Here is a 72,089-nt window from a genome sequence, read left to right on the forward strand (position 1 = left end):
TTTTAAAAAACACAAGTATCAGAGAAATGTGGTACTCCTTAGACACCAGACTGTATTTGATGAAACACTCACTGTACGACATGCAGTAACAAGTGAACAAATCTATACAAGTTTCTGGTGAACATTTAATTCCCTGCAGTATTTTGTCCGTCATAAATCCAATTTCCCCCTCTCAGCAGAGGTAGACTAAAGACATATGTCTGTAATACAATAACCTGATGCTCCAATAGAGATGGATTAGGGGCCATACGAAATGAAAAATGTTTAAATTGTTAGGGTAGAGAACTGATATTTTCCATATTTCACTGTGCGTATATCAAAATGACATAATCTTAAATGGGAGGAAACAGGAGCGAGCGCTCAGTACATATTTCTCATTTGAGTCAGCTGAGAAGTCAAGGGTTGTAATATAAGGCGGGCTTAACGGTATTAACAATGTGAATAGAACCCAGATGTTGCTCTGGTTTTTTACGTCAAAATCTGTACTTTCCTGGCAAACTGTGATATTAAACCTTTAAAAAGATACACAAATAACATAAAGGAACAGAATGCATCTTACTATCAGTTTATTTGAAAACACTTCATTGTTGACACGTGGACATGGAATTGGCAAGCAACTTTTACTTTCTTAAAGGAGTATGTCATGTGATGTTTGAGTCATGTGATGTCTTGGCAGGACAGCAGGACTATAAAGACATGAGAGCATTAATGTAACTGGTCTCCTACTGCAGCATTAGACAACAATTACACTGTTATTTTCCTTTGACACCCTGTAATGTTCCCCAGTAGGGCAGAGGCCATCCTTCATTCTTTCTTTATTTTGTGGTTTTGGGCTGCTTCCCTAACGGGTCTTCTTTCAGACTTAAAACACAAACAAATATTGTCATAATGTAAGTAATCAACTGGGGATGTTTCATGTTTGCAATACATATCTTTAAAGGCCGTTTTTCTCAAAAAGATTTTTTCTCACATTCTGAGTCACACATCTCCACTTCAGTAGCACTTACATACACGTATGATCATATATCATTCATAGCCTGATTTATGTAATATTTTGTACCTGAGAAATTTGGTGAAAATTTATTTGTTATACTGTATCTCTTGACAGTATTTTCTGATTAATGGAGTGATAAAAAGGGATATCCAAAATTCCCTCAGTAAAAACCTTTGACGCTCACATGTCAACAACATGAAACAAGAATTTTGAACCTGGCTTTATCCAATGTTCAGATTTCTTTTCTGGAATCATGCACCATTTGCACACTTAAACATAAAATTTCAGAAAACTTGTAATGCAAAAAAACAGCGTCTTAATGTAAGTAATCAACAAGGAAAGATTCATAGTGATAATAAAAAAAAAAATTCCCTATTCACCTGTAGTGTCCCCTTAAAATGTAAACAGACCAGAGCGTTTTTTTCACGCGCATCGTTAGCATGCATTTACATGCTTTTTTCTTCTTGCTGCCTTATGAATGTTAGTCCAATATTCACTCTCCTTTTAGGTTTCTGTGATGGGGTTAGTTAGTAGGCTGCACCAACTCTGAGAGAAATATCAGGCTCATTAGCTGCCAAAACAATAAAGTTGTAGGCCTTGAAACCAAAACAATGACTGGAAAGATGGTAATATGCTCCGTAGATTTATCTGTGAGTTTGTCACTATGACCGCTTTTATATAACACATAATCATTTGACCCATTGTTAATAAAAAATAGTTAGTAGTGCCACTTTGAGATATCTATATAACTACAATAATGATGCAACATGCTGACCTAGGCTGCATAATGTGTACGGACTAGCTGGCTGGTTCCATGAACACCACACTCAAACATATTAAACCTAAAAATAAAAAAAGGCAGGTTGTTACTGTATCCGTTGTTATAGTGTGCACGTGTTAAAAATCCAGACAGACAGACAGACTATACCGGTATATAAATGCAGGGTGTGGATGTAAATCAATGAGACTCATTATGGGGCAGAACTAAAAGTATATTATACAGTATGTGTTCATATGTACTCTGCAAACAGGATGATTGTTTACCAAGCAGAACCTATTAAGAGTTTGAAAAAAAAAACCTGGAGCCCCCATCACTGCTCAACTTTGCAAGACAAAACACCAGCTCCAGAAATGATCTCCTCTAAATGCCTATAAGCACATTAAACATGGGTGTCTCCACTGCCCATCAATGACGGCATTCATGGGAGGAGTACGTAATGAAAGACTTGGAGTACAGAGGGATAACGCTACAAGCAGAGCCATCATCACTCAGGTGTGTGGTTGAGATGATGGATCAAAGGCAGCCTCTGCCACTGGCATGCCTCTGCTGTGCTGCCGGCCCTGCTGCCAAAAAAATCACTGGGTTTATATCAGGGAGGATAAGGTAAGGATTAACAATAAACGAATTCTTGAACACACAACATCATTTACACAAGAAACAACAAGCTGGATATGTGGGAGGCCTTGTGTATTTCAAGTCCAATGCTCAGTCAGAGGGAGATGCTTGGAGTGAAAAGGTCTGAAGAGGCTCAGACAAAGCAGTCAAAGAGCACATTTCAACTCTGATTCATAAAAAGCATGCAGAGGTGTGAAAGTATGAACAAGGTATGGTGTGGAGACTTTTTTTTTTCTTCTGGTGTGGAAGCTGGTATTAATTCATAGTAACTTTAAGTCACATTACTATTGTGAAGACATTTTCCAATCCCTTTCCATTCAAACGTTTTAGTAAGCGTCTTGGTAATCCCTCGTTCAAATGGAAAGTGATTGAAATATGATTCTGTGTCAGAAAAGCAAAACACATACTGTATATTTCTTTATAATAAGCGTAGGCCTCTGGTGTGTGTGTGTGTGTTTATCGTTTGTCCACACGTGCATGGGAAAGTGTACATCTTCACAGTGTTTATCGGAAAGGATGTCCGTACATGCAGCAACGCGTGCCAACTCCCAATTCCCCCCCACGCACACACACCCTCCTCAGCCAATCAACCACACTTCAGACTCATTCTCATTTCTCTTCCCATCTCTTCATCCAAGCAGTAGTATGTTGTTTCACAGGCACAAGCCCATGTTTTGTTTTGTTTTCTCCCCTCTTTGTTTTTAATTGCTACCGTGGAGGTCAATTAATTTCACTCCCCCCTCTCTCTATCTGCAGCTCACACAGCTGCGACGCTGTGTGTTGTTAGCCCATCTCCTTCCAAGCCCTAATGCCACATCACTTCAAATGGATTAATCGAGCCACTTTGTTGTTTAATCTCGCCTCGGCAGAACTAGTGGGTGGGTGGGTGGGTTAGGGGGTGGGCTTTTGTGTGGGAGGGGTATATGATCAGAGATGCACAGGCTTGTCTGTCTTTGTCGTGGACAGACAGACTGATGGACAGAATAAAGGATGCATTAGGCAGAGGGATGGAGGGACAGAAGGACCAAATTATATGATAGACAGAGAGAGTGATTGAAGCAGACAAGCAGCCGGAAACATAGTCGCCAATGACTGACAGACACTAAAAATGTCTCACTTTACGTCTCTTTTAAAGATAATTTTTTAATACAGACATAAACATGTCTTTATGTACCATATAGATATATTATGCCTGCTGTATTCCAGCATAATGAAGCTATAAAATGCATCCTATGCCTGTGCAATTTTCAGGGTGTGTGTGTGTGTGTGTGTGTGTGTATATAAGTCTGCACACTGGACACATCCAACTTTGTCTTCTACAGGTTGATAACTTGTTATGAATTATTAAATAACTGTTTAGTGTTCTTACACAAAAGACGCACAAACAATTAATACAAAACACATTGAATGACATGCTGAAGTACGCAAATGAGTACAGGCTTGAGGATGCGCACAGCAACACTCACAGGCCTGCAGACAAGCATGTGCAAATGATACCAAACTACCACCTCTGCACACACACACACACACACACACACACACACACACACACACACACACACACACACACACACACACAAGCTCAATTAAAGGTCCCGTTTGATGTTCTGATGCTTTCATGTTCTAATGACAATTTCATCTAGAAGGAGGGAGGCAACGTGGTTCGAACCTCCCGGCTACGAGCGCACAGACATGCCGCCACCCTACAACCACACTCGTACACAAACCACGCGGCTGCACACACGTACACAGACAGCCTCCCGGCTACCAGCAGTGCTTTTCTCTCTTCTGAGCTGCTGAGTCAGCCCGAGACCCTTAAGACTTCTTGCCTCTCTGTTACCAGATATCAGAGAGAGAAAGAGGGCAGACGGGGAGAATATGATGGGAGAGAGAAAGAGAGAGAGAGAGAAAGGGTGCAAAGAAAAGAAGAAGAAAAGATACCGTCTGGGGCCAATCCACAGACCTTTGTAGTCGCAACAGTAAGAAATCACTTGGCTGTCAAGGAGAAGAATGGGGGCCACTGACCTGACATCGGATTCATTGTGTGTGAAAAAGCCATTACTTGACATTTTGAATTTGTCCAGTTAGTTTTACTTTTCACTTGTCAAGTTGTGTATGGGAGAATAACATATATAATCTATTTTGGTATTGATGTCAACAGGAAAAAAAACATTTAAAGGGGAACCGATTTAACACATCAAAGTCTGTTTACAGGTCTTGGGGAGTATTCTGCATATGTGAAAACAGTTGTATCAACGCTTCTTGTGGCTTCAGAGGGAGCTGCGTGAAGTCTGATAAATTGCCTTGGGTGATGTCACTTGAGTCTGCGTTGATTGCAACTGAGTAAGTGAGTTTACCACTTGTGTAGGCCGCTCCTCATCTCTGTTTGAGGCTAGCTGTTTGAGGCTAGCTGCCACTAGCATAACACAAAAATCTCTGACTGAACTATTGGAAGTGGAGTTGCATTCTGGGTAATGTAGAGGCGCCATTTTTGGACAAGGAAGAAGTAGGCGTGGAATAAAAATGTATTGTATCTCTGGTTCTGCTGCATCAAATATGATCTTTTTCTTTACGTTCCACCATGAGTCCAACAATGTTATGGTCCTTTAAGCATTGCCAATGTAAATGGTGGGCACCACTATAACCACCAGCCATTGTATTAATTTAAAATGTCAATTTTGAAAACAAAACATTCTTTAAGGAATATATGGAGAATTTTATTTATAATAATAATATTTTTTATTAAGAAAAGCAGCCGGAGGAAGATGAGCTGACCACGGCCGTGATTGCTGCTGAGGATGCTTAACGTCACCCTGCTATACATGACATTAGACCAGGGGATCGCACAGCCAGGCCACAGTGGGTGAGTCAGCAGATAGGGGTCCATGCAAGAACTTTACTCTTATCTCTGTCTCGTAGAAGAGCATTACAGTAAACATGTATTTTACAGAAATGTGAATAAATGGATCACCGAATCTAAAGTTATCGGTATATAATCGGTTTATTTTTAGCCCAGAAAACGTGTTCGCCCTCAGTGGCTTATTTAGATCTATTAAGTCACTACAGATATGACTACATTATTTTGACCATACGTGCAAGTGTGAAAACTGTGTGAGGATACATGCGCGTGTGTTTTTATGTGTGTGCTTGGCTATGTGTGGTGTATTTGGACTGCTGCATTACTCTTCTGAGCCACTGTATGAGAACTGCAGTAATGATTGTTTGAACCCGGCTTGTTGGCTGGTATTTGAAATATGTTTGGTGGGCTAATCAGAGTTCTATGGTGCTGTTGTATCGGCAACTTTAAATCAATCTCTCTCGTTCGCTCGCTTAGTAGGCCTAAACGCCGGCGGAGGTGGGTGGGCATCTGCGCGAGTGTGTGTAACATTAGCCTATTTGTGTCAAGGGAAATTCAAAATTTCAGAGCACCCTCACCGAAACGTCCAGCAACCCCAAAGCACCGCCAAAAGAACATCTCTGGCGCTGCCACTGGATTGAACCAACGACCTCCCAGTCACAAGCTTGTGTCTCTAACCTTTAGGCCACCACTGCCCTTATTATAGTTTGACATGTTAGATTGTGAGCTCTGTGTTTGTGCTGGAACAAAGCCGAAAGAGGTGAGAATCTTAGTTCACTTACAAGTTTATCAACTACAAGCCAATTTGATACATTTTATAATTGTATTGCTCACATGAAAACTTGCAATCGTCTAAATTGGATAAAATATCATAGATTGGGATGTGTCCGTCCAAATCTTCCACCACACACTCCTGTGTTCTGTAGCAGTGTGTACTTATGTAGCTGCATGTGTGAAACTGTAGTTTTAGTTCCCTGAATACTTTTTGGTCAAGATAAACTGCCTAGACTCTCTTAATGGCCAATGAATTACAAAACAGTCCATTCTGGTTAACAAGGTAAAATACATCAAATCAAATAAAAGCTTAGTTAAGTTGTTCAGTATTTGATGAGCATACTATTTAAATTGAGGTCAGAAGCTGTTTAGAAGATTGAAATGGAGCCAACACTACATATCTTTACAGTGTGTGTGTGTGTGTGTGTGTGTGTGTGTGTGTGTGTGTGTGTGTGTGTGTGTGTGTGCAAGTGCGCGCTAGACAAAGGAACACAGACAGAGTGTGGTTTCCTCTGCTGTAAAAGGCTTTGGGTGAAGCTGTGAATAAACGGTTTTCAGTTGGCCCTAGATGGAAAGTTCCTTTACTGATAAGGAGAGCTAGAGGGCTGAGGAAGAGGGCAGGTGAGAGAGAGAGAGAGAGAGACAATTGAGTTGGAGGGGCCACTGCGGGTTTCCACCAAGGTGACAGTTGAGTAATATCAGTGTTGCTATTACAAGAAACAACACCACCGACATCCAAAATCAGGTCAGAGAGGCGTTTAAGGATGCAGATAACTGTTGAAAACAATACAGATTTTGAGTTAGTTTTTTTTGTTTTTGCTGTACGTAATTCACTTGCTGTCAAACTAAATAATGATTTTCCATAATAAACAAAAGGTACATTATTAAGAAATAGAAAATGATGTGTTCATGCCGAATGGGCTGTGTGTCTAGTGTGATGTCTTCCTTATGTCAACTTTTGTGGTATATCCAATATCTGATATTATAGCTTTAATAAAATACATTATTACAGTAAGAAAAAATAAGAAAATGAAATCAATTAAGAAATGAAATTGAAAGAAAGAACAGTTTAATTTACTCTGCTCATGGATTACCCATTATTACACAGAAACCAGTGCTTAAATTACCAAATAGCCCCCCATAAAGCACCGTAACTTTCTAATCTGTTTATAATTAGCATTTCAATGATCCTACACATTAATGGCCGACCTTCAAGAACTCTGACCCGGCTCTAATTAGCGCTAATATCCGATCATTGCCATATATGAAACTAGCCATGACCAAACAAATGGACCTCAGGTACAGCTAATTTCTGGAGCAATTATCTTTTCATGTTGAGAGATTTAGCTGATTATCTGCGCAATTTCACACCGTTTTTTCCCCCCAGTGTGATTCTAAATGACATTACATTATAAAAAAAAGTATATTTTTAATCACTTTGCAAAGCCCGGCCCTGTGCAGAAGATGTTTGGTCATGTGGAAATGCGCTAAATGCCCGTCAACTCAACTGCACGTAAGTATGTGATGCCCCAGTGTTTTACCACAGTGAACACTTTGAATATATGAAAGCAGCATTACCATTTCATTGGTCTTTTTAATCATTTATTTAGAAAAAGGGGAACAAAGATGCAAAGGTGTGACAAGATTGCAACAATTTGTGCACTAAATTCAGATTATGTTATGTGTTTATTATTTGTAGGCCAATATCCTGAGAATCCTTGAACTATGATTCAACTTTTGAGTTGATCTAGATTTGAAAAAACACATTTCATGTGTCATGACTTTTTATAGCGGTTGAATCAGACAAATTGCTTAAAACCAGCTGGATTGAAATGTGTTTTTACACACTGACAAAACTATACTAATATACTGTACCACACTGTACCAGGACTGTATTCAAACATGAATGGTGGCCAAACTGTGTAATTCAGCTAAATGTACTGTACTTCAAGCCGTTAGGGTTAGACATCCTGTGGGCAGAGGACTGAAAACAATGATTATAAGGTATGTCAGTGAGAAAATTACTACAGCATATAGGAAGCTGCCTGTGTGGTCCAATAACACTGATTTAAATGTCCCCATTAGAGCCGGTGACAGAAAGCACAATGGCAGTTTGCAGACTGGTTATAAACAGTGATTAGATGCAGGTGTAAGGGTCCTTTACACTTCAGTCAAAGCAGCGGATTTGGGAAATGGGAATTGTTGTAGGGTTATATAACTAAAAGAGAAAAACATTTAATATCATTGATAAAATAGTTCCCACATCACACTGAAGTGCTCCCCCTCAGCTTCACCCTCTGCTGTGTGCTTCTTCATGTTAACAGATATGCATGACGGCGGCAGTGTGATTTCCCCTCCAGAAACGCCGCCTTTAATTCACTGATTTTCAATAATGAGAACATTAATTGTAACGCTTTGTATCACTAATGCTTTTGATTGCTAATCTTATCAATCCTGCACAACACACGGTTGATCAAATGAACACATTTCCTGTGGTGGGTCTTGGGAGAGAAAAAAAAAAAAAAAAGTTACTGGATTATAAAAGAAAAATAAGCAGTTGAGTTAAATGTGAAAGTTAAGAGGGAAATGAAAGAGATAGAAAAAAAAGTCATTTAAGAAAATAAAAGCAACAAAACAGGTTCTGAATTTCAATTGTGGTGCTAAGACGCAATGATCTAAACCGTCAGTTCACCTTAGTTTACTTGTGTGCAACTTTTAAAAAAAATCTCCAAGGAAAATACCAGGAAATTTAAATTAAGAACATTTATGAAATTATCCGTTATTACTGCAATTAAATTAACCGAATACTAAGCATGAGAACAAGCAAGATCATTTTATTTATTTGCTTGAGAGAAAATGGAAATTAGGAAATTCAGTCACGTCCATCCCAATAAAACATTTTCACATTACTTTTTTTAAATTGGCTTATATACACTATTTGAAGCCATAGTGAGCAAAAGCAAAGCGAGTGGGGGTTGTTTGGTGGTGGGGGGGATCCACCTCGCTAAGAGATCATTTCAAAAATGCATCCTCATAAATTGTCATCCCATCCTCCACTCGTCCAAATGTGTATTTTTCTAATGCATGAGAGGCCATATTCAAATGAAGGAGGGGAAGACCTTTCACACTACGGCGGGCTATAATGGGGGAAAGCTTAGCATAACTTCTGTCTGATTTCCAATGCAAATATTAGCAGTCAAGTTCAGTGTGTGGCTGCAGATTATAGTTTATCCCTCTCACACACCACAGAGTTCTTTTACGCTCTGGAAACATTTTTGCTTATCAGTGCAATGCAATGATCAACTCTCCTCACATCCTCTCAGTCCCTTGGAGACTTCAAGTGGGACTGGGGGGAGAGAGAGAGAGAGGGACAGAGAGAGAGACAGAGAGAGAGAGTCGGTGATAGGGGGGTTAACGGCAGAATAAGAGAGGGGGATGAAGAGGGAGAAAGAGAATAATCAACATTTAAATGTAGTCAGATCCACCCCAAACTTCAGCCACCACCCATGATTATTATTATTTTTTTTCTCTTCTTGTCTAAATCCTTAGTGCTTAAATCCTTAAATTAAACATCTTAATTGCTGTAAGCCTTACTATCAAATAGGGAATTACAAAGACCTCAGAGGAGTCTCGCCTCCTCCCCTTTCCCCAAACTCCCCTCTCCACTCCTAATAACATATCACATATTATTGTTTATGTAATTACACTGTGTGAGATGCTGCAGCAACAGCCATCCTATCTCCCAAAGCTCTTCTTGTGTGTGAAATAGCATAAAGTCAGCACGACTGATGAGTTGTCGCATCAAACAATAGATGGAGAACGGCGCAGATAATTCTATTAGCCTATAATGTTTTCTCATCGTTGTCCAGGGATATGCACAAAGCATTTGCTTTTATGTATATAATCATTTTTTTTTTTAAAAAAAAAAAAAAAAAAAAAAATAAAAAAAAAAAAAAAAAAAAAAAAAAAAAAAAAAAAAATTTATTAAAAAAAAATTTTATTTTTTTTTTTTTTTTTTTTTTTTTTTTTTAATTTTTAAATTTTTTTTTTTATTATAAAAAAAAAAAAAAAAAAGGTTTATTAAAAATTTTTTTTTTTTTTTTTTTTTTTTTTTTTTTTATTTTTTTTTTTTTTTTTTTTTTTTTTTTTTTTTATTTTAAATTTTTTTTTTTTTTTTTTTTTTTTTTTTTTTTATTTTTTTTTTTTTTTATATATATTTTTTCTTCTGTACTCAATGATCCATCCATCTCTGGGACAATACACAGTTGTGTCGCTGTTCTGACAAAAAACTGTAGAAAGTTACCGCCTCAATATGTTATGTTAATATACAATATGTATAGTACTGCAAAATGTGTGTTCTTTCACACAAGATAAGAATATGTGGTGCACATAAAAGACAACGGAATACATCAACACCAAGGATTTTTAGGCTACTTTTGGAGCAATAAAGTGGTTTTTTAAATTGTGACAATATGTGTATGTTCCACAATAGATTCACTTCCTCATTCTCAGTGTGTCGTGATGCGTGAGGTCAACCACGTCCCCTCCCAGCTCTATCTCCTAAAACGTACGCTCCTATACAACTAAACTGCATTCTCAATTAAATTTTGTATCCTGGATTATTATATAGGGAGGAGGTGGGGGTGGATGGGTTGGTGAAACAAACATGGGACTTTCACCTGGGAGACCGCGGTTTGTGTCCTGTGTGAAACCAAAAGTCAATGTTTACTTAGTTTAATTAATGTACAGAAGAATAAGCAGCGTACAAAATTTATCTCATGTTAATTTACGTACGCTAAAAAAATAAAAAAAATAAAAATGTAAGTACGCAACTTAAAGTGATGGTTCGGAGTAATTTCACCCTGGGGTCCTTTGCACCATGACATCGAACCAAACAACCCCCCAGAAGCTTTTTTCACCTGGGTCGAACATTGGGAGAGTTAGCGTTATCAGCTGAATAGCTTAGCGCAGGGGCTAATGGATCCACATTTGTATCTGGTAAGTTACCCCACTAATACAAATAGGTGATGCACTCATAAAACGATGGATTGGAAAGTTTGTAAGTACACCAGAAGTGTATGTAAATAACACTTGCCTGTTGGCTTCTGCTCTCTGCTTTTGTTGCTGCTGCTGCTGCTACCGGGCAGTAAGAGTGCTTAGGGACATCTACAAATTACAACACCGAAAAGAGATACAACAAAAATATTTATTAATTTAACTTTTTTTTTAAAGTAAGTGCTGTAGTATAACTAGCAGGAGACAAGTTATAATTGAGGTAAGTTTGGAGACATTACCTTATTTAATCATTAAATTAATAAATATTTTTGTTGTATCTCTTTTCGGTGTTATAATTTGTAGACATCCCTAAGCACTTGTTTTACTGCAAGTAGCAACAGCAGAGAGCAGAAGCCAACAGGCAAGTGTTATTTACATAAACTCCTGGCGTACTTACAAACTTTCCAATCCATCGTTTTATGAGTGCATAACATATTTGTACTAGTGTAGAAGTTTGGTATCATTTCGGCCATTATTAGTGGGGTAATTTACGAGATACAAACGTGGATCCAGCTGATAACGCTAACTCTCCCAATGTTCGAACCAGGTGAAAAAAGCTTCTGGGGGGTTGTTTGGCTCGAGGTCATGGTGCAAAGGACCCTAGGGTGAAATTACTTTGAACCATCACTTTAAGTTGCGCAACAAACGTAGACCCAAAATATGATGTTTTCATAAACCTAACCAAGTAGTTTTGTTTCAATTCACAATGTTAACCACATGTTCAAAACTGTGACCGTTTCCCAACATGCACCTGTCGCTGGTAAATGGATGTGTTGAAACGTGTTGAAAACCTAGACAAAACATTTTGCTAAATGTAAATGAGAATGCAGTTTAGTTGTATGGGAACATCATTTTTTAGGAGACAGGGTGGCCCCACCGGCGTGGATACAGTTGAACATGAACCTGTTTAACCAGTCCATTACAAACTAGGGATGCAACTAACAAATATTCTCATTATCTCTTAATCTGTCAAATACTTTTTATGAAATGTAAAAAAAAAAAAATAAAAAAAAAAGGACCACCACATGTTCCCAAGGCCATTATTATGAAATAAGACAGAAACAAGAAATGTTCAAATTTGAATTCAATTCATGTCAACTTTTGAGTTTGATTAATTAGATCATTCGATCATTAACATAGCTGATGATTCATGTTATGGTGAACTACTAATCCATTAATCGTCTAATTGTCTAATTGCAATAGATCATTTGTCCACATTTGCGGCACTTGACTTATGTGCCCCCAAATGACTTTTATCAGTGGGTATATTTCTAGTTATAGTTATGACGTTGTTTGTTCGTTCTCAAAAAGCACTGGTTTTGTTTAAAAAATTAGCCATGTGCATAATATATCTGACTGTTGTGCCTCTAAACAATGAGTAGCAATGTATCAGTCAATAACAGAGCAAGAAGAGAAAACTGTTTATTTGTTTTGGTGGAATTTTATAATTAAATTATTATATTCCAACATTTACAGACTCGGCTGCAGCACTTTTGTTAGACTGTGTCGAACTACACACCAGAGGGGTGGGTAAACAGAGAGAGCAGTGTGGCAGCAGAGCCAATTAGAAGTTGCTTAAGGTCAGGCCAAGGCCCAAGGGAGTAGAGGAAACAATAAATAATTTGGAGGGTAAAAAGCAAAGTGTTGCCCAGTACAAAATGCATTGTGTTCTTTAAAGTCTTGACAATTTATTTTCCCTATGAATTATACATGTGAGACTCTGCTGCAAACATGCGTTGCCCAGTGAGGGGGAGATAATCTTCAATCTTTGTAAGTACTTCAACAATGGTGTGTATGACAAACACTGGAAGAGATTTGGTGCTGGATGGAGACGTGAAGTGCTCCCTGTATTGTAACGTCGCCCAGCAGATTTGGAAAACAACAATCCAACTGCACTTATCCTTAGCCAATGTTCACCGATTGTAAATGGGAAAAATACTGTTTTACAGCAGCTTGTGGTAACAGTCAGTTTTCAACTGATGCGAATGAACAACATGTAAAATCAATTAAAACAAAATAAATCTGTGTAGTTCAGGAAATTAAATTAATTTTTTGAATATTTGATTAATTTGGTAAAGAGCCAAACAATTTGAAGACAATCCCTGCATGTTGTCTAAGTTTACACAAACACTGGTATAAGTTGTCTAGCTGGGAGGAGTAATCAGTTTCCTGACTGTAAGCTGTGGCAATAATGAATACAGGCAGAGTGAGTGAACCTGAAGAGCAGCTTTTGTATTTAAAGTTTTCATCTGTGAGATTAAAAATTTCCAGTTGGATATATCACCGGGAACCTTTCTTTAGAAGCGTACATATCCTTTTCAAACCAAATCCAGTCACGCAGAGCCATTTTGCAGCATTCTACTTTTCCCTATTCTTGTTTTCCAAAACATTAGTCTTGCAAACTCTAATGCGTGCAAATGCAACAACTCAAGCACGCTGCCTCTCTCCCTCTCTCTCTTTTCCTTTCTTTCCCTCGCACCTCCTCTCTCTGTGTTTAGAAGGCGGTGAGTAAATCATATGGTCAGGCTTGTGTAAAGCCAGAAAATAATGGGATCATATTCCTCTCTCTTCCGCCTATCAAAGTTTCTTACAAAAGCAAAAAGCTTCTACTTTCAATACCCAGGAAATTCTAAAGAGTCTGACAAATCAACATCCCTTGACAACTACATAATGTATGGCTTTTAGTATCTAGCCTGTGAAGCCCCATCACAGCCCATGATAGCTACATTGACTTACCTACACACTGTCAACGGCATTGGAAAGAATGCAAAAGGGATTGGAGTTTAGTTTACAGTGTATGAAAAGTACTTGAAAACACAAGTTAAGCAAAGGGCATTTGCTTTGCAAGCTTTGATGGACTTGGTAGATTTCACAACCAAAGATATCATTATTTATTTATTTTTTGGTTGGTTTACAAAGTAACGAGTGTAGAAAACAACCTCATGAAAATTCAGAATTGTGTCATTTGCGAATCGGAGACATCACAGCTTATACTTTTGATGCGACACGTGCATTGTTTGTCTGTCTTATCAAAAACTCCTTATGGGCTTCCAAATGTTTACAATTCTGTCTTGATATCTCTACCTAAAATACAACCGCTTGGCTTTTCTATAAGCAGTCAAATTCAGCAGAGATGCTCCACGCTGTCTGATAAATAGCCGGACAGACTCCAACGTCAGATTTACCAGAAATGACAACTCCTTCCAAAACCAACTTGTCTTCTCTCCCTCCTTTTTGTGTCAGAAGTGTGTTTTCAAGGACATCTGGAAGCAGCGCAGGAGAACATGTTGCAGTATCTTTGCATGGTTGCACTCTTCGACAGCTGCAGCGCATATGGCGCCGCATAGAAATCATACGGAAATCATAACATGCCCCTTACTGTAATTGCATTGTAAAAATGCCCCCATATACACACTACACAATGTCAGAATAACCAAAATAAATGATGGCAGACAGGAACTGCACTTCATAAAGCACACTCTCACACACACCACACCAATCAACAACCACGCATTAGGTTAGACACCTAATTTAAGTATCTATATAATTTAGTATATCATACATTTGTCAGGGTCTTCCTTTTTACTCATGCACACTCCCTCTAATCCAACATTTCCTGGGGTCAAAGTGGAAGTGGGTGGAAGCCATTTCCAGCAAGAGCCGTCTATTGCACGCGCCCTGATGGGGTTGATTAATCCGCAGCAACTATGGTTTGTCTTCTACAGCTGAGTGAACAACTTCATTTCATCTGATGAGTTCAGGCTCAGGTCAGGGCGGTCCTCATCTGTGACATACCTCATCTGTGACATAACAACAGCCACACAATGAGAATTAATTTCTCTCACTCTGAAAACAACTACGCGGGTCTGGGACCTGGCTTTTGAGACTTTATATCGCAATTAGGATCAAACAAACTCGGACAGGAGTCATGCTTGAGTTATGCTGAAGTGACATCACGCGTATGTGTGCGCACACGGTTTTTGTTTTACTTTGTTCATTCTTCATGTGGCTTTGGTAATGTTGTTCAAGTGTAAACAATGATGGCTTTTTTCCAGGCCTTCTCTGCATTTGACAGATGATTGTTTGGAGTCTGCTCCTCTGTAGTTTCCGGCTCCCAGAAATGAATGTGCTGAACACAAACAGGTGAAGCAATCTGCAATACTAATTTTCTCTAGAAAAAAAAAAAAAAAAAAAGTGGCGCTCGGGAAATCGAACTTCAAGCGAAGCTTGTCTTTGTTTCTGCGACCATCCATTCTGTAGTATGGGTTCCATTTGCATCTAATATTACCATGGCAAAATCAATGAAAACTATTTTTTGATTTCTGCATGGTTTGCCATCTGTTACCATACATCTGAATTCTACATCTCGAGTCTCTGAGAATTCACAACCATTTATCTTTTTTTTTCGCTCTCTTTTCCCCAACGCAGTCAATCATAAAAGAAGAAAAAAATATGCCAAAACTCTGAGCTGGCCTCTCAAGCATCAGCAATGTGCAGAAGGCTTCGTCAAAATATTTAAACATAAGCAATATAAACCTCATGTCCTGAGCCCTGTGTGAACTTTTAGTTTGAAATTATACAGCCTTCGCATGCCACCAGAGGAATGTTAATGCAGGAACATACTGTGTATTTCACTGATTCATCAGCACAAACATACACACATATAGGGTCATGTAGACTGAAGGCATGGAAAAAATGAAGTGACTTTTAAATGGGTGAGCATTAATAAATCAGCAGGGCCTTTCAATAGACTATGTCCTGTTTCCGCTCAGTGCCTGTCTGCCGGGGCTTTGACAGAGAGAGTGCTGGCATTATTACAAATAAATATTGGTTTGAATATATGGCCCTGTCATAGCTTTGTATTATGGTTATGGTTTCTGGAATAATTGAATCTGTGCAGATTGTGATCTGGGTGAATTAATGGATTGTTCCAAGGGGGCCCGATGCGAAAAGAGGGGCTTCCAGGTTTGGCGATGGTGATGTGTGGGAATTCATTTCACTGTTTTGCACGGAAGGGCATATTGTAAAATGGGCGAGAGGTGTCTTGCGATGTATGTCACAGTCACTTTTATCCTGAGCGTTATGATGAAACTTGTGTGTCTGTTGGGGTTTGAAAGAACGCTGTGCGTTATCTTGGCTGTGGAATATTCATTGCTGCAATTATTCAAACCTGCAATGCTCCTGCCTGCGTTTGTGTGTACCGAAGAGACGATATAGTGTATGAAAAGTTCTTCACAATTGTCTGTACATAAATAAGCATCACATTATGAAAATCAACACACGGCTACATAAAACCTCACAGTTGATAAGAAATGCTACCTGCAAAGCGGGCAAGAATTCAAGATGTACTGTAAATAAATCCTGCAGTTTCACAGCCCTCCAAAGTTAAATCTGCTTTGATAAAGTTTTTTTTCTTTTTTCATTCGACTGTATTCGACTGCACTTAATGTGAGCGAAAGAAAAAAAGAGATTTGTGAAAGAGACAAGGAAAACAGCCCAGAAGTTGTCAAGATTGAGACGACCGAGTACATGTCGCCTGTGCTCTATCCACCAGCACTCACACGAAACACGAGTCGGCCAGAGCAAAGACAAAGAGCTTGTCTCCTTCAAGCATGAAGGAAGACAGAGAGAGAATATGTAACCATCCTTAAGTAATTTTGTTTACTGGCCCTGGCTTCTGTGCACTCGGGGTAAAGTCTCTAGGCACTCACCCATCTATTGAACAAAACTCAGCAAATTGGTACCTCAGGTTTATTTCTCTTTGAGCTCTCTCACCTGGGAGTCGGGGGAAGAATTGCCTTGTAGGCCTGAACTGCAAACAGCTTTCTCTCTGATCTGCTCCCTTCGCCCTCACATTATTTGAACTGCATTTTCCCCTGGCATTCTGGGAACCGTTTGCTCTCTTTCTCTGTGTCGAAAAAGAAAAAAGCCTGTGTTCTTCATACATTTTTTAAAGTCTGGTGTATGTTCCCTCACGCAAACCCAAACACACACACACACTCATGCACACAGACGCACTTTCTTCTCTGTACTCGTTGACGCTTTCAGGCCAGTTCTGTCTCCGTTTTTTTTTTTTTACAGCAAGACGTCCACCAACTTGCCCCGATTTGTTAACACGTGTGGACGACATGAGCGCATTAGTGTCGGTTCTCTGTAAATTCAGTGTTAAGAAATGCCAGGACAAGTACAACACGGTGCTTTGATGAAGCTGTCAACAATCTATAATTCATCACAACTTTGCTTGGCTTTACAGGCATCTCAATAAGTTTCTAAGCAAAACAGAAACGAATCAAATGAAAGCAGAAAGATCAGGAAAAAGAAACACACACACAGTGTTTATATTTAATGGCTTTTTGCTTTTGGAAATGCCACAACGCACTGGTCAGCATGTTCAGACAGGACCAGAGGAAGGAAAGGAGGATGGAAGACCAGAGAGGGAGGGCGGAGAGGGGAAAAAAAACTACTTCGTACAGGCACCTCTGGTTTGGTTTGTTCTCATTTTGTTATTTAGCTCCATAAAGAAAGAAAAAAAAAAAATGCTTTGGCCACCATCTTGTGGTATTTCCTGCTAATCCCCATAACCTCCTGCTCAGCGCTCTGTGTGTGTGTGTTTGCATGTACACATGTGCACCTGCGCGTGTGTTGGGGCTCTAGTTTCTAGTGTGTGTGGCCAAAATCTAAATCCATGCCAGGACAGCAATCCGGTCTGAAAACACAGCTCCTAATCCTTTAACCTTCAGAACAAGAGGAGAGGCAAAACCAGCTGAAGGGCCCCGCGTGCGTGGTGGAGCAGAGGGAGAGAGACAGACACCCAACTAAGACCCGACCAGACCAGACCAGGAGGCCACTGATATTCATTCACTCTCCCCTTCTCCTCGAGGCAGGAAAATGGATTTCTATTTCTGGTGGCTTGATATCGCTGATCATGGTTCATAGCCCCCTTTCAGGGCCTGGAGTTAACATCGCGGGCTGATGTCAGGATGCGAACACTGATCAGAGTCAGGGAGATGGGTCCTGATGGCCTTCCAATCTGCCAAAGCTGTGATGGCTGCTTTGCTGATACCATCACAGTAAATTCTATCACTGTCACTCTCTGTTTCTATCCAGAAGCACTCAGAGTATGTGTTGGCACATCTTAGTGTGTGTGCGTTTGTGTGTATGTGGCTTTTCCAGCTGTCCATGACTGTCAAGTTATCTGATGCCATTGTGCTCTGTGTTATGTACTGTGGCTTAACCTCAATGATGCCCGTTCCATGAAAACTTGAGGAGCTGGAATAACAGGTGTGATAACCCACGAAGATATATGAGTAATTTAATTTGGTAATGTGCAGGGTAGCAGCTATGGTAATGGTTTCGGAGAACTTCTTTGCATGAAATGGTGACTGGCCACTGACGCACAAAATAAAACTAATATTTTTAGTTGTTGAGGACCCAAATGATGTTTGATGATGTCTCATTAAATTAAACTTTGCCATGTTATAATCCACCAGATAGAAGCTTATATTTTAACAGACTTGATGCCCACAAAAAAATCTATTCTTTGAAAACTATACTGGTGTTTTAACCTAAATGTATCCTTATATCGCTCCATTTACATCTGTGCATAGTGCTGTAAACACACTGCTCTGTGTAATATTTCAGCCATGATGGGCATCATACATCAATCCCTCTACATCTCCAGTTGCAATTCTCCATCGTTTCCCATACTATTAGAACTCCCAACCTTCCCATCCTTTGGCTGTATTGATATTTATGCTGAATGATAATTCCTGACAATAAATAAACAAAATGTTGCTCCTACTCTTCTGTGTCTGTATAGCCCCCAGCAGATTCCTGGGGCCTCAGTCTAGGAAGGGAAATACATAAACAAGAAAAGATCTGAAGAGACTTAGCCAGGGGCACTGCTGGATACACACACACACATTCACTCAGGGGCACGCACACACAAACTAATACATCACACATGCACACACAGACATGCACACGTAGGCTACTGCATGTGCATTAATCCTATACACCATTCCAGTCTTGCCACCACACACACACATCCATAATATTACAGACACTGGAACGGTTATGGTCAGAGAGCCAACTGTTTAAAGTAATCACATCATCATAATCATCCTATGTTGAGTTTTGATTCTTTAGACGAAAGGCATTGGCTCCTGAGAGCAGGTTGTGTTCATTACACCCTTTTTTCATATTTTTCTCCCAACTTCTGCCAAACTAGTGGATTAACTGCTTAGCTAGACTTTTTTTATCATGCTTTTCAATTCTAAATATAACATGAGAGGTGAGTGTGTAGGGTGAGAGTACAACATGGTTCTGGTGTGAAGCTGAGCAAAGTCATATAAAGACTTATATATATAGTTTTTTTGTAGTACATTGACCTTATATGGGATATCTTCTGTAGTACAAAAATGCATGTAAATCACATTACAATCACAGAACTACATCCCTCGCCTTAAAACACAACATATGTAACTGTAAACCTGTGCACACCGGTCCCAACAAACATTAACATAAGGACATATTCATGAGATTTTCTCATTCTTCAGAAGTGGTGGTGGTACCTTTTATGTTCCCTAGAGCAGCAGCAGATTGAAACAGATGATATACCATGGACAAAAAACACACAAAACTTAACTTCTTCAGTGATGGATAAAACTGTGGATATCTGGACAAAAATCAACTCTTATTACAGCATGTGTGTTCCAACAAACTTAGCAAAGAGAACATTTGCCTTTGGTGTGTTTGTCAATGCAGGAAAAAAAGGTTCTCCTGTGACTTAAGGATATTCTTGTTAGCATATATTCACTTTCAGTTTGTGCAACATTAACTGGGGACATTTAGTATAATTCACCATAAAAACAGATCAACATCATGTTCCTTCCCTTGGTCCAGGAGGCCGTTCCATACAGTGCATTACATTTCCAGTGGCAGGCAGTTTCCCTCATCCTACATACCATTAGGACCATCAATGTTGACAGGATCAATAGCTGTGTTTTGGCCCCAGTGCCCCCGCTAGAGATAGCATGTCACTGCTGACAGACAAATATCAGAGCTTGGCCCTGTGACGGAGGGGAAATCGCAGTACTGTTCCGTTAAGATCATCCAACATGCTATTGATTTGCCCTGCGCTAATCATACATCAGAGCTGAATAAATGGCTCAGAGGCAAACGTCCCATTGTTCACGATTGGGAGATGTAATAAAAAAGAGAGACATTTCTTTTATTGCTTGTAACTTGGGGCTAGTCACATAATCACGCCTTGATGGGAAAAGGCCTGGTTAGATCGAGGTCCGTCAAAAGTGTTGTCGGTACTTTTTTAGTGATGATCCCATTGACTGAGTCTAGTGTGTGTGTGTGTGTGTGTGTGTGTGTGTGTGTGTGTGTTCCTCATCTGTACATCTATTCTGCAATTGTTTATTTTTTTCTTACAAGATACACAAATTTAAGTTTAAATCAACACCAAGAATATGTCATAGCTTACAGTATGCCATAAAAACATAGGCTGCTTTTTATTTTTGTGGGGTGGTAATGCTTTGGTAATTGAAATAGGCATGGCTGTGCTCACATAAGATTCTATGATATATCCCCATCAGAGTAACCCTTTGGCTTTGTTAACCATTCCAAGCTTGAATTGAAAAATTTTAACAAATGTACCACTTATTGGAAAATCCAACAGTGGACTTCTGTTAGAGATGATAAAACATACAGGGTTGTGGCTCGGATATAAGAGGATAGTCATCCCACACCCCTTTATTCACTCCAGTCAAGGCCTTGTAACAAGGAAAGTCTGCCAGTTGGGCACCAGTCATTTCTCATATGTGATGTTGGCAACAAGCAATTCCATCTTGAAGACAGCTATCAGGAATTATTTCAGAGCTAGCCAATGTCAAAACTTCTGATGAGCCTCTGAGGCAAGAACAGCTCCACTGATTTGACTTCAAACTTACCATTTGCTTTCATTTCATTGTTTTATCCGCACTGGATCTGAGTCAATAAGTCGCAATCCTCTGAGCAAAATCAAAATAGGAAAGGACAACAAACATTCAAAATCCATATCTACTTTTCTGTAAAATCAGTTAAACACTTCAAGCTATTTCTAAACCAATAGTCCAATAAATACGCTAACCGCTTTGATTGTGTTGAAACCAATATGGCATGTTAAAGGTTAGAAATAAATCTGTTGCTATGTGGAGAATGTGCAATAATTATTTGAGAACCTGAAGTTCTTGATCCCCTGTTTCCTTCCATCTTTTTCTGAGTACTCTGTTATCTGCACTATTCCATCAAAAACCACGCTGATAACAGACTGGAGAACTCAATTGCCCTTCACTGAGTGTAGGAGAGTAGACACTTGTACTACTGAGGAAGAGAGGGCAAAGGAACTCATCTCTCTGTCCGTCAGACCATCTGTTTTTACAAATTAAACAAATACAACCCCAGAATATCAGCAAAACAACTCCATTTGTCGGTACAAAAACGTTACAAATCACTGCTGAAAAATAAATCAGTTTTATGATGTGATGTTGGATGTGGGAAAGCTCATGGTATGGATTCAAGTAAGAACACTGTTAAGGTTAGGGAAGCATGTTTTGGATTAAAATGGCTACCTCCTTTTGGTTAGGAGGCCTTTGCTGTCATGGTTACAAGACTTATCACATGGTTAAGGTTATGGAACGGTTGTGGTCATGTTTTAAAAAAAGCAATGTTGACTGTCAGTTAGAAACAGGAAATGAACAGTGGTCTCCAGTGTTAATGCTGATGTTTTGTTGTGGTTTTGGGGCTCTTGTTGACTGATGATGTCATTTTTGGGAGGATAGTCTAATGAGGTCATATAAGGTGAGACAGTAAAGTATTATAAATATATTTTTTGATTATGTGGTGTAGCTGTCGAAGCTGAAATTAGTTATCTAGCTAACATTTTGCCAGAATCCTGCTTGTGTTTTGGCTCCATTGTTAAAACACATAATAGAATCCCTCTTAAAGTTGTCGAATACATGTAGGCAAAATAATATCCAACAAGGGAGGTTCTTTATCATGCACAAGTTTATGCCAACCTGTTAAACCAGCTTCAGTGGTGACTGACCCCGACAGAAGCTGTCAATACAGCGGAGAAGTGCCAAATGCAGAAAATCACAAACCTTTAGCCTGCCACATACAATAATGATTCTCCTCTGACAAAAAAACTGCTGACCGGTAAATTATTCATATCCACGCTATGAATAAATAAAATAAACAGGCCCAGCTCTCAGTCTACAAATCTAGGAAGTATTTGCCCATTTAATCATCACATTTTAACAGAAGCTGCAACACATTGCATAAGCACTCAGGACTCCTGGGACGGTTGCAAACTTGACCAACTGCCAATAAGTGGTTGTGCCTAATTTTCAAAAGCCATTTGCCTCCTACCTGATTCCTCTGCCTCATATCAAGGCCCACAGTATAAAGCCTGTCTCTCTCCCTTGGTCCCTTGATAGTTCACTTGGCTTTGTTGTGTGCAGCACATATCCACATCAATTTCTAATTAGCAACAGACAGCATCTACCACGACTACACAACATATTTTAAAATAGCTTAGGGATCCCCCCCCCCCGCCCCCCTTTTAAACGTATACCTAATGTAGGTAAGCCAATAGTGGGCCAGTGAACCACTGCTAAATGAATTTAACTCCACACATGCCTTGCAGCACAGTTCCTAATGGTTCTCTTCTCTATATGTAAATGACCTCCTGTCCTGGATCTTTGATTGCAGATCAATGGCTGTTTGCTTTATTTTAACATTCAGCACCGGTGAACCATAACGCCACGGGGGCAAATGTTGAACAGAGAATTTACAGGTTTGCTATCGAGCACTTTGAAACAATAAAGCTGCTAGTGAGCTATTAAACAAACGAGAGAATAAAGTGGCTGCTGTGGATCGAGATTAACACGATAGATACAACGTGGAAGGGTGTAATTATTCTTTACTGACACAAACGTTTAGCCCCCAGAGCGGAACAGTGTTTACCACAAATACCGCCACCACGCTTGACCTAATCATGGGCTGAGATTTACCTGACTGCATTTGAAATGTGTTACAGCTGATTTGCGTGTTGGAGCTGATATTCAGCACATTGTGTATCCTGACTTGGTGCTGCATTTGATCTCCCAAATAATTGCCAGACAATGATGTGTGCCTCATTGTTTGAAAATTTCACTTCCAGTTTAACAATTTTAAAAAATATTTTACAATTGCATGATACAGATTATATAGCAGTTTGCAAATGATTGACGACATTAACAGATAGCATGTGCATTTGTACCTATACCGCCTGATTTTTGGTTAGGCTTGCTATGTCAGTATTTACTCGTTGTAGCTTTGTTTTTCTCACATCCGGAGCTGTCAAAATTGCATTATCCTTTTCACAATGTCAGTGTTTGCTTGTGTCTTCTGAGTTTGTTTTCCACAAAACATACAGTAGCTTGTAAATGCCATTTTTTTCAGCAGCTTCTCATCAACACATAATTTACCGAGGTAGAGAATAGACCACATTGAATCAGCTGCTTTCACATACAATACTAAAGTAGGCTTTACTTTGGCACAAATTTAAATAATTGCATTGCCAGGGCTATAAAATGAGCAACTGTGGTTGTACATAATCACTCTATAGGCCTACTTAACCTAAATTGATTCTAATTTGGATTTCCAGAAGGAATTGTTTGTCCATTTCAAATCCTACTGCGTGGTCGTGGAGACATATCTGGTGAATTTAAGTTTTATGTTTAATGTAATAAATGTAATTAATGTAATAATTTTGTTAGAAACATAATCAGGAGTAACAAAGCACTGAATCATGCATAATGCAAGATAGATGTGTTTAATTGCACGGTGAGGGACTCCAAAAAGTGTATACTTCAACATGCATCCAGACCAGCAGGGACAATAGAGGACAGACTTAGCCATTACTGCCAACTCCTGACTGTAGAAATATGGCAAACTCTATATTGTCCTGCCAATGTATTAAAGCCATGAGCTGCATTCCAGGTCTTGATTATGTGTGTGATTTGGCTGTTTTTTGTGTGTATGCATTTGGCGTGTGTGTTTGTGCTCTTCCATCCATACGCTGGACCCCCTGATGTGCATGTACGTGAGTGTAAGTTAAACATATTGCGTGGCTGGCATACGTGTCTGCACGCACTGATGTGTGTGTGTGTGATGTGTTTGTGTGTGTGCGTAGGTGAGTGTGCACATGTGCATGCACCCCTATGTGTGTGCGCGTGCATGTGCGTGCAGTCGCTGGCATGTCAGCTGATGTCCCCAGTAATCCAGCAGTGGGCCTGTTGTGGATTAGTAGCAGGCTCCAGGGGATGGGAATCCTATTCCCGTTTACAGCTCTCCCTGGCAGGAAGAAAGGCAAGGATGCCTTCTCTCTACTGCCTTCACACCGGTTGGAGCCTGAAGGTGTGTGTGCATGTGTGTGTTTGTCGTTGGCATGAGGTGTGTATTTTGTATGTGCATGTTGAATGGATGCTGGTGATCTTTCTTCCTGTCTCCCATTCTTCTTATATTAATGTAATACACTGTCTTCAAAAAGCATTAATTCATTGGATTCCCTGGTTAATTGTGTCACCTTGTGTATTAGACAGTACTTGACCATTTCATTCTGATGGCACACATGTTGTATGTATGATAGCTATGTGCATTTTTACATTTTACATTTATCCAGAAATAAAAAACAACAACTGTTGTTTTGATTAGTTGCAGTTAGATCTTTTACATTGTTGATGCAGTAACATCTGAGTGGTAGAACTTTTTTTTTCTTATAAAAAAATGATTCTTTCCTATTGTGAAAATGCATGCTTTTCGAGCGAGAGAAAAAAAAAATGCTGCTGTATCCATTTGGCCTTGTCTCAGAGACACTGTTTGTAGGAACGTGTCGTAGATGTGTGCTGGCATTTCTATCACATCTAGTGAAGACACAGACACACGTACATGGTAACACACAGACACGCACGAGCCAATACGTGGCAACAACATGAAATTTCATCACGATAGGATTTGTTTTGAAGTCACTGGAACACCATCCAACACAAGAGCTGACCTCTTGAACCTTGAGATACAACCTTACCTTCTCTCCAGTGACAATTTAAATACCACCTTTCTTCCACCCTGATAGCAAGAGAAAAACATTTTTGTGTGTGTGAGTGTGTGGCTGGGACTTGGAACTCGATAGCACAACAAAAGAGCTGTGGTGGCAAGTCCCCACGCAGACATTATATGTCAGCATCACCGTCATACTGTTAGCGTGTCCCAACTGTACAAAGCCGTCCTCATTCAGGGCACCTAACCAAGGTCAGCCTGGATTAGCCGCTAGTAACCCTATCAGGTCCAGCACAATGATTACAAAGCCCAGTGACACTGGCTGTCAGCAGACTCTTTCTAGGCAACCCTATCTGCCCGACCCTTGGCTACAGAGCCACCGGAGAGGGTTAGTCCACATCAAATTGTCCCCGCTTTGTGTCTCCCTTTATTTCCCCCCTTTGATTTTCTGTGACTCGTTTGGTTCATCAATCAGTCTGTCTGGATGTGTGTGTGTTTGAAACCCATGCTGCACATAATTCCTATAATTTGTGTTTTTTTTTCTTCTTCTTCTTCTTTTTCTTCTTCTTCTTCTTCTTCCCCTTCCACATAGCCAATTCTTTGTGCTTGTTACATCTGAAGCCAACAGCCATCCCACCTAAATCCCCCACCCTCAACCCTGCAGATGAATGAGCCCTGTAGCTTTATGCTACACACCAAATGGTTTTCGAGTTTCCGAATGAACATGTGTATAAGTGTAATAGCAATCATAGTTGTAAGCCTAACAGTGCTGGTGGTATCTTTATCTTTATTTATTATTTTTTTTAAGATCATTTTTGGGGCATTTTAAGCCTTTATTTGACAAGACAGCCGAAGACATGAAAGGGGAGCGCGAGGGGGAATGACATGCAGCAAAGGGCCGCAGGTCGGAGTCCAACCCGGGTCCGCTGCGTCAGGGAGTAAACTCCTATACATGGGCGCCCACTCTACCAACTGAGCTACCCGGGCGACCTGGTATCATCATCTTTGAACTCACTTTGTATCACACACTGTGAGCCAGAACTTTGTTCAAACAAAATGTAATGTTTGTAGTTTGCAAGGCAGCACTCGTGAGAGACGTTTTCCAGCCGTGAGTTAGGAAGAAGAAACATCGTTCTCCTTGTCTTACCAATTCAGACAACATGTCAGAATAAAGCAAAATAAAGACTTGTGTTTCACTACAAATGCGGTTCTTGTTTCCCTTTTTTTTCTCAAGGGGAATTGCACTTCAAGCCCTTCACTTTACGGCTTCACTTCCCTTCCCCGAGAACTGTTTTCCCAACATCCATGTCAGTTAGCAGCATGTTTAACAAATCAAACCTAAAGACGGAGCGGCCTTGTGATTTTGGTTTAAAAAAAAAAAACGGAAAAAAAAAAACTATGATAAACAAGTACAAGAACAACAGCAAAAACAGTGCTAGCAGCATAACATATTCGAGGCAACCAATGTTCTCCACTTCAGCACATCAGAGGCGTCCCTGCATCAGTCGCCCTAAAGGTAGCCGTTTACAAAGTGATAGGGCTTAGGGTTTTTAACTCGGGGCGAGAAGCTGATTTGAAAACCCCTCTGCTGCCAAGCACATGGACGGCTGCTGATTAGAAGAGGGTTGGCAGCAGTGGGCAGATGCCAGGCGGGGATGGAGATGACGGCCTGTCGCCAGTCTGCCACCCAACCCCTCGCCTCCCCCAGCTGCCCCCTCCCCTATTGACCCCTCCCCCGTTGTACGAAAAAAAAATAGAAGAAGACCAAAGACATTTCCACGACAAACCCGAAGGGGGAAGGGGGTGAATTTTAGTTGTGCTTTGTATCAAAATGCAGCAAATGGGACATTGTTGTGGTGACGGATACACGAAGACATGTACTTTTGTAACTGACATTGACATGCAATATTTCGTCTGTTTTTTTTTTTTTGTTTTTTTTTAAACCATCTCCACATTTTGGGGAGTTGTTTTGATCATATGAAGTCTGCCTAGCTCACTAAGTCTCACAAGAAGATCACAATGCAGTTTTTCTCTTTTCTTCTTCACGCCCACGCACAAACATAAGCACACAAATACACATGCACTGCACTTTGTGCAAGTTTGGGATACTGAACATTCCTTTAGCCCACAGAGGATAAAACATTTAGAGCTTTTGGGGTTTTTAAAATAGTGATGCAAATAGGAGATGCAAAATTGGAACATTGTCCAGCAAAGAGAGAATGAGAACACCTCACTCAATATAAAACAATTACGACGAGTTCAAAGCTAAGAAGAAGACAGACCACAAGACAAACTGCTTTTCAAGGTGGTAAAACTCAATACAGTGTTCTAATAAGTCACAATGACGTGGAGGGAATGGCTCAGGCTTTAATCATACTGCTATAGTCCCAGACTGTATTGATTTCAGACCAGCTCAATATGACTACATTACTAGTTCATTTCTCTGCTACACAGCCACACTTAGTTAGTCATGCACCTACAGCCATGCAGAGTTTGATTGATAGACTGACACACATGCAGCATTTACACATTTACCCAGCTCCACCCTAAAATTGGCCCCAAATGCACCCACATCGTTAACACATAAACCCCAATGCAAGTCATATACTGTAAATTGATAAAATGCAAAAGGTCCACAACAGCTGCACTGCAAAAGTTCAAAAGCATATGAAAAATCAAAAATCAATATTTATTTCGTCATATGTGTAATAAACAAAGGGGGATAACATCAAAGCTGGATCCTTTAGCTATTAAATTCAACTTCGGGCAATTTACGCCAGCAAAAAGGGTTAGCAGTTAGAAATCATAAGCCAATACAATACAAGCAACTCTGCCAGTTCAACATTATTCAGTGAGAAATTCTGTTGGGAGAAAATAGATGAGAAATCAATAGCTGTTTCCTTCATTCATGAAGGATGACATTTTTCACAAAACGACTGATATGGAGTTATCTGGAGTGAGCAGATGTAGAAAAAATGATTTTATCCAATAAGCAGTCATATGTATTTATAATATGACATCAATATTTTACGAGTGTGTCTTATTTTTTTTCCTTCTTCTTTTTAGCAAATATTAAAAGCTAATAAAAAAGTAATTTGATTAACTTTATTTAAGTGTAACACACTGTTAGGTGTACTGTATTCGTGGGGAGGGCCTGCAAAATGTATGAAATGTTTTTTTGTTATACATATGAAAGTAAACATGCATTTACTCACAGACATTCAAGCACACTTTCTGTCCATTTTAATAACTCATTATCATCAGCAAAATGTAATACCATATTTATACACAGTGTTGAAAGTCACCACAGGTAATTTCTATTAGTCTAAACGGTCGATAAGGTCATGCAGGATGGGATCTCTGACTACATCTTTTTCCTTGTCTGCCTCTCTGTCTGTCCTGACCTGGCCTGATGCTTTTCTGTCTTGCTTCATCTGTCTGCCTTACTGTCTCTATACTCTCTAAACTGTCTTTATCTGTCTGTCTGTGGGCCTTGTCTTTCTGCCTGCCTGTCTGTCAATCTCCTCTCTCTCCCATCTCCTATATCTCCATCAAGCTGGGACTAAAATATCTTAGTAGCTCCAGCCTGTCTGAAACTGAGACCTGGAATGTACTATGCAGAGTTCAACACACAACACACACACACACACACACACACACACACACACACACACACACACACACACACACACACACAGTTATACACCTTAAGAGGCGGACAGGTGAACTTTCACACTGACAATATGCATATGTGCACACAGGCATTAACATCCACACTCAATATTATGCCTACACTTACACACATGCAAGTGAAAAAAAGTCTCATATGCCATGCACACACACACACACACTCACACACACTCACTCACACACTCACACACTCACTCACTCTCAGTGATGGTACAGTACTGATGGTTGGCCTATGGTCTGTGTATAGAGGAGACAGTGCCCCCTGGTGTGGGCCAAACAGTACTCACAGTCAGGCACATCTTGACCCAATATATATCAAGAGTGCTCATTTACTCGTCTGGGATTGATTAGTCCTGCCTGAAACAGATAAACCACCTATATCTTACTGAAAAATACAAGCCATTTCCTGAATTGCAGACAGGCACTCACACATAAATGAGGGTACAATACATGCTTAGTGTCTCCAAAAAGATGTAAAACTTACCTAGGCTGAAAACAATGAATGTTGGCACTACAGTAAACAATTATGTAGGCTATACAGCTCTGCATATTGAGGGCTAACTAATACTAATACTGTACTTTGTGTTTCATCCATGTGCTGATCACTATAGTACACCGTCCAGTTCCAGAATATGGTTATACCAAAATATATACATTGTTGTAGAAAAATATTAATACAGCAAGTTAATTTCCTTTAATGTCAATCTCTCAGCAGCCGTCCTGTTTTTTACAATCACATATGACACATAGTCACAGATAAAGGAAATATATTAGATTTAAAACAGTATGCTGTATTTTTAAAGCTGTTTACACAATTTCTATTTTTTTCAGGTTAATATATGACGTGTCACTGATGGATTTATTCACAGAAATAATATAGCAATTAAAATGTAAAACACATTAACATATATGTTTTAAATTAACACTGTATGATATGATAACACTGTCCTTAATACATACACTCATAATAATGTTGTGATAACAATGTGTGCTATTAGACGTCATGTAAGAGTCATAACACTGTCATGTCTCCTTTCAAAGTAGTCTAAATTGAAAATGTGCCCCACTATGGCTGTAAGTAAGTCAGGATTTGAATATAGGAAATTATGGGAGATTGTGTATTAACTGAAATATATTGAGATTACCATGGGTCTTTTTTTGTATTATAATACAGCCATGTATTAAGGTGTTAAATACATATAATAAATAAATGAGTCAGTCCTGCAAACAGGCGAGCTGTACTGCGCCTCCTTAAATGGTGCTGTTGCTGTTTACAACACTGTCGGACCACACTGCAGTGGAGGAACAAGCACCTGATGGATGAACACATTCATTCCGATGAATACTGATGAGGAAGACTGCTAGGCCACTCTTCTTCTCAATAGTTGCCACCTTGACTGCCCGTTCCAAAAACCGCTGTCACAGTTTCAGGTTTCCGCCATGCTGTGCTGTATCGCTTGTCTCCAACAGAGGTCATAATGCCTGTAATCACAGTAATAAAGGACAAGGCTATGCCCTGTTCTGCATGCAGACACGTCCAAACGCGCACACAGACACACAACAGTGTAGACAGGTGAGTGCCCAAAACACGCTGGCGGAGAGCATGAGCAAAAAAACAACAACTGTCAAACTCGCCTAATACAACTGCGCACACACACACTTGAACTGTGTTTGTGGTTAGCTTGGTGTCTGTATAGATGAGAGACTATCACCAGGACCAACAGCTTAATTTTTCCTGATGACTGTAATTGTAATAATAAGGGATGAGTGTGTTTGAGATGCGCTAAGTGGTGGAAATTAAGGAGCCGGGTATACGCCTCTCGCAGACCAGAGCGCGCACATACATTCATGGATGTGTCCGCTTCTGATAGCTGGACTGACGAAATAACCAGCTGCACGTGGAGAGCACTGGTCATTTTATACTCTCTCTCTCTCTCTCTCTCTCTCTCTCTCTCTCTCTCTCTCTCTCTCTCGCACAGTTGTTATGGGAGTGTGTGCAAGTTTCGATCAGACAGACGCTGTGTGCCACAATCAACCTGACCTTAAAAAAAAGAAATAAATAACACGGCCGACGGCACAACGATGATTGAGTAAAACAGACGGGCTAATCTTATACTTGTCTTTCTCTCTCTGTCAGGCTATTAATGGCCTGGCGCTGCACAAATATCCATCATAAAAAAAAAAAAAATCAATTAGTGCGCTGTTGGGGATTTCAACTGACATAATAGAATTAAAAAAGAAAAATTCAAAATGACTCAATTTCAAGTTCTGGTGCACGTTACCTGTGTGGTAAATTTCCCTGAAACAAATGACACACGCAGCAGATCGCAGCTGTGGTTCAATTCATTTGCATTAGCAACAGTTACATCATCGTCTTACCCTGTTGGTAGATTTGTCTGATTTTATTAAGGAATAGGTTTTAACTCAAACTAAACAACTCCTGATCAGATGGACGGACGCTACTTTTTGCAGTGTGCAGTCTTGGTTTTGTTCCGAGGCTCCATTTCTGTGAGGCAGAAAGGGGGCGGGGATGGGATATTCAGATGAGCCCGAGTGACAGCTCCAGTTTCCCCCAATGCTCTGTGTGTCTGAAACTCCACTGGCTCCTTCCCCCCTAACTCCTCACTTCATAGTGCTGCGTACTAAAAACATCGGACGCTAGGGGATCAAGACGCATGCCACATTGCCTCTATGTGGGCACTTTAACAGATCTTTCGGGGTTTTTTTTCCCAGTAAGGGGGCTGTGGAGGGAGTGGGACTTTTTTTTTATTCTCATTGTCTGATGACTGTTTGCACGGCTGATTATTGAGTTGATTGTTTATTATTTTGGTTGTTGCTCGCCGCCCTGCGCGTTTTTTCCTCCCTTTTTGGAATCGGCGACCTATCCCGCGCTCACCAATGTCCTATCCTCAGGGTTACCTCTACCAGCCCCCGGGCTCTCTGGCTCTTTATTCGTGTCCGGCTTACGGGGCCTCGGCTCTGGCTGCCCCGCGGAATGAAGACTTGGCGAGGTCGTCCTCTGGCTCAGCCTTCAGTCCTTACCCTGGATCGGCTGCTTTCACCGCCTCTGCCAGTGCAGGCTTCTCCAGTCCACTGTCATACTCCACGGATCCAACTACTGGATTCCCATCCTACATGGTAAAATATCTTATATATACATGCATGAGTCTGTACGATAAGGCTGCAAAGCAAGATACATGTGTCGGCGAGTTAAAGTCTGTAAGTGCGCAATGTTTAGCTGTCTTTTCACTGGCGTGCAGCGCGATTACAATCGGTACAGGTTTACAGTGTTTTTGATTTTCTTTTATCAGTAAATGCTTGCGGAACTTTCTTATTGAGTGCACGTTTGCTATATGTTCATATGTAGTGGCCTACTCGTCGGGGTCTTACTGTAAAATCCTTGACCTCTTTGGCTTAAATGGGATTTTTAAGCATGAGCTGCAAATTGTAATGGCTTGACCAACGCTTAACACTCGCCGCGCAGCTAATTGTGTAAAACAGAATACCAGCTAAGATTTTTATTTGAGCCTTTAGTCTCTAAGCAGTTAATTTGTGTGCCATAGGTAATTAATATAACACAAGCTATTACTCTTGTCTTCTTCAGCAGTCATTAAAGTCACCAGGGGATGACTTTATTCTGAGTTGAATAAACAGAATTTTAACATGAAAAGCATGCCTTGCGATGCTAATGTCACAGGGCACTTCAAGCGTTTTAGGAAAGGTGCATATCAAGTGATTTGCTAATGGGATTTGTAATGCTGCGAAGAGAAGATATGTTAACACATTGGGGCTGCCACAACAACAACAAAAGCAGCAACTGAAAGAAAATGAGGAAGTTAATAGGTGATTATGGAAAATTGAAATGTCCTTTTTATTATCTTTACGGCTTTATTAACAGGAGCCCTGTTATTAGTTAATCCGATAATGATCGTTACCATTAGTTAACCATTAGTTCTTTCCTGCGGCCTGCTTTTACGCATGGTGTGTTGCTTGCATTTGCAGTTTATTTTTAATTAATAGCGTCAAAGCACAAAATTAACTATCGATAGTTTTTTTTTCTTTATTTTAACAATACACTGTACGTCATTGATCAAGCCCAGATGATTTACAAAAAAAATCAGGATAAGATCTGCCAGTCTCCAGCCCCTGTTCACCTGTTCTGACAGGTTTCCAAATAAACACACAGTGATGAACGCAGTAGAATACAACTGATTGTTTTAATTTAATTTTTAAAATATTTTAATGTATGTGTGTGTGTGCTTTAAACTGCATTTAACTTATGTAAAGTTGTTTTGTAAATTAGTCACAAGCCACTTCATGTCACATATTAAAAAAATAAAAATAAAAATAAATTCTAAAACTCATCGCAGATTCATGACTTGTTTTTAACTTTTCCCCAGAGCTCTCCATATGACGCACACACGTCGGGCATGGCCGGGGCATTAAGTTACCACCCATATGGGAGTCCAGGGTACCCATACCAACTCAACGACCCGGCTTACCGCAAAAACGCCACCAGGGACGCCACGGCCACCCTGAAGGCCTGGCTGCAGGAACACAGGAAGAACCCGTACCCGACCAAAGGGGAGAAGATCATGCTGGCCATTATCACCAAGATGACGCTGACGCAGGTCTCCACATGGTTCGCCAACGCCAGGAGGAGGCTCAAGAAGGAGAACAAGATGACCTGGGCGCCCAGGAACAAGAGCGAGGACGAGGACGAGGAGGACGGGGACGGAGAGAGGAAAGAAGTGGAGCGCTCTGAAAAAGCCCTGGATAACAGCGAGGCTTCAGCAGAGGATGAAGGTGGGGTATAATCTGGCGACCGAGCCAATGATCCATTTAACTATTCGGGGAAGGATGGGGGTTAGAGGGAGGGGAGGGGTAGGGTGGATGCCCATTTTATTTACTGCTCATGTTATTTAGTGCAGTAATACTGAGTAAAAAAAAAAGTAAGTAGCCTATATAAAATGATTAAATCATAAAACAAATGTCCAAATAATCTGGTTTGAATATTTTATCTGTATGCAAGAGATCGACTTCATGTATGTTTTAGTAACCGTAATTATTGATTTAATTGTTTAATGAAAACGAGGCTCTAGGACTAAATGACACGTTAAGGTGAACGTTTTATTTTCTGTAACATGATTAATGACAGGTCACTGGTGAAAAAAAAAAAAAAAACATAGCAATCCACATGAGTGGCCTTAATGTTAATGTTATTATGAAGACATTTTTTTTATAATTCTGCAAAAAATGAAATAATTATAGTTATACCATAGAAAATGCTTTTAATCGTAGCCTGCTATTTAAACTGATATGAATGATTAATATCGTACTTATTCAAGCCTGATTGGTTGTAAAACATGAGTGACTGCTTTGGATGCACATGGACATGGAATATAGTTTGAGTACAATATAAGTTTTCAGATGTTTTTTTAGGAATTCTTATCTTATGTAGGCCTATTTGTTTTTATTTATAGACAATTTCTGCTCATTAATATTTAATAGTTTCATTTTCTTTCTCTTTCTTTAATTCTAATATATCCTTATGTTTTCAGGTTTTCCTGTAACTATAGGATAAACTCTATCTTTATGGTATCTATGGTTCTCCTCTTGTCTTAGGTATCAGCCTGCACGTGGACACTCTGACGGACCACTCGTGCTCGGCAGAGTCCGACGGGGAGAAGGTCAGCTGTCGGGGCGAGCTGGGCTCTGACCCGGCCGGCAACAAATGCGACGAGGACGGCGAGGACCAGAACCAGGACCCGCGGGCTCAGCTCTCGCCCATATCCGTCACATCGTCGCCTCTAACGGGAGTAGAAGCACCACTTCTCAGTCACCACCACCACCACCACCACCTCCATCATCTCCACCAGCTCCACAGCCAGCGCGAGGATTTGGCCCGGAGCCTCATCAACAGCAACACTATTCACACCAATAAGTCGTCTGCATGCCTCGATAGCAGACCTTCTGCGCCTCAGAACCCTACCACAGTCAAGCCCAAATTGTGGTCGCTGGCGGAAATTGCTACCTCGGACCAAAAGCAGCAACATCAGCAACTGGGGCAGCCTGGGCAACCGAACTGCCCCTCCTCCAGCGGTGGCCTCCTTACCCCCCCTACGTCTTCCACCACCTCCCCGGCTGCCAGTTCCCCCTCCCTCTACCCGGCCCCCTCCATCCTTGGAAGACCTATTTATTACACGTCTCCCTTTTATAGCAATTACACAAACTATGGCAACTTCAGCCCCCTGCAGGGCCAAGGGATCCTGCGGTATACTAATTCATCCGGAGTGAGTCTGGTTGCCGCCGCCGCCGCCGCCGCTGCTGCCGCCGCCGCCGCTGCTGCAAACGAGGGTCTGAGCTCCGAGGCGAGCACAAACCCCAAACACAGGCCAGACTCCCCCCTCGTTAAAAATAACCCCAACCACATTGTAGTTGTCGAGCAGCAGCAGCAGCAGCAACATTTCAGGTCCGCAAATTTAGAAGCAAAGAAAGGTACGTAATAAACGCGACGCGGTCCGCTGTTGAACGAAACGATAACCATTTTGAAAAAACAACAACATGTAGCCTATTTAATCTGGTGTTGAATCTTGAGATTGTATTTTTCTTAAAACGGGGGGAGGTAAGGCAAGCCGCTTCACGGTGGAGGTAGAGCCTGGAGCGAGTTCACTTGTTTGCAATCCAAATCAACTGGTTTATTTCTTTGCGTCACTCTCATGTGTCATAGCAGTCAACCCATGGCTGTTTCTAGAAAATTAAGACTTTCTTTTTTTTTCAAGCGAGCTTGCATGAGACACAAGTGGCATTATCTGACACAATTTAGCAGATTATCAGATTATTTTTTTTTTTTTTAAGATGAGTACAATTTTAGGGCTGTATATGAGACTAGGTGACTTATTAAGATGGATATTTACAGCGCCGTCGAAGCAAATTAACGTGTGCTATGGCCTACAGTTCCATTTTAGCGCAGTGCATTTTCTGGAATAATCAATTTATAACTGTTATGTGTATTTTGGTCTGTCATTGAATCATTAGGTATCGCATTAGAATGCAGGAGGGGTGTGATAAGAAAAGCATACTGCAAATAAAAGTGCAAGAGTATACACCTAGCTACATATAGAGACATAAAAATAAGCCCATAATGGACAGGCCCCAAATCAGCCTAACCACGCGCACGCACGCACGCACACACACACACACACACACACACACACACACACACACACACACACACAGTGGCAGCCTGGGAATCCAATAAACGGAGAATTGTTGCCATAGCTTTGAGCAGGAATCCTTTTTTTTCATGTTTCCTCTGATGTGTGTGTGTGTGTGTGTGCGCGCGCACAGTGGGCCCCAGACCTTATCTTTCAGCTAAGGATCATTATAATTTCACAGGGTCAGCCAAAAGCAACCACATCAGTTATTTTGCTCTGTGCATTCACACCGCAACTTTACACCTTCAAATGTCACTTGGGTTAGGTTACTTTCCTTGCGCATATTCAAAGCTTTGCCTACATGCCGCAGGATCTTCTACAGCCGTTTTATTTTATTTATTTGTTTTATAACGGCAATTAGGCAGTGGAGGTTTTAATAAGCACTTGCAGTATAGAGCTGTTTGGGTAAAGCGAGCCTGAGAGAACTCGTGGAGGGAGTCGATCATTTGATCGTGTGGGATTTTTATTTCCATGGTCTGCAGGTAGGTGTCACACTTGCTTTGACTATAAAGCGAGTAAGGACACCACCTTTTGGCCTCATGTTTTAACCCATAACCTCTTCTCCAAACCGGATCTAGTGCCACCATATAGTCGGAATTTAAAGCTGCTACCGCTTCCTCAGCTCCACACCGGCGGAGACACTCTACAGCACATGTTTGTCATATTATTATTGTATTATCTCAGTTTTTGTTTTTTTTGGATGCATTGTGGATATTAATTTCATATGCTGGTTTGGAAAAGAAAGATCTCCCATTATATGTGATTTACATGTTATTTCTCAGGTTCCTATAGTTTGCTTATTTGCCACGGTATATTATTTTAGTATGTAATCACGTGTGGAAAACATAATTTGGCCTTTTCTGTGAAACTGGATTTCTAAAAGGAGGTGTCTTGGGACGCAAAGCGGACGGGACTGAAGTGAACTTGAGGACCTTCAAAGTGGAATAGCCTACATTTGATATTTATTTTTTTAAATGAGGGCGAAATGATGCCTATAATTTATGCAAGTTGTATTGCAAAAAAATGGGAAACTGACATCGTCTGGTTGTTTTGTAAATATATATATTATGGACGGTTTTTATTTGAGACGCATTCGGGACAAAGCTACACAATCTTGTTATCAGGAGTACTTTTACTAATTTATATCTTTGAATGTAAATAAAATAAAACGCGCTGGTATAGATGTACTGGCGGGGTATGGTATCCATTATTCAAAGGAGAAAATATTAAACTGTTTTCCCAACTATTACATGCATCTTGGGGAGTCATTCTTTTATTTACAACAGACCTGTATTTAACACTGAGGCATTTATTTATTTATTTTTCGCATTTACTCTGCTCATTTTTTTTTTTTTTTTTTATTTTGTCAGTCAAATGCAGATGGGGGATGCTTGATGAATCTCGCTTTTCATAAACATTATGAGTTTTCACAGATTGCACAATCCATTCTTTCTAAATGGACCATCATTTTCTATTTTAGTGCCTCATTCTGGTCAGATAGTCTCCCTCGGCCACATATTCACGACCTTGATTGGGATAAACGACGTACTTATTTCATTTTTCTCCCCTTTTCCCCTCTCCCCTCGCCCTGCCACATATTTATTTTCCAGTGTGATTAATACAGCCGTGGGACGCATCGGGCATTATGGTCTCCCAGCGGGGCCGTCCCTGGAGCTTTTTAGCCTGGTTCAGGATGGGTCAGCCCTGCCTGCTTCATTACGGCACGGCATTGAGCAATCCATAAAAGTCTATCTAAGCATCTGCCAGCTCCAATGGGCTGTGTGATGGGCCCTAATCGGACAGGCTTTCCTCTGCTTTTCATCATTGCTTGGTTATTACAGCGGCTCAGGACACAGCTAATTAAACAATTCAGAAGAAAAAAAAAGCTTAGGTCTAAAGAAATTCATTATTATGGCTAGTGTTATGATCATTGCGATTATTATTTTAAACACTTTAACACGCCATTCTAAATTTATTTTTGGTACAATTTCTATGATTGAGAAAAGTATTTCCAATATTTAGTAACCCACAGTTGTGGCCTTGTAGAGTGTGAAATACTCAAAGATCAAATATATAATATTTCCATCCTCCAAGAGGAGGCCTCCATCATCGCTCCCAGCCAGACTAAAAGCTAATCCTTCATTTTCCAGTTGAATTTGAGCTTGAGTGTTGTCCAAATCTCAAGGGACCCCCTTTCTTGGTTTTTCGCCTTCTTCTTCTTCTCTACCCCACACACACACACACAGACACACCCTTGCCTCTTCCAAGGAAGTAATATTTGGCTGCCACCAGGGATGTAGTGGAGGGTAAACCCACCAAAACTCAGTTAACCCACCTTTTAGGCTCACACAAGTCTTTGTGACATACATTCATGGTTTGCATTGCAGTGCATAGTGTCACACTGTCAGAAATGTTATGAAAGTAGAGTCGTTTAAGGAGAAAAAAAAAAAAAAACATTCAGAGAGGAATTTCTTTTACAACTATTGTTGATTTTTATATGAATTGGGTGCTTTCCTTTTGAACACAACTGCCGGGTATTGATGTACTGTATTTTACCTACCTTTTTATTTACCTTCACATCACTGGAAGCCACCTATGGAAGTCATTCACACTATAGCCCTTGGCTAGCTTCTCCTTCTTCTTCAGCCCAAACGCTTTCATTAGGAGTTGAGTTATTGAAATGCAAGCTTTATTCTCAGGTGGGTTCCTCCGGGCCTCGGCACTGTTGTCACATAGCACCAGAGGCACTCTCTAAAGCACACACAGGCCCTGCCCCTCTCTCTAACTCTCTCTCTCTCCCCCCCCCTTTCTCTCACACGTTGCTGCACCCTCCAAATGTCAACATTTGTTCTCAATTAAAAGAGTTATTGTTTCTGTTAAAAAAAAAAAAAAAGGATTGCTCAGCAACCAGTCGCCTTTGAACACATGAAAAGAAACGTCCACCCCACCTCTTTCTTTGATTGAGAGCATTGATAGGTGAAAATGGGAGCAAGGCGACATGCACATGACAAACCTCACATGCACCTGACAAACCTCAAGCTGTGAAGCCCGTTATGAAACGATTGTGAATTTATGCCACAATTAGTCACAATTGTACAGAGGCATTTCCGTCCCTTTTGAAGAACCCGCTCTTTGCCTCGTTTTCGTTGAACTGTTTAGCAGAAGAAACCAGGGCACCCTTTACGGTCTAGATATTGATTCACAAGGGCAAAACAGACAATTTACTCTATTGCCAAGTCTACTGTAGAGTATAAGGCCTAGCTAAGCCTTTGCTTTAGAGCGAGGGGACAATTTAAACGTATCTAGATATGGTTTAATTCCATGCATTGCATATCAAATACAGTCATAATCCTATCATATGGTAGCTTACCAAAGAGGGTGTGTTCATCCATGCTAAGGACTAGTTGTCATTGCAAGCTAAATTGATGGTATCGCAGGGCTCATAGGCTTCGTGTGAGTGTAGACTGGAGAGCAAGTGGACTCATTCCCCTTATCGTTGATCAAATAAGCAGCTCGTATATGCAGATAATTCATGAGCTCTTTGTATCCGTTATCCTCCCATCAACCCTTTCTCCTCCAAAATGCTTCAGACATTAATCTCTGACGCACACCTGTGTGCCACTCCAACAGGACGTTAATGCAGCTAAAGTTTTATTATTGCAGTAGAGGGTTTATTATGTTTTGCAAACAGTAATTGTTGTAGTTAATGTGGTGGGGTGTTAAGTTAGACCAGAAGGAATTGATGAATTTGCTATGTGATAACCGAGACTTTGAAAGAAAAACTGACATACTGTATCGTTGGACAGGCTGTGTGGATAGAATTCCACTTATTTCTCTCGTGGGCTAGTCTATATCCTTGACGTTCCACTTCCGGGATTGCTCCGGTGTCACAGGATGTATGTTCGTTTCCTTCTGCTTCTCAGATCTCTGCAGGGTAAATCCAGACTAGGTAGCTAGACTATCTGTCCAATCTGAGTTTTATCTCGCACAACTATTTTGCAGCGGCTCCGTGCGGAGCTTAGCGCCGCCCATGACGATTGTGATTGGTTTAAAGAAATGCCAATAAACCACAGCACGCTTCTCTCCCATCCCGGAATGCTGTGTGGACTAGCCAGAGCCTCCTCCACTCCGCAGCGTGTGGAGGAAGGTCTGGCAAAGCGAGGCCACTCGTGGGCAGGCACAAGCTGAAATAATTAGCCCTTTCTTTATTCTAGTAGTCATGTTTGGACAATCAATTAAGAGAAAACTGCAAAACAAATGTTTTTAAAAGGTTCTTCCGGGATTAGAACCACCAGAAATTTCTGTTATCCAGTTGAAATTCAAATACGTAAACCTAACTTTAATATCCTTTGCACATCCACGGATATCAGTAACAATTCCAATTATGTTTCAAAGCACATTGTCCGCCTTTATTAGATGAAGAGGGAATACATGTGAGCAAACCGTTATGAAAAGCATTTTACCCTTTGATTGAACCTTTCTTTAATTCCACCCTTTCTGACACTCATATCTTTCATGGTAAATCCAGCCGTTAAGACCTAACCATAAATACTGCTGATGTCCAGACTTAACCGTGAGTAGCACTAATATTCAGGGGAGAGTGAGAGACGAAAGAGAGTGGCGTACAAATCAGGTACAGGTGTGTTTAATAACGCACATCAAAGTGGACGGGGGGGCTTTAAAAATGAGTCCGGGGTCCTGTCCTCTCGTAAAGGTGTCAGGTGAAATGTTCACTACTCTGGATGATCAAGGGGAGTAAGCTGTGCAGGATTTTGACACACACACACAAGGCTACACACACACACGCAGATCCTCACTCCCTACATACACACGCACGACTCTCTCTCAGACTGAGAGACGCTAATGCTTGTCCACACGACAGTCTAAACAAGGCCATTAGGAGCCCTGACTTCCACTCCTAATTGACAGTTATGTTTAATGCCTGTGGTGAGTAAACACTTCAGAGTACTGGACTGCACCTTTGGGCTGTAAATCAGGCAAAAACTGGAAGCCCGTGTTGGAATCGGCCGTGAAAACTCCTGTAAAGGCGAATGTAAAAGGTGAGGTGCAAAAGACTTTTTGACAAAGTTTTTTTTGTGTGTGCGCACGTCTGTATGAATGTTTTTTTTGCACTAATAATTCACAAGCAAAAACACATACAACATACATGCTTCTTTTTGAGAGTTTGCATGTGTGAATGGGAACTTATGTTTGTCCTAGTATAGTTGCTCTATCACTATTGGTACAGCAACTGTACAGCAAATAAAGTACAGCATGCTAATCATTTTGTCACTAAAGAATTCAGCATGATTTAGACATCCTCTCACATTTCAGTAAATCATACATTCTGTTTAGGTGTTTGAATGTCATCATAAAGGCCACAACAATGGAATGCAAGACAATTTAAGTATAAATAAATATATGAATCAGAGGATAGAGTAAAGCAATACATGTATGACTGCGTGGTGACATGAGACATAAGAACAGTAAAAATATGCTACTGTTATATAGGTACCACCACTCTCCCGCTCTCTGTCATTAGGTAACACACTCACGTTACAACACACATACAGTAGCCTAAATATGCTCAGTGGAGTCATGCACTACACACACCAACACATTCTCACACGCACCACTCTCACTCCCATCGCGTCAGGTACCTTTGGCATTTGTTATTGACGCAAAAAGCCTCCTTTGGCGGCATATTTAGACGCGCTTGGTCGGGACTCTTGGCGTAAATTTTTGACGCTCTCGGGACTCAAGTCTAGCCCCTTGGCGTCATATTTACAGCCGTTTGGTCGGAACGCTTGTCGTCACTTTTTTACTCTCTGGGTTGGGACGTATGTTTGACTGACATGCGGCACAAGAAGGGGACAGTTAGGTTTAGGAAAAGATGGGTGGGGTTGAAAAATGTACGTTTCAATGACAGGGCACAAGAACGGGACACAAGCCCCGGTCTCCTGTTGTTTGACCCATCCACCACCCCAACCAACCTCCTTACGCAGATTTTTGTTCTTTCATACTACTCGCTACCATAGTCGCCCTTAATACTACGCCACGGTCGAGCTACTGCTATGCCCGGTGCGTCCCACACAGGCGCTAAAGGATGATTTTTGCCACTGCCACTGACCAAGCATCAGTATTTCACTCGTTTGTGTTAGTATAAGAACTAGTCAAGATTTAAAATAATGAAGGAACACAGTGACAGAAGTTAAACTCATTGTATCATGTTACGTTAAAACCGTTTGGATTGAGTGACTTAATACTCCTGCTACAGTAAATGAATAAATAATCATTTAAATATGCAATTTTAATGTAAAATATATTAGACATGTAAATAGAATGGAAAGAACAGAGTTACATCCTGCAACATAAGGAAAAGTTTGCATAATATGCAAACTTTCAACATCTATTTTATAGGTATTGCAGTGCTTTTGCATAATTTATTCAAAACCCAGCATGTGATTTAATTCCAAGTGACACCTATTGTTCAATTGTTTACCATACTTTTTTACATGACTGCATGTGTGTTTGTGGAGGTGTTTATGTGTTGCCATAGTGTAGTATTTGACTGCTTCTCTACATGCTGTGAAATGCGTCTAAGTGCAGTTAACACTCAGTTAAACCTCCATCCTGAATTGCGAAACTGTCAGCTTTTAAGATCAGTGAGTCCAACAAGTGGATGAGGCAGACATGAGAAAACGTTGGTTTTCTCTTCCTGTCTGTCTGGAGTGTTTTATAAACGAGCTCAACCTGTCTGCACAGAACCTTTTTTCCCCCATCACGTACTCTGTGAGACATATCCGGGAAGTGGTTCATGTTAAATAGTATCTGTCAGACTTGTCTGCTAATTAAATGAAGCTTTGCTTTAAGCGCACACTTTGGTGTCATGACTTTTCATTTGATTCTACAGCTTTCAACCTAAGCTACTTTCACTGAGTAATGGGATAGTGTGCAAATCAAACAGCATTAAATGTAAATGTATTGAAGAAAAATTGCGACCTAAGATGCCCGTTTGATGAAAATAACCCAGAAGACATGCCTTGAGGCACAGTTCGAGGCACTGTATAGCATCTGTCAAAATGTTCATTTTAGGCATACTCTTTTAACATGTTGCATCACTTCAAATTATATCTAGATGTAATAAATCAAAGGCAGCTGAAGATGCCTCTTGGATGAGTTGGGGAACATGTTTAAGACCAAAGAGCAAGTCCAGTTGCTTTGACTGTAAGATATGACCTGGATAACAGACAAGCAGGATGCATTTTATTTCGTGTGAATCCAAATGTTAGACATTTATCAGGTTAAGTTCAATCCGAGAGTCCATTTTGAAAGAAGATGAGTAATGTTTCAAAACAACTGTATTACAAGACAAGAATTGTCTGGACAATTCTGTAAAACCACAGATCAGGTTAAGGTATGGTTAGGTTTAGACAAAATCCCTTGGTTAAGGTTAGGCATCAACAACAACAATCGTGCAAATAAGACAAACATTGTCACAGGAGAAAAAAAACTAGTCTCCTGCATGAAAGTCTGATTTGCTACATGCCCATCCACCTCGTTGACCTCCACTCGAATTTGCGTTTCCTATGATGGCAAAGGAATGGTTGGATTGGTTAGGGTTATGGTAAGAATACCAGGGTAAGCCAATCAGACGCAGTAAGGCCAACCTAGGAAATGCAAATTCGCGACCTCCACACCCTTTGCACCTTGCTACATCCAGCCAGCATTGGCACTGAACATTGGAACTGGAAATATGGTACAGGCCAAAAGTTTGGACACACCTTCTCATTCAATGCATTTCCTTTATTTTCATGACTATTTACATTGTAGATTCTCACAGAAGGCATTAAAACTATGAATGAACACATATGGAATTATGTACTTCACAAAAAAGTGTGAAATAACTGAAAACATGTCTTATATTTTAGATTCTTCAAAGTAGCCACCCTTTGCTTTTTTTGATAGCGCTGCAAACCCTTGGTGTTCTCTCAATGAGCTTCATGAGGTAGTCACCTGAAATGGTTTTCACTTCACAGGTGTGCTTTGTCGAGGTTAATTAATGGAATTTTTTTCCCTTTTTAATAAAAAAGCAAAGGGTGGCTACTTTGAAGAATCTAAAATATAAGACATGTTTTCAGTTATTTCACACTTTTTTGTAAAGTACATAATTCCATGTGTTCATTCATAGTTTTGATGCCTTCAGTGAGAATCTACAATGTAAATAGTCATGAAAATAAATTAAAAAAAAACGCATTGAATGAGAAGGTGTGTCCAAACTTTTGGCCTGTACTGTACATAGTGAGGTGCAGAAACCGCCTTCCTTTCTAGGGATATAGTTGGCTATTCCAGAATCAAGTGACTGTTTGCAAATAAGGTAGGCTTATTTTGAAGAAAAGATGATAATGAATCATGTTAATGTCCCCTGGATACCAGCCAACATAATATTTGAGCAAGATGGCATAAAGTAAAGCAAGGCAAGGCAAGTTTATTTGTATTGCAGCTTTCAACAACAAAGAAATTTAAACCGCTTTAAATTATTAACCTGACTACAGAAAGATCTCCTGTCTTCCAACTTAATGTCAGGAATATAATTAATATCATACTTTTCTGGTACTGTGAATTCAAAATCTGAGCAATGACAAAACTCGTCCCATTACTTTGACTGTTCAACCCAGCAATAGCACTGTATCAGAGAATCTGGCTTCCTTATTTATTTCTACGAAGGCTCTGGTGTCCAAAAAAAAATAAACAAATGCAAGGTTGTCTGGCAGAAAATCTGGCACACCTTTCTGTGCATCTGGCAAAGCATTGTGTTGGCCAATCACATAAGTGCAAAAGGATTACTTTGTACCATAAGGTTCTCTCGCCCGCTAACGTTTCTACGTCACTACACAATGTTTTGATGGTATAAGAAGGATACGGGACACACAGAGAATAGCAGATTTGGGTGCACTAGTCTCGCATTGCCAGACCTTCCTCCACAGCGCTGCGGAGGAGGGTCTGGCTAGTCCACACTGTAATCCAGGATGAGAGAAAAACTTGCTCTGGTTAATTGGCATTTCTGACATTTCAGCCTCAGATTCTAAGATTAACAAATGCCAGTGGTGGAATGTAACAAAGTACAAATACTTTGTTACTGTACTTAAGTAAATTTTTCACGTATCGGTACTTTATTTAAGTAGAATCAATAGTGCATACTTTTGACTTTTACTTTGTTACATTTTGCAGCAATTATCTATACTTACTACTCCACTACATTTATACAACGTTCCGTTACATTTTCGTTACATTTTCTGATCAGTTTTTCCCCCTGCTAAAATGTCACGTTTGTCTCACCAGTGAAGTTTGGTTGCCATAGATATATATGGGGCACCGCCGGTCCTTCATCGGCTTCCAAGCCGACTCCAGTGCTCCAGAGCCCGGGCCCAGTGCTACTGACCCTCGGTAATACAGTCTCCGATAAAAGTGCAAATGAAAATGTTTGTTTTTTATTATTCCCGTTTTTAAATCATAGTTGCCATCTATTTCTCTCCACAGTGTAGTTTACTTCTCCGCCAGGCTGCGGAAGACACATTCATATCTTATTTATTTGACTGGACCTCTTCACATCGCCTCCCCATTTCCGCTGCTTCACACACTTTATTTGCTTACGCAAATATGGTTAAATGGTTAAAGGAAATAAATACATCCATGAATAAAACCAACCGCATTCCGATTCTAACAACATATTTCCGTTTTATGCTGGTTAGGATAGGACATTTTTTAAAAAGCCAGGCCTTGTTTGTGGTAGTGGACAGTATGGATACTGTCGAAGCTCAGCATCAAAATAACTGAACCACCCCTTTGTAAATCGCGGGTCGCTAGACTCACTCACCAAGGTGCAAACTAACCAACTAACCAACTTCTATTCTTATTTGCATATTACCATTTAAAATGGTAATATGAAAGATTAAGAGAATAAATTGTTATGCAAGTACTTTTACTTTTAATACTTAAAGTACATTTAAAATCAGATACTTTTTACTTTTACTTAAGTAGGGTTGTCATTGTGGTACTTCTACTTTTACTAAAGTAAATATGTCTTCCTCCACCACTGACAAATGCGTGCTGCCAGTTACACTTTGAAAATTATAATTAAACCACAGAAATTCTGAAGGGTGCTATGGCTATCCTAGGGGTAGCTACAGCACCCACAAGCCCCTCCCTGGCGCCGCCAGTGCCGCTAGTGCACAGTAGGCTTGAAGTAAGCATCATGACATCACATCAGGTGTCCCATTTGAGTGACATGTCAGAGCGCCTCATGCTCTATTTTTACTAATTTAATTCTTGATTAAAAAAAACAGAAATTGGCAGTTGTACATGTAAGTAGCAACATTTCTAAGTCATTCATCAAAGTGGAGACATAAGAACCAAGATAATTAACTAGGATAGAGTTCATGTTTATTAAAAAGAGCAAATGTATACCAATACCATGGCCATCATCCAATGCCTTTCAGATCATTTTAGAGCCTGATGTGATTGTGATAATATGCCAACTAATGTGAATTACTGTACTTCTTGTTGTAGTACGTTTGCAGCTTGTATCGTCATCGTTTAATTTATAAGTTTTGTAAGGTCAAACCCAAAGTTCTTGTGTGTGTCTCCATCACAAATGACATGAAACATAATCTTCAAGCCATAGTCACAAGTTACTGCCACCCCCCTCCCTCCTTTCCTTTCTCCAATGGTACTCCTCCCATGCTCTAAATAGGGTTATTTCCCAAGAGGTGGGGAGAAGGAAAACAGGGAGACTGCACTTTGCCAAGCACACCCCTCTCTCTTCCTCTCTCTCTTTGCCTTCCTTCTCTCTCTCTGAGGACAATCCTCTTTGACTCCCAACCCACCCAGGAATATTAGTCTTATTGCATTTAATCACTGAATCCTAGCACCCAAAAGATTTCAATTCATTAAAGGCACTCAGATATTCAGGCCAGCTGCTTCCTGGCGACTGGCTAAAGACAAGGTGGAGACAGACAGGCTCTGTGTGTGTGTGTGTGTGTGTCTGTGTGTGTGTCTGTGTGTGTTCTCTCTCTCTTTCTCTGTGGAGACAGGGCAACCCAATCCTCAGCAATGCCCTGGCTGTGCTCAGCACAATTCGGCGACAGCTATACCTAATCACACTACACGGAGGTGGTTCTGCTTATACCCTGTGATTGTATGTGTGTGTATGTGTTTGAGGTGAAGGAACGTGTGTAGAAGAGTGCACAGTCTGCGTACACATACGACTGTGCATGCACGTCTATATGTATACACACACACCACACACACAGACACACACACACACACACACACACAGCTTTGCAAGGCTTTTAAGAGAGAGACTGTTGATCCCTCCACAAGCAAGCGAAGCGGCTTACATCTTTCTGTTACAGAGGATTGGAGGTGCATTCTAATACAATTACGCTGACGAAAAAAAAAGTGCTTGTATAGGAGGAAGGAGGTGCTGTTGCAACATCTGCAGCTCGAAGCTGTCCACAGGCCCTTCAGTGGTCAGTGCTGCCATAGACAAAGAGGGAAATGAGTGGAACAAGACGATTGTTGCAGGCAACAGGACTGTGGTTTAGAGTGGACACATACAATTACATTTGGAGTCCAGGACAAAACCAATTGGACTTCCTTTCATTTGTTTTGTTAATCAGTTTTAGAAAGAAGGCTCCTTTCAACTGTGCAAGGACATGTGTAAGGGCAGTTAAGTGTGTGTCTCTGTGTGTGTCTTTGTATGCATGCTGTACTAGAAAGACTCATGTTTATGTGTGTGTGGGCTCATCTTTATGTCAGTGTGTGTGTGTGTATTTGTGTTTGTGAGAGATGCATTTGCACATGCCGATGTATGTGTGTGTCTGTGTGTGTGTGTGTGTGTGTGTGTGTGTGTGTGTGTGCCCACACACACCTGTGTGTGCTTGAGTGCATGAGTGTGTGTGCGTTTTATGCAGAATATACTCCACAGACCAGATGGCTGCAGAGTGGCTTAGGAATCAATATTTAAGAGGAAAACATACCAACAATGCATCTGCATGTGTTTGCTCTACCCCTGTGATAAAATATTGACTCTCTGGTTTTTGCTAGAATTATCAGATGTGGTCAAAAATAGGATCTGCGGCTTACCGGCCTGTAGCTGCTTTGTGGAAGCGGTGATGACGGCTACACATTTTGTCAAATGTGGATGTAGACAGGCAGTGTGGATGTTTGTCATGAAATACTGCCACCAACAGCAGATGTCAAAATGTGTTGCTGGCAGTTGCTGTTACTTCTGTTTGAATGAACAGAAGTCGAGAGAGAGGGAGAGAGAAAGAGAGATGCCTCACTCAACTGTTCTGTTTATTATCAAATGCTTAATCCAAAATTGCTTTTAATATGTCAGACTAAGCATAGAGTAGCATTTTTATCATTCTGATGATTTATACCATTACAGGACTAAACGCTAAAATCCCTCCTTCCTACCCCTTAACAGTGTCTAATTTCTTACATTTTATTCTCAGAAATATGTTTCACTGAAAGGCAATAGTAATAATACATTTATTTATATAGCACTTTTCAAAACAGATGTTATAAAGTGCTTCACAAGACAATCAAGGGGATAGTTAAAGCAAAAATAAAAACAATAGAATAACTATTAAAACAGACCATATCAATACAACTATAATATATATATATAGTATTATATTTAATATAGTATATATATTCATGTTCAAAATGTATGTATTAATATATAGACATACCCATACACACAAAGTCTGTACCCATACACACAAATACACACAAAGTCTGTACACATACTTCATTACATATTTGCACATAAATGTAAGTGTATATATATATATATAACATTGGGACCTTCCCATTCTAATTGTTTTCCCTTGTTATTTTACAAAAAGGAAAGAATAGTTGATATTCTTCTGCTGCAATTTTACATCCAGCAACATTTAAATGCAGTAGTAAAGTATCAAGACAATGCATCACTATAATACTCACATGTGTCATGCATGCAGCGCTAGCAGAACAAGCACTTTAATGAGAAACTGCTCATGGCCTTGTGACAGTGTTGATTTGTAGGTGCTGTGTCAGAAAACGGAGTTATTAAATCCTTGATACATTCTCAGGCTAATCGTCGATTGACATGCAGCTGTGCAGAAACCAAGTACGTTCAAAGAGTCAAGTTTTGTGCGAGATGAGAAAAAGGCTTTTTAATCCTCTAGTCACAGAGGATTAAAAACACTTTCACAGTAGCAGACACTTCCTCGATGGGGAAAGTTGGTTGCAAAACAAAGGTTAACACACTGGTGGGCTGTACATTTTCCCTTAGACTATCTCCAAAAAACTAAATGATATTCTATCTGATTTGATAACCATTCTCCTTTACCAACACACATCTCAAAGACCACAAATGTGACATTCCGTTGAGAACACACATTGCACTTGACACTATCTTAACTGGAATCCGATCTGGCGGCTCTCTTCGTCTTTACGAAGAGTGAATCCATACCATCTTTTATTTTGAGTCAACAATACAGTGTCTGAATGAACGGCACAGCTGATAGGCCTGCTAACACATATCGTAGATTTCACACTGCACACAGATTGAGTTCTCCCTCTCATGAGAAAGTATGCAGTTAGGACATTTGACCTATACTGTATGAGGGTTATATGACTTATATGATCCCCTGAATCACATCTGAGAGGAGACTAAAAATCAGCAAGAGAGGCCACAGAGACGATCTGATATCAAGGAAACATAAACACTCTTATTCAAGTAAAGGTGACTGGGATGAGGGAATGAGTTGTTTTATAGATCGCAATGCTAGAATGCACAGTAACAAAGGAGGACGAGTATTTATATGTGTTCACTCCTGCATATGACTGTAGACTAATAAAGGCTTGGTATTCAGACTACTTTGCCATTGAATACATCTCTGAGCCTCTCTCATTTATCAGGAACCGTGGAAAGGTGAGGTTAGAAAAACACTCGTTTTCTATGTAATGTGCAGATTTCCCCACAACATGAAAACTGAGAATGGCAACTAGCAAAAAAGAAAAATCAGATACATTAACGACTTAACTTGACTGATGAACTTTAATAAACTTGAAACTGTATCCCGATGACGCATGATCACAGGTGCCAATAAGATATGTTAAGAATAAAAAAAGATTGTGTGCATTATTCATGTTTATTATGTTTATAATGGAACGATTTGCTTCGACATGCAAAAAGTTTTGCAACCAAATGTGGTTTCAGCATTTTATAAATGGTTTATCTTCCTTCCAACAATAATACTCTCTCCTTTAAAAACTCTGCATTATTGTCAAACACTCTGAAAAATGATGTTTTTTTTGTTGTTTTTTTACTTTACACACACACACACACACACACACACACACACACACACACACACACACACACACACACACACACACACACACACACACACATAGCACATAATGACTCATTTTACCTTAGGGGTCTTTGGAATAGAGATGTGTGGGGAAGCTTTAATTAAAAGCATGTCAGTGCAACCTCAAGTGAAATGCCTTCACCTGACTTCAATCTCTGTAGCCCATCTTTGTTATTTGGCTGCCAGGTTGATAGTACCACGCTCTTAAGTGTTTACTGTGCCAAATGAAAACAACTCAAACTCAGACTTGCTTTGTGGTTCGGTGGGGAAGAAACCGCTATTTATTTTCCCCAGCAAATGAGGTGTCAGCGGTAATGTTCATAGAAGTTGACCTAGGTGTGATAATTAATGTGTGGCATATGAGTGAAGTGCACTTGTGTGTGTTTGTGTAAGAGAGAATGATGAAGAAGATGAAGCAAGAATTTCAGGAGGAGAAAATGGGAAGAAGAAAATGAGTGTCACAACACACACATACTTGTTATAGGCCGGCTTGGTTTTATTGTGCAGTGGTAGATGTGGTACGTGATGGGGAAAATAAATGCTTTTCTTCACCATGTGTCTCACCAAACTGAAACAGTGTGTATAAAAATAAAGATATTCATTTGAAAGAATTTTCACTCTTGGAATATGGATCATGTAGCTGACAAGTTATTTTGAAGAATCCATAACATTCAGTAACACACTCTCTCGTAGGCCATTAGAACTGCGGAAAATACAGATAAAAGAAACCTGTCAGTTTCTGGTATCATGGCTGAATGGAAAATTTTGTATTTCCATGACGGAACTGTAAGGAAGGCCGAGTCAGACTTGGATATGGTTTTGAAACGATGCCATAGAGTACATTAGAAATCTTTCTCCATGATTTTGCCTCAGCACTGGTTACTAGTCCAATATTGTGGAAATCTACTAATATAATCTGGGGCAGCATGGTGGCAAGGTTGGCAAGGTTCTGAGGTCAAATCCAGGTCGTTCCGGGCGTTTCTGTGTGGAGTTTGTATGTTGGGTTTCCTTTGGGTGCTCCAATTTCCCCCACCATCAAAAATCATGTACTAGTTTCTCCAGTCACTGCCCTTGATCAAGGCACTGGCTCAGATCTGGAGTTGGTGCCCAGGCACTGTAAACATATATGTGTATGTGACAATAAAGTACCTTTACCTTGTATGTTCCAAACTGATGGGTAACTTTTCATGGCGGGTGGTTTTGATGTTACTGATTTTCACAATCTCTGGAACCATCAGTTATCGGTCTGAAAACGGTTCAGCTTCTGACAACAATTTAGCCTCTGGGGGCAACGGCCAATATTTCTTGGGTTCAGATGTAGCCAGCAGATATCTGGGCCAAGCCTTCCTCTCATGTGTCGTTCATTGTTTCCATCCGATTAGCAACCAGATCCAAGCCTAGTTGACATTTTGGCTAGTCTTCATGAAAATATATCTGCATATGAATACTGATAAATAACGAAAATCTAATAAAAAGACAAATTGTCAAAGTCGTCAGTTGATAGCCGATGGGTTCGAGATTGCATGTTCCACGTTCTTCCTCTTTTGCTTTCCACACAGACTGTTTACCCGCACGCAACCAAAGCCCGAGCAAACATGATTGGCCAGTACTTCTTGGACTACAAACAGACTACAAACAGAAACCAGAACACTTCCCAAAACAAAATTGTGGTCCGTTACCTACAGATTCTGCATTCATATCCAGATATCTGTTTATAGTGCTATTTAATTACGGATTTCACGTTTGTTGCTTTACTATTTGTTGCTTTACTATTTCTTTTAATAGAATATTGTGATTATGAGTCATAATAAAACTGTGGGCTATTAATTTCCAACAGGTAATGTAAAATTGAAGTACTATAGAAATAACCTGACATTCTACTATTTAAGAGACATCTCAAACCTGCTAGGCACCAAATGAATGTAAGAGTTGGGAATGTTTAGGTTGAACACAAGCTAATAAGCTAAACATGCAATTATGTTACTGTCATATAAGACGATTTACATGGTCAATAACTTTTATACTTCTAACTTTTCAGACTAAGTCAGCCACCCTTTCCTTTCTTCTAATGCCATTTGACGGCCATGCATGAACTGTCAAACATCAGGAGAATAATGTGTGGAAAGTAAGTAGACCCATAAATTATTGGTATCCCATCTGGTTTCAGTGCAAACATTTGACTTACCCAATCCAGCTGATGGCCCTACATGCATGACAACTTCATTTTTTAAGCATGTAACAAAGAGGATCTGACATAGAAATAACATTCATATGACACGGTGACTTATTTAAAGCATTTATCTGAAGAGCTGTGTGCCACGAGGAAGAGCAGAGACCTCTGAACATTAATGAGAGTAGAGTGGTGGTCTCTGAGGAGCCAGTCTTTTGGTCCCGCTGCCTCCCTGTACAGTCCGAGGCGACTGGGCATGGCTTACAAGATCTGATTAGGTGTAAATTAAAACTTCATTAAGCGTCAGTGCCGATTAACAGAGTGGCGGAAGAACGCCTTTGTTTGAATTCATCATATATTGCCATGTCGCCTCTTTGATAATGTTTGCATGTATAATATATATTTGATATTCCTGTATGTCCTCTGCTTTGATCATCAAACCACACTGTGCGCTGGAGTTTTTAATTTTGGATATTTATGGAATATTCACAGAAATGGGGTTAAGCAGGTCAAAGTTCAAAATGAACGCATTGTTCCCCCTCCAGGTTTAACATATTGTGATATACAATATATATATATATACATACATATACATACAGTATATATATGTACCACTCAGAATGTTGATTATCATTTGCAAACATTGGATTTAAATTAAATTAAACATGATCCAACCTGATCAGGCAACTTGCATTCACTTACATTATAATTCAAGTACGTAATGCATTACATTTTTGTCTAGTCATTGCATTTAATTTGCAATGTGCATCTGGCAAAAGAAATCAGCAGCAAAGACCTGTTTAAGAGAGACAGTTTTAGGAATTTTATTATATTTATTTCTCTGAGTAAAGCCCACGATGTGACGCTTTCATACAGGCCCTGGGAATAGCATGAATGATATCTGTGTTCTTTATTTCTTCACACACAAACCATCCAGCCTGAGAAAGCATCCACCCGGCGTCCCGTGTGCCAACCCGTCCACCTTCACCCTTTCTCTGTCTTCCTCTGCTGCTTCTTCACTGTCAATTACCACATGTGTGCTTTGCAATGCAGATGGAGCAATACGCTGTGTAAATCCTCTCCGCCTTACTTGACACACAAAACACACACACACACACATACACACGCATGCACGCACACACACACACACACACACACACACACACACACACACACACAGACGCAACCTAGGGAATTAGGTTTTTCCTAAGAATCTGCAGGCAGGGGCAGATAACATAGAGTCCTAGCTACCCAGAAGTGTGTCTGCAGGCATGCATTAAGTAGTGTGCATGTGTGTGTGTGTGTGCGTGTGTGTGTGTGTGAGACACTAATCGTTTACCATCCCATTGTCCTCTTCCATGTCTGTGATACGCAGACATAGATACACACAACCAAACCCTTGACAGCGTGGCACACACACACACACACACACACACACACACACACACACACACACACACACACACACACACACACACACTCAGCTTCTTCATAAGCACCTAAATATAAGCACCGGAATTTGCATTACCTTACAGTAATTCACCCCATAACACCTGCATGCCTCAACCCACTGCAAACACATTCAGAGTTGACTCATTGGATCACTCAGTAGCTTTGAACATAACCTCTCTCTCTGACATTTGAGTTGCCTGCCAACAGGGTTTGGAAATCCTACAAGTCAGGTTTGAAATGCACACAGAAAGTATGGAATATACTCACACACACAACGGTACAACCCAGCCTCTCATGCATGGGCACAATATTGTCATTGTTCTAAGTTTTTCGATGAGGACGAGCCAACAACTTACATAAGCAAACTGCACTGCTGAGAAAGTATAACAATGATACTGGTGTGACTGTGTGTTATTGCTTAAGGTGACTAAATCATGACAGTACAGCTGTTACCCTCTATGGTTAACACTCAAAATACACACAAAAGAGAACTAAAATAGAAAAAAAGGTGTTTCTAGTTCACTTTTCTTCCAAGCGCCTCAGGCACTTTCAATTAATGGAGAGGTTTAAGCAAGTGCGCGCACACGTGAACACATCAAAACCTCTGCTTAGGGGTTCTGCTCAATGACAGATAGGTTACAGCCCAGTAAAAATTAATGATGAAGACAAATTGGAGCAGCACCTGGCCAGCGATTTATCAAAGCCCCTGCAGCTGAGATGATGTTTTTTGCCTGCGAGGGAATTCAGCACATTTCATTGAGAAGTTTTTTTAAAACCACCACGGAAGCCTGAAAAGAGAGAGAGAGAGAGAGAGAGAGAGAGATAAATACACACGCACAAATTGATTTCAATTATTGTAAATTTAGTTAAACTAGACTAAAGTACTGTAATACACATACCAGACCACAGTTTTTAAAAGCAGTACAATAATGAATGACGGAGATGAATCCGTGTAAAAGCTTTACTACCACATTGATTCCACATTTTAAATGTCATTGAGTTACAGCAAGAGAGCAGCAGATGAGAGAAACAAGCAGAGACACAAGAGAGCACTGACTTCTTTTTCCCTCTACAAAGTTATTAATAAGATTCTTGACCGCAATTCATATGGACAAATCACTATGCAGGGCATCAGGGTAGTTTGACTGTGTCGAAACATTGCCTCACACCCACAGTTTGATAACCTCGCCACCTGCACACGCTCTACCACCAACACTTCTCCTGCAGGATATTTGATGGAAAGATTAGCTCAGATGGCGAAGATACTTTTTTTTCCCCTTTTCCACAGTAAATTTATCTCTAGCGGGAGAAAAATCTCAAGACAACAAAAGAGACATGAAAAGGATGTGGGAGGAGCGGTTTCCACACTTCCTTCTTGAACCGGCTGTCAATCAGAATCTTTGTGAGGGGAAGATGAGTGGGGCGAGCTCGAGTGGGGCTCTTTGAAATCAGAAATGGCCAATTAGTGAACTGTCAGGTGCCGTTTTCTTTTACCATACTTCTTAAATGATAATTTTTTTTTTTTTCCCCCGATGACACGTGATGTTGAGCAGATCTGTTCCTGGAGCACCTCACTGATGTTCAGGATTTTGATGAGGGTCACGTCACGCCCTCTCTGATATCAAAACTTCACGGATGATGACAGAGAAGGAGTCTGAAGTTAATTGCCCGACTTTAAACTCTGATGCACTTGTGATGATCATAAACCTTACATCATGCGCTGTATTTTCTGTGATTGCCATCCAAAATCATTTGACGGGATCATCCAAATGCAAAGCCTTAATAAAGAACATCAACAAACAGGTATAGGTTTCAGCAACACTCAATACTACATAAGAGGAAGATTGCTGCACTTTAGCAATATGTCTGATCTTCAAATGTTCCTTAGTCATGAGGATAGAATAGAATGGTATTTTCTTAATTGAAGGGTTGCATACATCACTGAAATGGTCCTTTGTTTACATAAATGTATTCCATTTGATGCCAATGACAAGTCTATTTAAATTTAAATAAAACAAAACCAGAAGCATCAGTTTTTTTTTTTGTTTTTTTTACTACAAAACTGTTTGGCTGTTTGTGTGCGGTATACTGTGTTCTGTTCACACTTTGGCACTATAGTCTACTATTTGTAGGTTCTTATCAGAAACCTCGGGGAGCATGTGTCCCTTCACATTCCCCTGGGGTCCCAAACCGCAGAGGAGGTAGGGTGAGAGATCTTTGATTGATGAATGAAAGGAGCAATGTGCTTCCTGACCCTTCAAACTTGGGTCAATTGTAAGGCCTGCTTAAAGGTATTTCACACAGAGTTGTGTGCGTCTTCACACACAGTCACACACTGCAGGAGTATCTTAGATAATACTGCTAATGTCAGACTCAGATTAGTCTACTGTGACTTTACCTCAGGCTAGCTGTGACTCTGCCACAGTGATGGTCTTTGAGAATGACTCAGACGATGAATCTACTTGTGAATTTCCACGTTGGGGGATTAATAAAGGATTTTTGAATCTACTTGCACCCTGGTACTTAACAAGTAACCTGTCATACATCAGTCCTGCACCAATCCTCACTGCAGTGCAAGCATCATATATAAATGTAATGATTAAATTACTTAATTTCACCAGGATGAGCTACCCCTTGCTTTCCAGTAAGGTACATACATTACATGTATTAAAATCAACACAGGTCACAAATGATAAACTAATTAAAAAAATATTAAATAACATTGTGCACAATGTATCAGTCAAGACTGACATCCAGATTTGGGGTGCACATTTGAAAGGTCTGTAGAATAGTTTGTTTCCTTTTCTAGCTGAATCTATATACAGTATTGAATTCAATTCAATTCAATTTTATTTATAGTATCAAATCATAACAGAGTTATCTCGAGACACTTTACAGATAGAGTGGGTCTAGACCACACTCTATAATTTCCAAAGCCCCGACAATTACAGTAATTCCCTCAAGAGCAAGCATTAGCAGTAGCTATTGCGACAGTGGCGAGGAAAAACTCCCTTTTAGGAAGAAACCTCGGCAGACCCAGACTCTTGGTAGGCGGTGTCTGACGGGGCCGGTTGGAGGTGTGATGAACAGTGGCGATAATAGTCACATTAAAGATAATGGAACAGTGACTTTGAAGGTAGTCGTTGTAGTTCATGTTACAGCAGGACGTTGCGGGATGAAACGTGGCGCTGCAGAGCATGGGTGGATGCGGTGGACGCAGCGGGACGCGGCTGAACATTGCAGGGAATCGCAGAGCATGGCTCTGCGAAGAAGAAACATAAGGACTCCGGGGAGTAAACTCCCCAGAGCTAGGTTAGTAACAAGCAGTTCTGGGACAGGATGCATACAAAAGGAAACAAATGAAAACATTGATGAGAGGCTGTACTGGCCTGCCTCCCTCTAATCTCACTATATTATTGATTATATGATCAATAAATCTGATGACTACGAAAGAAGCAGGTGTGGCCGGGTTAAGCGGGCGCTGCAACTCCTCACTTCTTAACTATAAGCTTTATCAAAGAGGAGAGTTTTCAGTTTACTCTTAAATGAGGTGGCGGTTGTCTGCCCCCAGACCCAGACTGGGAGCTGGTTCCACAGGAGCGGAGCCTGGTAGCTGAAGGCTCTGGCTCCCAGTCTACTTTCAGAGACTCTAGGAACCACAAGTAACTCTGCATTCTGGGAGCGCAGTGCTCTAGTGGGACAATAAGGTACTAAGAGCTGTTCTAGATAGGATGGTGCTTGACCATTTAGGGCTTTGTAGGTCAGGAGAAGGGCTTTAAAGTCAATCCTGAATTTTACAGGAAGCCAATGCTTCTGGCACCATACTGGAGGCTGCGTTTATGGCTGCAGGTGCTTCCAGGAAATGTGTATGCCAGGCCTAGGCATTCTAAGCACATGCGTAGGGACCATTTGCCACTAGGGGGCCCAGTAAGATGGAAAAGTCAAAACCTTTTTTTTAGTTTTAAAAATAATTTTAAAATGACAATTTCCAATCTCTCTCTATATATATAGATATATATATATATCTATATATATATATGTATATCTATATATATATAGATTGGATTTAAAATTATTTTTATATAATTATATTATTGTTTGTTTTGATAAAAAGTACAGTAAAGTAAAAAAACGTTCACTCCAATTGTGGGAAAATGTTTTTTTCGGTTCTGTATGTTAGCTAGCCATAACAGTTACACTATCACTTTTCTGGGATGCTTTCGGGTGTGGCAAAGTGAGAAAAAAAAAGAAAGAAAAATGAATTAGAAAAACGAAAACGACAAAAGCAGGCTTTACACAAGTTTCTCTCAGGCCCTTCAAATATCCTAAATTAGATGTTAAAATGCCTTAAAGCGCCCATATTATGCTCATTTTCAGGTTCATAACTGTATTTTAAGGTTGTACCAGAATAGGTTTACATGGTTTAATTTTCAAAAAACACCATATTGTTGTTATACTGCACAGCTCTCTCTCACTGCTGCAGATCCTCTTTTCACCTGGTTTCTGTTTTAGCTACAGAGTGAGACCTCTTTTCATCTTCTTCTTCTGTACTATCTTTGATTGCACTCGCACATGCGCAGTAGCTCAGATGTAGAGCATGTCAGCTAGCTAACTCTAACTTTGGTCAGTTACAAGGCAGGATTAGCTGGGAGACTTCTAAATGAGGGCACACATGTAAGTAGTTCTTTTGTAGATTATGGTGAACTTGTGTGTGTTGTAGCAGTGCTTTGCTATTGAGAACGACGTAGCATGCTAGCGTTAGCGTTAGCCGGCTAGTGCTAGCATTAGCCGGCTAACGCTAACGCTACGAGCTAACGGTTGTGGTTAGCCAGCTCATTTGACGTCACAGTCCGAGGCCGATTTTGAACAGCTCACTAGGAGACTGAAGGCAGGACACATTCAGAAACCGTATCTCACTCAAAACAGCATGGATGGATTTTTTTCAAAGTTTGTATGTGTGTGGAAGCACCAGAGACACAAAAGAACACCCCAAATCCCAGAAAAAGTGTTTTTTTCATAATATGGGCACTTTAAGAAATAAATAAGCATAATAACCATGTGGCAGATAAAAGTAATCTTGTTTCTTCACAAAATAACAAAGTATTCATTTGGAGGGGGCCCGAAAAATGCAGTATGTAATCTTTCCGTTTAAATCGTCTCTGATGCCACCTCTTGTGAGCTTTAGCTGCTGACCCCCAGCAACCACTAAGGGCAGGTGGTGGTTCCACCTTATTTGTAAGGGACGATACAGTATTAAACACACATGTTACCAGTTTGTGTTTTACCAGCTAATTTTCATCTACAGTCCCTTGGCAGGTTGCAAATAAAACACACATACACACACAGTGAGAGAACACCACAAAACAAACTAGATAAAAAGGACACATGATACAAAATCACACATTGCATTATTTAACAACTATGTAGCTACTGCTACTGCAACTTGTAGCTTTTCCTTAAACTAGCAGGAAGAAGCAATGTTTTCAAAATAAATGAAGCATTTTTTTCAGTGTACATGATTTGAATATTCTTTTTATATTAAATACAAATTGATTTGATAAAATATAGATTATTATATTTACATTATAGTGAAGGGATACTTTACTATATTTGGACATTACATACAGGAGCTTTCATCATTATGTGCATCACTTTTAAAGTTGCAGATACACAAAGACGCAAAAAGTACATAAACTAGCCCTGGCCATGAAAATTCACACACACACACACACACACACACACACACACACACACACACACACACACACACACACACACACACACACACACACACACACGTCCACACACAGCACATTACACTTTCCTCTACTACAGTGGCTGAACACAGAGTACATCACTAGAGGCAAGGTTACCTTTGTTGTTTTGGCTCTCCTTGCCAGATGCCTTTTGTAGGTGCCTCTCCCTCAAGCACTTTGCGGATGCTGGAATACAAAATTGCACATGCACACAGACACCACACACACACACACACACACACACACACACACTGGAACACACAGGCAAGCACTCACTCACTGATGCACACAGACACATTATGACATGCACGCAAGCACACAGTTACATACAAGCTCACTCATATACACTTATTTACCACCTCCACCTCGCGACTCCTCAAACACACGCACACACACACACACACACACACACACACACACACACACACACACACACACACACACACACACACACACACACACACACAGACACACAGTAAACCCCCACCACCCCTGGGTGATGAACAACATCTGCTTATCCGCCCCTCCGTCCCTGCCCCTGGCGTGGCTGCTGGCTTCCTCCTGGCTGCACTGCCACAATGTCATCATGTCTGCCTCTCTGTCAGCCATTACTAAAATGTGTAGTGACAATCAGGCATTTTTTACACAGGCCGCTTCCCTCACATCAGCCTGGACCAGTAGATTCGACCTGCACAGAGGCTTGGTAAAATGATGTGGTGTCATCTTCCCGGGCTGCGGGGAGTATTCCCATGGTCCAGGACAAGACTTTACATGATGGGTCCTACTTTTTTATTGTGAAAATGTAATTGATTACCTGGTATTGGCCTCTCTGGGTCCCACTAGACTGTAGGACATCTGTCCTTATTGTCCACAATAATACCTCTTTTTTTTTTCTCCACATACTCGCCACCATCCTAAAGAAAACCTAACAAATATTTCATTTTTGCAGTTATTTCTTCTCAACCTTATCACTGAACAGGGATATGTTGTTTTAGTTACAATTTGAAGGAACTAGCATAGTTGATATAATAATTAATAATAATTTATACTTTATTGATCCCCGTGGGGGAAATTACTATTTTTATAGCTCAATAGCAATAGGAGTTTATGCAGTTTTTTTTCACAAATAAAAATAAAAAGAGAGACAACTTTTGACCATTTATCGTGTTTAGAAATCAGTTTCTTGTGTGATGATGATCAATTAATCAGAAGCTATTAAAATCAAAACAATCTGAAGGTTTTAATTAAATTAAGGGAAATAAAAAGGGACTCTGGATATAAAACTGTTCCTCAGCATCCCAATGTACTTATGTGTTGATAATTTAAAAGCAGGACTATTTCAGCAACAAGAGGAGCTAATGCTGTGTTAAGTTTAGAAATAAAATAGTTTTTGTATAATAATGATCAATAAATCAGAAGCTGTTGAAATTGCAACGTCTTCGATCACTTCGAGGGAAAGTTATTTTCTCTCAGATTCCATGTCCACGTACCAGTGACAGCTGCACGTTGTGAAACGGAAACAGTTTTAAACACGTGGTTAACGTTGTGAATAAAAAAAACACCCCCGACTTGGTTAGGTTTATCGTCGTTTAGGTTAAAAGAAGTACGTTTGTTGCATAACTTAAGTATCGTACGTCAGTTAATGTTACGTGACAAGTTAAAATAAATCTGACTTTTTGGTTTCACATGGGAGACAAACAGCTGTCCAAGGTGAACGTCCCTTGTTTGTTTGATCCATCCATCCACTCTGACCTCCTCCCCAAGGGGACTTTCATTAGTACCGAAATGCTTTTGTGATATGTCAAAAAACAAATGTAATCCAGGAGAAAATACATTTCACTAAATGTCACTAAACAAGAAAACATCCATCCCACTTCCACTCACATTCACATTCCTACAAACACCTGCACGCTCACACTGTAATACCCTCTGCCTCACCACTTCTGCGTCTGCCCTGGCTCTAAATAAACTACTGTAGCTGCAGGGGGCAGGTCACTGAGGATGTTGCAGCAAAAGCACATTCTCTCTCTCTCTCTCTCTCTCTCTCTCTCTCTCTCTCTCTCTCCCTCTCCCTCTCTCTCTCTCTCTCTCTCTCTCTTCTTTCTCTCCCTCTCCCTTCTCTCTCTCTCTCTCTCTCTCTCTCTCTTTCTCTCCCTCTCCCTCTCCCTCTCTCTCTCTATCTCCCTCCAGTCTCTTTATACCTACGGGCCTGCATTCCCTCGTCCTTGACCAGCACAGATGCCACCTTTACTAGCTCTTTCGTCTGTTCCTCCCTCTGCCCTCCCCTTTGCACACACACACACACACACACACACACACACACACACACACACAACTGCTGTTCTGATTGTGCCGACTTTACAATCTACACTCTTTTTCGCAAACTCTCTCTTGTTTCTCTCTTTCGTGCGCTCTCTGTTTTGTCTTTTTCCGTCTTTATCTCCCTCTCTCTCTCTTATACCTAAGCTAAACAAAACAATTGGCTCCGCTGTTGGCTAATTGGGACGGGCTCCCGTGGCGAGGTGCGGGCAAAGCGCTTGATGAGGCATAAAATGATGATTAATTAATTTACTGCTCAGTTGGTCATCAAACTGAGAGCTTTATGAGACTCCCAGCAGTCAGCCAGCCCAGCCCAGTGCAAAACACACACACACACACACACACACACACACACACACACACACACACACACACACACAAAAGCACAAATATACTGTTTATGCATTCACAGCTTTTTGATGCTGCCAGCCTTAAGCCTGCACACAAACACGCACATAAATACACTCACACACACACAAACACACACACACACACACACACACACACAACAGTGTTCCCTGTGGTCAGTGGTATGCATGGAACGAGCAGCCAGCCCTGCCTTTGCAATGACCTGTGTTGGAAACTGACTTAAGCATGGAAACGCAGCCCATGTGTGTGTTCACTTGTGACTGAGAAGCAGAAAAAAAACACCACTTAACCAAGTCGGTGGAATATCCATTACTGTACTTATAGTTCTTATAGTTGTTCTATTAATATTCAGCCACATGTCATTAAATGTTGGGGCCAGTATATGTCACCTAAGCCCTTCAATTAAAGCGAGTAATATACACCAGAGAAGAGAACTTTTTTTTTTCTTGCACAGGTTTGATTTTGACTTTAACTGTCCTTGCATTTAAGCTACCTGCTTTAAGAAAAAAAATATAATAAAGACAATATTCATGTCTTATGGCAGATACAGTGCAAGAGAGAGAGAGAGGGGAAAAGAAGGAGAGGGGGGATAAAGAGAAAAGAAAAGCAGTGACAGATAAAACAGAGACAGATAAAACAGAAGTGATAAGCATCAGGGAGAGAAACACCTGGGCTCTGGAACAGGCCGCCGCATCTTCATTCCATTCTGTTTATTTCAGCTCTGTCAGTGTGATTGATCATCTGATGTACCTGCGCTGCCAATCTCTCTAAAATACTCTTCTGTCTGACTCTTTTTTTTTTTCTTCATCTTTTCTCACCACCTCCCAACTGATATGCAAATCCGGCGAGGAAAGTCAGAAAGAGGACAAGGTGCCAAGTCAAATATTTTAAGTAGAGGCATTAGGAGCTCTCTCAAAGCATCTCAGGGTTGTTCAAGAATGATCGTCTCATCGCCATCAAAACGTTGCTTGTCAGGATTATGCAGCACAAGCAATATGTGGTGCCGTCGTTGTATAGTTTTGATTGTATAAGACCTCTAGTTGTCTATTATGTCCCTGTGGTATTACACATTTGTATAGGGATCATGTGGAATATTGTCTATATGGAGGAATTTGCTTTGTCTGTGGCTTAACAGCAAATCATCGCTAACTCAACACAGGGATTGTTCTGTTCTTAGTCTGGGTAATTTAACAAGACAGTTCCTTAAAATCCCACCCAGACAGTGCAGAGCCTAGCTTAATTTTTATTTTGTTCTCTGCCAAGACAGCTAAAATGTCCTGGTGCTTTTTTCACAACACGGGTGTTCTGATTTCCATATCCAAATATAAAAATGTAATTACCATTTTAAAACACTGAGGCGATGTGACTGATAAACAAGTTTTTGTCTTCTTTTTATATAGTTAAGTCCCATGGGTTTGGTTGTATTATTTTGAATTGTGTAAGTGAAAAAATTCCACATGTTCCTGCATTGACTAACAGGATAATTGTCAATTGTCTATTATTAATATAATAGAGCTGGTTGCTTTTCCATGTCAAAATGTATTAGACCATGTTAAACTGATTAGTCAATTAAATGTTGCTTAACTGGAAATGCCAGGTTATTATTTAACAGCCCAACCTATGATCATACTGTCTGCAGAATCATCCACAATGTGACAGTTGGGGTAATTGTATTATAGACTTAATCCATTCATGTTTCAAGCCTACAATTATATCCTTGGGATTTGAATAAGGATTATTGCTAATATAATGAAAACCAAATCAATGAATAAAAAGGTTATTTACAATTTGTATGTTTTTATGTTTTTTTAAACTCTGCATTGGACAATTTAGTTACATTTGAGTCAACTTTTACTTTTGAATTAGTATGCTGTGTCATGTATTAAAAAGTGTAATGTTTAATTGAATCTGTGTATTAATCCATCATAGATTATCGGTCAAAATGTGACACAAATATATGTTAAAATGAGCTCTTTTCAATAGAATGTCCTGTTGTCTGAATAGTAAACTTTGCATGTTCGTGCAGCATTTCCTGATGAAAGCACTCTGTCAGGTAAGAGGCAGCTTAGACAGAGGCCCTAACATATGTTCTGCATAACCCTGTCAAAAATGCTACACAATTTTTTGCCCGTAAATTACGACTTCAAGTCATGACTCACGACTTGGTAGCGTTCCAGACAAAGTTGACGTTAGCTAGCGCAGGCTGATACTAGCGATTTCTAGTCCGCGACATATTTTGGGCTTCATTTAATAAACATAACCTGTAGTAGTACACAATCGCATGTGTATTGTTTTGATTACAATGTGCGGAATTACTTTACGTTGCCTATTTATGTATATTTATTTCTATTTCTCACTGTTAATCACCCGCGTCTGTACAGCATCAACAGGGGTCGCCATTGTTGTTTATGTGTGTGTAACGTCAAAAACTGTAACTGGGAGTGCAACGATCTGGTACGAGTTCACGAGTAGTAAGTTACGGGTTTGACTGCCGTTCCGGGTAGAAGGTTGTGAAAACAGGAGTTACGGGTTGCCTGGAACGCAGCATAATTTCATTTTATTTTTGCCTTTTTTATTGGTGGTAGCTGGTGACTTTTTTGGATATCTGGATATTGTCACAACAAACTTGTAGACATTTATGAATTGTGTGTGTGTGTGTGTGTGTGTGTGTGTGTGTGTGTGTGTGTGTGTGTGTGTGTGTGTGTGTGTAATGGGAGGGGTTAGGACTTGGATTGCATAGATTTGTTGGGAAGGGGAGGGCGACTTGGTTTTAGGATCTCGGAACGATAGAGCCCATGCTACTTGTATTGATGCAACTTTGCACATATTTGTATTATTGTAAATTAGGTGTGAATTTGAATGTGATTGTGAAATTGTATATTCTGATGTTTTGTACTTCACTTGTTTTTCCTACCCGCCCAGGGACTACGGGCGGGAAACAACAACTGTGCTACAACCTGGTGCAATACATGTCTCCTTGTTCTTACACAAAGTTAATGTTTAATTGTGCATTGTCCCTGTTTAAATAAAATTACATTACATTACATTTTCCTGGGAGGGCTACAGGCACTGATGCCTTGTGCTCAAACATTCTGGTATGGTGTGCTGCAGGGAGCCAAAATGTTTAGAATTGCCATAAACTGAGACATTTGACTACACTACACTTACTAGTGAAACTGGAGTATGCCTGTAAATAATACAATTAAGCATGTGTTGAATCCAAACCCTCATATACCTGTATGTAAATGTGGGCAAACAAAACCACTTTTTAGCATTCCATGGGAACACCTCTAATAACAATCACCATGCACCAATGACACCGGTGTGAACCAAAAACAATACAGAGTTATCCTGTTGACCAGTTTCTCTCTTTTTCTCTTGCTCTTCCTCTGTGTCTGACTCCCTCCTTCTTTCACCAAGTCTCATAATTGCTTTAGGACTCTGTGGATCCGCTCCTGAATTCAAAGGTGGGGAGTAATAATTGGATTTGCGGCAAACATGCTGAGCTGTGTTGCTCTCACTGTCCGGTCCTGTCCTCAGGGCTACACACTGCGCTTTATATATCCCATCCACGCACCCAGAAAAGAGGATATACAGTAGAGCCCCATATAGGAGGTATGCACAGTGTGTATGTGTGTATGTTTGTGAAGCTTAAAAGGGGACTAAATTTAAGGGGCCACTAGGTGGTGAATATTTATTATGTGTGTGTGTGTGTGTGTGTGTGTGTGTGTGTGTGTGTGTGTGTGTGCAAACACACATTGCTTCAACTAGTTTATCAGTGGACTGACACAGTGTAGAAGATCTAAGGCAGAGCCATTTAATGAGTGTTTGTGTGACAGAGCGAGAGTGACTGTGTGTGTGTGTGTGTGAGTGTGTGTGTGTGTGTGTGTGTGTACACTTCTTTGGGGCCTGACAAGATGTCTGTAGCTGCAGGTGAAGAGTCTTGGCTGAGGCCCTGATGCAGTCTCCTTGGCAGGCTTAAGTCGGCGTCACATCAAAGCTTGAACCCTGGAGATATGGGAGTGTGCCTTGTGTGTTGGTGTGTGTTTATTGTGTGTGTGTGTGTGGTTCTAAGTCTGTGTGTTTGTATGTATTTGGGGTTGGGTTGCTAAGCAGTTGTCCACACAGTATAGGAGAAATGGATCTTCTTCGTCATTTCTGTTTATTATTTGATCACTGACAGATATTAACATTATTTAAAAGGATCTTGAGGGCATGGTGAGGATAAGGATGAATTGACTCATGACACCTCATGACAAGTTACACAGCATAATATATCACATATCTCAGACTAAAACCCTTCTCTTTGATTTATCATAGATAAACTAGGAACGTATGCATTTTTTCTTTTATCTAAATGGCATTTCAGCAAAATACAGAAGCCGGCTAGCAGTCTCACATCATTAAAACAAGTAAAACCATCAACCCTGACTCAAATAAAAATATCTGTTGCTTGTCCATGTACTGTATGTAAAGAGGTGGACAAAGAGAAAACTAAATCAAATGAAAAATATCTATAACGTTATCCAATACAACACCACTAAAAACTTCAGCCTCAGTGTGAACACACAAAAATAAGAAGTCGCCTCAAGAAAATATATTTTAAATAAGGCATTATCTGGGCATTTGAATTGCATCATATCACATTATACAGGTAAGCAGTTCTACTGTGCCTATTCTTCTGGTCTCGACATAAGAAACAGTAACTGTTCAATAATAGCAGTGCTGTCAACAAACAGAGGTTCATCTCTTCATCAAATAGCCACTCAAACTCTAAATAAGTCATGGCCAAAAACAAAGAACACAGGTCACTGTGGTCGTAACATGGTCCGTTATTGGAAATGACAAATGGTCTTTCATGTCTCCTTAACTTCCTCTGCTGTTATTCACTTTTGCTCCTGGGTCTTTCAGGTGCCAGTCCATTCCATTACGGGGCATTCTTCTGGGGCCGAGAGGGGCTGACAGACAAGGAGAAGCATTGTAATACAGCAGCGACCACCTACAGTAACAGAGTGTTTGGCTTCAGACTATGACCTGAGGACACATTGCAGCAAACCTCAGTGGACATCAGTCCATGAAAGATTTAAACAGAGGATAGGTCCATCAGAAACTCTTCTCAAGATGTCCTGTTCTTAAACACAAACAAGACAGGAGGGGTAGAGAGTACACTGTGTTCTTGTGTGCATCTCTTAACCCTCTGCTGTGTCAGAAATGTTTCACCTTGCACTAGGGACACACACACACACACACACACACACACACACACACACCACCAACAACACACGCACATTAAACTGGACAGGTGAATGACTGTACTATAGACCTTGTCAGTTCAGTTCAAACTATACCTGACAGTGAGATACATGCAGTGCAGTGTCCAGAAACAATCCCTTACCCTCTAAAAGAGCCAGTGCAAAGGACATGGCTTCATGTGTCGGCAGTCAGCCTCTGTTTTCTGATTTTGACACGTGCCATCCTTGACAGCTGATCTTTTCACCTATGTAGAAAATGTGTGTTCACAATGGGACCAAACCACCCAACTGATAATCAATTGTTCAAAAAAAAAAAATGTTTTAGAGTAAAAATGAACAGAGCAACCAGAGTTACAACTAAGACAAAATTGTCTAAATGAAAAAATTTAGCATAAAACATAGCTTATAAAACAATGTGCAGGCTGAAATCGCCTTAACTGGATATGAAATAATCAGGACATAAACCCATCACAAAATAAAAGTTCTAATGCTGCTTTGGTTTTGGTTGAGTGACGTTGATCTGCTCTCCTGCTAGTTGCCCAGATGACCTCTTAGTCGCCGACAGACGGTGGTAAGCAGAGTCGCCCGAATACCAAATTATTTATAAGCTGCACACCAGCCAACCACCCCCACCTTTGTACTCTAATTTGGCTTCATCAAAGTATGTGTGTCTTTTCTGTGCGAGGGAGTGCATGTACTCATCCACGGCACTAGTGTACATGGCTTTGCTTGCTCCTGCTGAGGTTTGCATTAATATGTGTATGTGTGTTTATTTCAAGTGCTTTAGTTGCCATAGATGTTTGATGCAGCAACAATGGCCCACTGACCTTTTGATCCACTAAATAGTTAATGAGTGATTTGATTAGGACCAAGAGGCCCCACTTATTACTGCAGATGAGATCAGTGTCTGGGTCAAAGAAGGAAAAGGGATAGCGGGTTGTCTGACAGAGAGACACATTTTCATCTTGAAGTGTCATCACTCTGTTGTTGATTGACATTGACTAACCTGCTTCCAACTTTTGAAAAGCATCTAAACAAGGTGCAGTACCACATGTACTTATTTTACTAAGTGTATGGAAATTACTATATGAAAGTAGACAGGTTTAGCAATTCAACATATTTTGAACTGGATTTCTAATACTTCTAAATGGATCAAAGATCATTTGGGACAGAATCTGTACCGGTGCAGTATGTATCAATTCACCTGACAGTGGCATGACAGTTCTTCCCCATTTCTTTCATTGACTATATAATTGTCATAAGCACACACAGAGACACACACACACACACACACATGTCATCTCAGTCCAGCTATAAGCTAGGCTGAGCAGCAGCCAAAACAACAAGCACTAATGTCACACCGTCCTCCTCTCTGCTTCTTTCCCTCCTCTACTCAATAATTCAGTGCAAGGTGTCAGACAAAGCTGCCCTGGCTCATACAACCCCTGTAAAAGACACCACTGCTTGCTTCGCTGATTTACATCTCTACCCCCCACCACCTCCTTGTCGCAATTAAACATTTGTGTTTAGAGGTTAGTGCATGCAGACAAAACAATAGTGGAAACTAAAATAAGGCCTGCTTAACAAGTTCATTGTTGACTTTTTCTAAATACCAAGTAAAAATGTACAATTAAATCATTATATGGGAGTATTTATTTTGGAAAATAACAACATTTGCAAGACTGTTCATGAATTTGACTTTTTTATTACAGTCTTGAGTGTTCTTTATTTCACATTAATGCTGTAATTTCCCAAAATGTAGCCCTGTAGCCCTCCTAATAGTTAAAAGCCACTTATCACTGCATCAACTGAGCAGTCCCACAATGCTGACTGGCCCCACAAAACTTTTCTATTTATTCCATTAACTATGGAGAATGAGAAGAATATGTAACACATCTGAACAGTGTGTGTCCCTGTCTTATATTTTGGGGGGTTTGTTGCTGTGACTAATGGTGTGAGGGGAACTCAATTTACACACTTGTCCTTGAGCAGGTAATTAGATCGGATCTGTGATGCAGAGGTCAATCCAGTTATTGCATTTAGGTAAAAAAAAAAAAAATAAAAAGCACATGCGTCATTTGCAACCCTCCCTCACTGACTGATAGAGGCGCGTACATGCAGACCGACATAAAGTGAGAGAGAGAGAAAGAGAGACAGCAGGTCACACAAGAAGACACTGAAAGGGCAGCAGGTACACATGTGAGCACATAAACACACGTGGTTAGCTTTGCAAAAGCTGACAGGGGCTATAGACACACGTTGTTTGGACACAGAAATGCACATACTCTGTAATCTAATCCAGTATAATGTGAGTAAAGGCCTGGCTGCCCTGAATGCAGAAGTGGTTGCTCTTTTTTGGCAAAGTGTTTGAACTTGGCAAAGGCAGAGAACAAGATGCTCAAGTGATGTAGCAGGTGTCTGAAGGGGGGTGGGGGGAGAGAGAGAGAGAGGAATGCAGAAAGAGAGACAGAGACAAACATTTGTTGTTTCTTCCATGGATATTTGCGTTGCTCCTGTCACCTGCCAATCCCCCACTAATTAAAAAAGGAGTTTAAAGGATTATTTTTGTTTATTACAACTTTAATCTTGTTGTTGTAGCTTTTGCAATCACTTCTATTGGTCATGATAAGATTGCACTAGACCAAACCAATTGCTGAGCAGTTGCTGTGGTGATGTTTCTGTAATCTAGGAATATGAAGATGTGAACGGTCAAATTATGCAACTGTAAGAAAGCCAAAAGTTTAGCCAGATTATCTGAAAGTAAGTGCATCCAAAATGTCAGTAATAATCATAAATTGCAAAGGAAAACTGTGCATGCTCACAACTGCAACAGCAAGGTAGGCTGAGTTGAACAAGAAAGTCAGACTGTAAACTTGTTAAATTTGGAAACGTACAGTTAATGTAATACTTTTACTGTTCACCTCTTTTATTTAAGGTTAGTTTGTTTAAAACCTCTTTGAGCATCTGCATGCTCATGTTTTGGTTGCTGTTGTTGTTGTTTTTAGCAATATTGCTGCATTAACTTGGTGAGTACAATAAAATGAAATACCTCAACAAAACTAATGACATTCCAGTCCAGAATCATAAAATCAGACACGTTCTAGAACTGAGATGCTGCAACTCAGAGTACTTTCCATTATCTGTGTTATGTGGGTTTCTCTACTGCCACGCTTATCTAGGAAACTAGCGGCTAGTCGTAAGCGTATTGATTCCAACTGGAGAAGTGAACGTGAACACAGACTATTACCTATTCTTTTGCCCCATAGTCCCCAAGGTTAATATTGGACTCATTTTTTCACAAGCCACACATCTCCCAAAACATTCTGACACTAAAATGGTATTTTTCAGATGGACAAAACAGGAGAAAATGTACTTTGTTTGAGACCTGTTTCTGTCTCAGGAACAAACTCTTGCGAGATTGTGCAACACAAATAAGCTAACGTTAGCTAACATTCACAAACACCATATCAAAACAAATTTTTGCAATGCTAAATATGGCTTTTAACTGTGTAAATATCTAATGTTAGCAAATAAAAAAAATATGACTAAATTAGGCATATATAACTTTTCATCCATTCACAAAACGTTCATTACACTTTTAAACAAATATTTTAAATTACAAAAATGACTGACAAGTCCAAAGAGCTTGATTGTTTTAATGAACATGTTATAGCCTTTTTATTTGAGTCATTCTATCCTCAACATGAGTGTTCCTCTACAGTTAAGTCTGTTTTATGGATCCTTCTAGTCAGTCTTTTAGTTTCAGTCCTATTACAGTTTCAGAGGTACATAAGCTGTCAGTTGGTTTGTTAATTACCTTACAGACAGAAGTCAGTGACTCAGGGCAGCACTTCTAGCTTTCTCAGAATAATAAAAGGCGTGCCTCAGGGGCAGTCCTGGGGCCACTCCTATTTATTCTCTATCTCAATAACATTAATCACAACGTGTCTAATGTGAATTTTCATGCTGATGACACTATACTGTATTGATCCACACCCGCCTCAGTCCAGGCACTCTCCCAGTTACAACTTGCTTTTAACACAGTTCAATAGAATCTTTATGATTTAAAACTTGTTTTAAATGCTGACAAAACTAATTTTCAAATTTGCAATCCAAACCACCAAACCTGCCTTCAATCCCCAATTCCCAGGGTATGAAGATTGAGTGTGTTTCTAAGTACAGATAGCTTGGCATTGTAATTGACAAATCTCTCTCTTTTACACATCATATTCAGCAGCTGGCAAAAAGATTAAAACTGAAAATAGGTT

At 40.2% G+C, this 72,089-nt stretch overlaps 1 protein-coding gene across 1 annotated transcript; it reads left to right on the forward strand.

Annotated features, from left to right (window-relative positions):
- Positions 1 to 31,450: 31,450 nt before the first annotated feature.
- On the forward strand, positions 31,451 to 37,320 carry irx2a (iroquois homeobox 2a). The gene is made up of 3 exons (XM_039806960.1): positions 31,451 to 31,992; positions 33,255 to 33,660; positions 34,480 to 37,320. Exons 1-3 carry the CDS (start codon positions 31,753 to 31,755, stop codon positions 35,358 to 35,360), a joined length of 1,527 nt encoding a protein of 508 aa, XP_039662894.1. The 5' UTR covers positions 31,451 to 31,752; the 3' UTR covers positions 35,361 to 37,320.
- The last annotated feature ends 34,769 nt before the right edge of the window (positions 37,321 to 72,089 follow it).

The sequence above is a fragment of the Perca fluviatilis genome, chromosome 7 (assembly GCF_010015445.1).
Source record: "Perca fluviatilis chromosome 7, GENO_Pfluv_1.0, whole genome shotgun sequence".
NCBI lineage: Eukaryota > Metazoa > Chordata > Actinopteri > Perciformes > Percidae > Perca > Perca fluviatilis.

What these genes read in the sequence shown, in the direction of transcription:
- irx2a (XM_039806960.1), top strand. Translation starts at nt 31,753, where the DNA reads ATGTCCTATCCTCAGGGTTACCTCTACCAGCCCCCGGGCTCTCTGGCT. An exon ending in CTGGATTCCCATCCTACATG is followed by an intron (nt 31,993 to 33,254) that starts GTAAAATATCTT and finishes ACTTTTCCCCAG; the next exon opens with AGCTCTCCATATGACGCACA. An exon ending in GGCTTCAGCAGAGGATGAAG is followed by an intron (nt 33,661 to 34,479) that starts GTGGGGTATAAT and finishes CTCTTGTCTTAG; the next exon opens with GTATCAGCCTGCACGTGGAC.